General features: G+C 36.7%; 2 protein-coding genes across 4 annotated transcripts; one reads left to right on the forward strand and one right to left on the reverse strand.

Moving 5' to 3' along the window:
- The first annotated feature begins 34,091 nt into the window (after nucleotides 1–34,091).
- On the forward strand, nucleotides 34,092–36,822 carry LOC120082539 (pentatricopeptide repeat-containing protein At5g08510-like). The gene is made up of 2 exons (XM_039037751.2): nucleotides 34,092–35,437; nucleotides 35,956–36,822. Exons 1-2 carry the CDS (start codon nucleotides 34,396–34,398, stop codon nucleotides 36,603–36,605), a joined length of 1,692 nt encoding a protein of 563 aa, XP_038893679.1. The 5' UTR covers nucleotides 34,092–34,395; the 3' UTR covers nucleotides 36,606–36,822.
- A 321-nt stretch (nucleotides 36,823–37,143) lies between these two features.
- On the reverse strand, nucleotides 37,144–49,117 carry LOC120082547 (developmentally-regulated G protein 2). 3 transcript variants are annotated; one of them, XM_039037764.2, is made up of 13 exons: nucleotides 48,964–49,117; nucleotides 48,713–48,772; nucleotides 48,529–48,614; nucleotides 48,329–48,396; nucleotides 47,602–47,678; nucleotides 46,720–46,900; nucleotides 46,468–46,524; nucleotides 39,901–39,975; nucleotides 39,637–39,756; nucleotides 38,478–38,648; nucleotides 37,997–38,110; nucleotides 37,732–37,902; nucleotides 37,144–37,558 (listed from the first exon to the last, which is right to left on the reverse strand). In XM_039037764.2, exons 3-13 carry the CDS (start codon nucleotides 48,596–48,598, stop codon nucleotides 37,463–37,465), a joined length of 1,200 nt encoding a protein of 399 aa, XP_038893692.1. In that variant the 5' UTR covers nucleotides 48,599–48,614; nucleotides 48,713–48,772; nucleotides 48,964–49,117; the 3' UTR covers nucleotides 37,144–37,462. The 3 variants fall into 3 exon arrangements, with proteins under 3 accessions (XP_038893692.1, XP_090167441.1, XP_038893701.1); XM_090311315.1 differs by having other exon boundaries at nucleotides 48,713–48,874; nucleotides 48,964–49,044; XM_039037773.2 differs by lacking the exon at nucleotides 48,713–48,772 and having other exon boundaries at nucleotides 48,964–49,100.
- Between the last annotated feature and the right edge of the window lie 22,972 nt (nucleotides 49,118–72,089).

Genomic DNA, 72,089 nt, shown 5'->3' on the forward strand with positions numbered 1-72,089 from the left:
CATGGATCTTAAGTTTATTGGATTTATTTCTAAAACGTAATGAGCAATTTATATATTCAATAACTACTTTATTGAATCAAACTTCAATAACATCTTTATGATTAATAGATTAAGTTTATTGTTTACAAACCATGAGTTTTAGGACATAAAACCCTACAAATAATGCATAACTTATGGTGGGGTTTTACTATATGGCATACAATATGACATATATAAATAATAATAAACCATATAGTAAATGCATAATTTAAACAATAATTATTGGATTGGGATTGGACTCTTATATAATTAATTAAATTAATATAACACTTATATTAATTTAATTAATTAAAAAAATTAACTATTACAAATAATAGCTTAACCGGTTCAAAACAAGCAAACCGAACCTTGAACAGCACGAACTGGACTACCCAGCACCCGAACCACCCACAAATCGCCCGAACCAAGAAAATCGGATACAAACCAGCTGAGCCACGAACTGAACCACGTGCGAACTGTTCGTTTTTTTCATCTCAAAGCATGTAACACTGTGACCTAGCGTTGCAACGTTATGGAAACAACTTTTTGTTCACCTCTTCGTAGCGTTGCAAATGTTGTTGTATAGTCGTCTGCTATACAGACACAAATTGCTTTAGTTTTGCTCTGATTTGGGCCAGTTTTCACCAGAACTTCGTCGAAAAAATCACGAACGACATAGAACAATGAAAATACATACTCTACTGCAATTAAATGTCCAAAAGAATGGGCCCTTACAAACCAATTCATAAAGAAAAGCAATAAAACTATACAGTCCATTCCTGAAACATAAAAAATTGCAAATATATTCCACAAATCATTCATCATATGAAAAATTACAGAATGCACTGTTGGGTTGTATGTCCTAAAACTCGCAGTTTGTCATGTTATACATATTCTATTATCAATAAAGATATTATTGACGTTTATCAATAAAACTGTTATTGACGTTTATGCAATAAAACTGTTATTGAATATGTGAATTGCACTTGTAAAGTCTAAATCTAACAAACAAAAGACCCATGGCTATTATATGAATACATGAACTTTATGTGGAGACATAAGAATGGATCAAGTTCAGTAAATAACCAAAATAGTCTATAGTATATGAACAAGGTTGGGTACCTTATTCTGGTAACACTATTGGATGTGGCTGTTACAATTTATTGTAAAGTGCTATAAACGAAGTGATTCTGATTCATTCATGTATTGACATGAGGAGCAGGAGCATCCTATGCAATGAGTTTGCATAAGATCGGACCAAGAATTAAGTCACTCTTACTTTATAATGTTATTTACTGTTTAAGACTGACTATTTCAAAGCGATGATCTAGGTAACTTGACCTTAATCCTGAGCTAACTATGAACTCTTGTTTATTCGGGATTATCTTTAGATTTTCATAGGTGAGAGTTGGCTCAACAGCACCGGCTCAATAAGCCTCCCATTTCAAAGGTAAGACCGGGTAGATAGCTAGGGACATAAGGTGCAAGACGAAATTAGCTCCTATCCACTTTTAGGGATAGTAGAGAGGTTGTTATCTTAAGTGCTAACTTTGGATCTTGAACAATGGGCCCCACCCTCTCATTGGCTCGAGAGGAACTCAGTTTAGTGATTGGATCACAAACTAGTTTTTCATTAGAGAATCAATGGGACTTAAGAAGCAAGATGTAATCTTGGGGGTAAAACAGCTTTTGACCCAGTCGTTATTACGTACAACCTGTGAAAAGTTGACTTACTTATCATGGTTATATCAAATGGACACATAATATATCTACAATGAGGGTAGTGAACCTACAGGCTATAGTAGACAGTCCTGTTAGTTAACAAATGTTGATTAACTAGGTTAAAGAGTTTGACCGGTTAGTCTTAGATTGTTGGAGCCCATGATCTGTAGGTCCATCGAGTCTCCTTGCTAGCTCACTATGGACAAAATTGAAGAACTAGGTGAAGTAAGAATTTGAAATGTTCAAATCTGGGCTTTAGGAAAAATTGTATTTTATATGAGATATAATTTACAATTAGTTAATTTATTATTTTTGAGTGTATTCTTGAAAATTAGTATGAAAGTGTTTTTTAAACTTGATTAATATGATTAATCAAAGTTAGATGTCAAAAAAATTTAATATGTGGATAGATGTGTGGGACAGAGGGCTCGTGGTACCTGCACCTTGATTCTCACTTGAAGAACTTTCTAATCGAATATCGTAAATGGTTGATGAACCTCAGTTGGACTAATCACTTCCTATTGTGGACCCACGTATAGTGGCAATGCTATAGGGAAGCTCGTAACCGAGACAAGACGGCATCAACTGCAAGCTATATGTTGATCATGATTACTGCATGACAAAAGATGGAATAGCTTACTCAATCATAAGGTGAGATAGGCACATTAATAATTTAGTTACTTTAAAGCTATCGTGGCCTTAATTTTTTTTTTAAATATTTTCTAAATTATGAAAAAAAAATTTCCATAAAAATTGATTTATTTATATTTTAAATTAGTTAATGAAAAATCCAATTGTTGGATTTTTCCACTAATTAAGTAGACTTTGAAGTGGCACTTCCAAAGCTTGACACCTAAAGATTACATGCTAGTGAAGTCTGAGGTAGAAGACATGCAAGATAGGATTTTGCATGGATTTTTTCTATAAATATTTTTTTTTTTTGTAAGAACTAATGCGTATTTGACCTTTAACCTAAATTCTTCCACAAAATCTCATTTACTCTCCATCTTTCTAAAGTGAATTTCCCTTTAGTTCACTAACAAAATGGTCCCACAACCATGTTTTTCAACTGAAGAATAGTGAGGATTTATCGTTGGTGGTGTCGATCGAGCTCAGAGAGGAAGATTCCGGTGGATTCTACGAAGGTTGTAATTTCTAAACATTTATGCATGCTTATTTTTATTTTTATGTAATTAGAACGTTATCAATCCTTATTTCCATTGTGTATGTTGTTCTTTGTGTTCCAACATGCACACCTATCAAAACTATAAATTAAATTCTGGAAAAATAAAATTGGGACCATGAACCTAGCTCTGACACCAATTGAGGAACCCCGAGGTCTATAGCAAAAGCGAGATCGTCCCAATTTTAGATTTTTCTCAGAATTAGAAATTTACAATATAGAAAAATTATGCACTTAACAGCCAAAGTTACAGCATGTTAATTAACAAAGAAAAAGTTTGGATCATGCTTACCCTTGAAGAAATAAAAACCTTCTTCATGAAATCCTCATTTCCAAATTGATTTACCATAAACCAATAGGTCGTCAATGAGGACACCATCACAAACGTTTCCTCTTTATTCTTTGTAGGGGAAGAGAATCCTCAGGAGTGTGTGGGCTCTAAGATCTTTTTGGGAGAGAGGGAGAATTTGAGAGGGAATTTTCTTAGGGAAGCAAAAGCACACATTGGGGAGAGCTCTCTTTCAATCTTCTATGAAGAAGATGATAAAAAAAAAAAAAACTGAATCAACCCACAATGCACATTTGATGAGAGAAAACTAAGGGGAGGGAGGGGAGTTTATTTAAATTAAAATAAATTTAATTTAAATAATATACATATATATGTGTGTGTGTGTGTGTGTGTTATATCAAATATAACACATAACCTATAGTTTTAATATTGTATCAAATACAATATAACCTATAGTTTGTATTCCTCTCAATAATGCATAGCATTTAATATAAATCACATTTATACTAAAATTATTATATGAATCCAATTCACGTATATTTGAATCATATTTAAATATTTAATTCCTCTAAAAATAAAATTTATATTATAATGTATCAAATACATTATAGTAATTATATCATATATAATTAATTTAAACAATTCAAATTAATCCAAAATTGATTCTCAATAATCCCTGTTGAGTTACAGAGGGAACCTTATAGACCTGTAGATTGAAGCTCCAATGGTACTTGAATAATTAATTAAATTCTTTTAATTAAATGATTAATGTCGGTCACTCTACTAAAGATTGATAGTTGCACTCTTCACACTATAGATATATTTCTATGTCTATTGGATATAACCAGTCAACCATACGATGACCCTTCACAAATTGCTCATAAGTACAGCTGGGCCAAAATTAATTTTGCCCCATAGTTACATCTAACTTCTTAAGTACCACTAATCCCTCTAATGAACAATAAGTCATAGTCTAACTATGACCAAACCCTTCTTGAGCCAAGAGAGGGTGTGGAGCCACATTGTTCAAGTCTAGAATCAATCCTTAAGGGAGCAATTTATCTACTTACCCCGACATTGAGGAATGAGTGAATTTCATCTTGTGTAGCTGTGTTCCCAGCTCCCCAATCAGACGTACCTCCAAAATGGTAGGCTTATTAAATCGATGATCTGGCCAATTTCACCCATACAAATCAAAGGACCGTCTTCATAAGCTTCTGATAACTTGTAAAAATACAAGTTATTTATGCACCTTATCTAGATATTGCGGCCAAAAGTTAGTAATTATGCGCCAATTGTATGAAAATTAGCCTAGTATGACAATAATTATAAATGTTTGCGATTACACCCACTAACGCCAAAAAGATGGAAGACCAACCAAACTTTACTCTATTTTGCAGGAGACCAAGTCACCGCTTGCGCTCAAGGCTCATGAGAAACTAATCAACGCATCTATGTCACAATTGTGTCCGTCGATCAACCATGAAGAGACGATTACCGAAGTGATGGCGCAAGGCGACAGTCGGTCTAAAGCTATGCTTCGACCGCATGCGGCAATAAAAACAAACACCGCATGCAAATCTATGATCGAAAGATGCAACTGAGCAACGCGAGAGCGAAGGATTGCGACACGTGTACAACTAACGGTTGTGTAGAATTGATGGCTTGATTGTACAACAGAAGGAATAATATCCCTCCATCTGTGGAATTACCATAACCATCAAGTGGCGACCACAAGGCCGGAGTCAAGGATTTACTCCTATAAATACCCCATTGATTTCAGAAAAAAGTATGCTACTCGATACGGGGCTAAGTACTGTAAGATTTTAGAGAGAAAAGGTTGAGCTGAGTGCTGAAGAGAAGAAATCCGGGAAGAGAACGAGATAAGGCCGAAAGGTGAATCTCAAATCCGACCTACCATACATTCGATCGAAGCTCTGTGCAGAGATCCCTGCTACCGGTGGAGCAAGCCTGAGAGGGAAGCTCTTCCTGCCATCGAAACCAACCGATCCGACAAGCAGATCTCCATCAAATCTGTGCCAAGACGTTGGCACTTGTTTGTATCTTTTCTATCTATCTTTCATTGTATTCCATATTTTCTTTACCTCTTCATTCACAAATCATGTATCAAACGCTTAATAGAAATATTAAATGTTTTGATAGATTCCATCTACCATTTTTTGTCTATTTCCATTCACCCGTTAGTCACTTTCTTCATGATGTTTTCTTAATCTCCTGATGAGCAATATGAATCACTAAGAAATTAATCTGTATTAAAGTTATAAAATACGTTTAGCTAAAGCATGCAAGACGGCATCTTCACCTATGAGAGCAAAAGTGAAGATGTCATTCTGATCTATCGAGAAAGGGTCAGAAGAGTGCGTTAACTAAAGCAAGTAGTACTTCCAGACATGGAAGCAACCTTGCGTTCATTACGTCAGACTCTGTTTCACCACAGACATGTGGGGAACATGGTCGATCACTGAGAGGTGTACGCCAAGAGAAGAGCAGAACAGTAGTTTTACCTTCAATCCAATTAAGAACTTACGCTGTTTATAATACTTATCTTTCTCTTTCTATTCTATTCATAAGACTTGTCACCATATCCCACATCTTTGCACAACCTTCACAGCCAGCCTTAATCCTAGCATCTTATACATGAAGTCTATATCTTGTAACATCTAGCTTAGGTTAATTGTATTTTTATGTTTCATCGCATCTTTACTGCTTTCCTTTATTTTAACGCAATTTACATACCTGTACAATCCCCTTTATAAAGAATTGAAAACCTGGTCGCATATACCATGAACATACCGCAATAACCGAAAACCAGTTCCCCGTGTTCGACCTCGGATCATACCGAGAAACTTGCGGTGGAATTACATTTGGCTCCATCATAAGAAAACTTGTGACAACGCAGAGCATACTACATGAATATTCCTCATTGACGCATAAATAGAAGTAGTATCGCATCATTTTGAGCATTTATTATCATACATACCTCCTGAGTCAACAGCTTCACAACTCACTCAGGATTTAAGTCATGTCACCTATGACCATCCTGGTGAAATGTAAGTCCCTATTATTAACGATGTTATATAATGAGACTATTCATTTTGTGGTCCGGTCTTATACAAACTCCTTTATATAGAATACTCCCACTCACATGTCTGTACATGAATGATCAGGATCAGATCATTTATAGCACTTTACAACAATTGTAACATCTACAAAGCAGGTCGTATTCGTAGTGTCACTAGGATAAGGTACCCAACATTATCCATCTACGACAGACCATTTAAGTTATCACTTAAACATAATCTACCCGTATGTCTCTACATACATATTTAAGTTACAGAAGATAACCTTAGATGTTAGTTTATTGGTTTGTTGGTTAATACTACTAAATGTCGAATAAAATATCTCATATTTTATTAAATAAATAAACTTGTTTATACATTACAATTCAAAACTACAGGACCCATGAGATTTAGGGCATCAACCCCAACAAGATAAACGATGAATGTTGAAGATTACTCTTCATCAGTCAAAAAGATGACGCTGATGATTGACAATTTCTCAACGTCATGCTAAACAATCGTATACCTGGCCGCGTTTACTAAACGATGGAAGTTTCACTCGGCAGTTCAAGACCCAATTCGACTGTGAACCGATTTTCTCGATGGAAAATGTAATAGATAGAGTTTTTCCTATCGATTTTGAGGTGGTTCATTCCGGTTCATTAATTCTTTTTGAATGTACATAGGATGTATGTTTTATTTATATGTCATATGGTATGCCATATAGATGAAATCCCAACTTAGGTTATGCATTGTCATACGTTATATCTTTATTATAAATGTTATAATTTAGAGAAGCATGATTTAAATTACGTAAGAGCATGCTCATGCATCATATAATATAAGAGTTATATTTATGCATGCATAAAGCATTGACATGCATCATCTTTATATTATAAGTGTTATAGTATAAGGGTGTATGGAGCATTTGTGCTTGGTTCGTTACTTGTTTATAAAAGTTATGTATAGTAATGACCGGACATTGCATGAAGCATGACACATAGGTTAAATTTATAAGCATTATAAATACCTCGTTGTGTGGCAATGTATGGTTTTAGTTGTTTCTTTTATAATGGTTATAAGGAAATTAGAACTAAAATCTATAAGAAAGATGTGCATGCCAACTTAGGTTTAAATCATGGTTTTAAAAATGTTTTAAAATTTGGTGGAGATAGACCTGCATTCATTGCCGGAAAGCTTCCTCCACTTTATTAGCAATATGATTCTTAACAAAGTGGAATATACCCTTACAACTCTCCTCAACGAGTTGTAGACATACAAATTTTTACTGAAAAGTAAAGAGAGGAAAGGAGGTGAGGCAAATGTTGCTTCATCTTTAAAGACGTTCCATCAAAGTTCGACCTCAGGGACGAAGTCTGCACCTTCTACTTCTTACACTAGAAAGTGGAAGAAGAAGAAAGGTGGTAAGGGGAAAGGGAAGGCACCTGCTGACCCGCCACTTGTCGCCTAGCGGAATAGGGTCCGGCACCAAATGACAAAGGAAAGTGTTTCCACTACAACCAAGACGGACACTGGAAGAGGAATTGTTCTTGCTATCTGAAGGAAAAAAAGGCAGTCAAGGCTAAGGCCAAGGTGAACAAAGGTAAATATGATTTACTGGTGTTAGAAACTTGTTTAGTGGAGAATGATGATTCTACCTGGATTATTGATTCGGGCGCCACTAATCATGTTTGTTCTTCTTTTCAGGGGATTAGATCCTAACGACAGCTGAAAGCTGGTGAAATGACAATGCGAGTAGGCACCATGCACGTCGTCTCAGTTGTGGCAATGGGAGGAGTCCAGTTAACCTTACATAATAGATTTCTTCTTTTAAAAGATGTGTCTGTAGTTCCTGAGTTGAAAAGGAACTTAATTTTTGTAAAGTGCCTGTTACAATGTAAATATACTCTTCAGTTTAATGTAGATAAAGTTTTTATTCATAAAGATGGAGTAGAAATTTGTACAGCAAAACTTGAAAATAATTTATATGTGCTAACACTGTTAGCCTTAAGTTCTCTCCATAACATAGAGATGTTTAAAACTGTTGTAACTCAATCTAAACGTCAACATGTTTCTCCAAAAGAAAATGCCCAACTTTGGCACCTTTGATTAGGACACATCAATCTCAATAGGATTAGAGGTTGATAAAGAATGGCCTTCTAAGCGGGTTAGAAGAAAATTCTTTACCGGTGTGCGAATCTTGCCTTGAGGGTAAGATGACTAAAAGACCTTTTACTGGAAAAGGTTATCGAGCTAAAGAGCCTATAGAGTTAGTACATTTTGGCCTCTGTGGTCCTATGAATGTGCGAGATTTTGGCCTCTGTGGTCCTATGAATGTGCGAGCCAGGGAGGCTATGAGTATTTTACCAGTTTTACTAATGATTACTCTAGGTATGGGTATGTCTATCTGATGCAACGGAAGTCTGAATCCTCTGAAAAGTTCAGAGAGTTCAAGGCTGAAGTTGAAAATGCATTGGATAGATGGATTACGACACTTCGATCAGATCGAGGTGGAGAGTTTTTGGAATCGAGATTCCAGGACTATTTGATAGAACATGGAATCGTTTCCCAATTCTCAGCACCAAGTACGCCTCAGCAGAATGGTGTAGCGGAGAGGAAAAACAGAACCTTGTTGGATATGGTTCGTTTGATGATGAGTTACACTTCCTTACGGGACTCATTTTGGGGTTTTGCAGTGGAGACTGCAGTATATATACTCAATTATGTTCCTTCCAAGAGTGTTATGACACCTTTGGAGTTGTGGAACGGGCATAAAGCTAGTTTACATCACTTCCGCATATGGGGTTGCCCAGCACATATGCTTGAGGCTAATCCAAAGAAAGTGGAACCACGGTCGAGGTTGTGCCTCTTTGTAGGCTACCTCAAAGGTACACGAGGGGGTTACTTTTATGATCCGTCAGAAAAGGTGTTTGTTTCCACGAATGCTACTTTCCTGAAGGAGGATCATATTAGGGAGCACAGTCCACGTAGTAAAGTTGTGTTACGTGAGCTTTCCAACGAAACTACTGAAACTTCAACAAGAGTTGTTGAAGAGTCTACTTCATCAGCAAGAGTTGTTGATGATAATTCATCTAGTAGGTCAGTTCTACCTCAAGAGTTAAGGGAACCTCGATGCAGTGGGAGGGTTGCGAACCCACCTGTTCGCTATCTAGGTTTCACGAAAATCCTACCTATGGTAATCGATGGCGACGTTGAGGATCCGTTGTCTTACCAGAAGGCAATGGAAGATGTTGATCGAGATGAATGGGTTGCCATGGATCTCGAAATGGAGTCGATGTACTTCAACTCAGTGTGGGATCTTGTAGATCAGTCTGATGGGGTAAGACATATAGGTTGTAAGTGGATCTACAAGAGTAAACAGGGTATTGATGTGAAGGTGCAAACCTTCAAGGCTCGACTTATGGCAAAGGGTTATACCCAGATGGAGGGAGTCGACTATGAGGATACTTTCTCGCCTGTTGCCATGTTGAAGTCGATCCACATCCTTCTGTCCATTGCTGCTTATTATGATTATGAGATTTGGAAAATGGACGTCAAGATGGCCTTTCTGAATGGCAATCTTGAGGAGACCATTTACATAGTGCAGTGTAAGACCCTAACACTAAATCTAGGGTGAAAGGTTACTAAGAGAAGGAAAAATTCTAAGTATAAAATGTTAAAAAAATATTACTAAAAGAAGTATATATTGAAGCAAGAAAAAAATGGTGAATGCGTTAGTACTAAGTTATGTGGAAATGGAGAGGATTAAAAGATGTCCAGGAAAAACAAGTGTTTGGACTATGGTGAGCGCATGTGGAGGGCCTAAGTGCACTGAACGCAAGGGATGCATGGATGGCTGGCCTAGGATGCGTGGATGGCTAGCCTAGGGTGTGTGGGAGGCTGACTCTATGTTGCGCTAATCGTTGGACGCAAGGGTAGGCGAGGACGTGGGAAAGGCATGCGCTGGAGGGTGGCATGCGTCGATGCACAGCGCCCTGCCTAGTGCCCATGCGTCGAGCGCCTCTGCCAAGCGCCTAGCCATGCGTCGAGCGCCCTGCCAAGCGCCCATGTGCCCAGCGATCATGTCACATGCCCATGCGTCGGTGACATGCGCCTATGATGCGGCAATGGTAAGTCGATGCGGCCAAGCGCTTATGCATCAAGGCGTGTGGCAAAGGGGCTTACGGCAAAGGAAGTATGTGTCATTGGTCGAAGGCAAGCGTTTAAGATGCACGACAAAGCTAAAGTATATGACAAAGGCTATGCATCGATGGCATTGAACATGCGATGGTTATAGCCACCCTATGCGATAGTTAATAGATGTATGGGCGCATGGACAAAAGGAAGGTTGACCGATGGAGGCTATGGATGCACTGTAACTCAAAGGTTGAGTTGACAAGAACCTCAAGAGAGGATGGCACCATCCAAGAGATGCGTCCATAGGCATAGTAAGTTATATGGATAAACATCCTTAGGCACTAAGTAAATGAGGTGGCGAAAGGAGGTTTCATGCAAAAGTGACTCTTATCACTCTAAGTAGGAGGTGGAAAAAGGAGGCTTCATGCAAAAGTAACTCTTATCACTCTAAGTAGGAGGTGGAAGAAGGAGGTTATATGCAAAGTAAGTAATTTTGCTGGAAAATTAAGGTTAATACAACTCATGACATTACTGGAAGGGGTTTAGTGTTGGCAGCCTTAAAAAGAGATTTATAGGTTGAGTTGTCACAAGGGGTGAGCTTGGGGTAGCTATAAATAGAGGGTTCGAGTGAGAACAATTCATCCATGCCATTGCCAAAATCTCAGTGTTAAGAGTCTATTTAGAGTATTAAGTTTGGGTACTGAGGCTACCAAAATAATTAGAATTCGAAGGAGTTAAAATTGCATTGATGGACTTGGAGGCTCGCACGGATGCATAAGACTCGCCCAGCCAACGCATCCATCGCAACGCAGCGCGCGCCTCGCACCAGCCAACACGTCGACTGTGACGCTGCGCCCATCCGTGCAGCACAGTGCGCGCTAGCCCAACGTTATAGCCAACCGTGCGACGTAGCACGCGCACCTCTTGCACAAGGCCAGATACCTCAGCTGACTGCCAGCATCCTTGTGCGCACCACGGTTAAAATAACCTTTAAAAGGTTGATTTTGAGGTTTTGACTAAGTTTTGAGTAGGGTAAGCTGGTACTTTTAACATATAAAGGTATTTTGACTATTTTAGCATTATTTAATGATATAACAATATTAATTGGGAATTTTCATTGAAATGGAGGAAATGTCAGGGAGATACTCTGAAAGTAAAATCCAATAGAAAATCTTGCAAGCGGTGAGTGGTTATTAAAATTTATGCATTGTTGTATGAATAAATGCATAGGTATGTACAAGATGCATGATTGTAATGTTATTTTGCTTGCTATGATATTGTCTGTATAATTACTATGGAAACTAAGATTATGCCCGAAATACATAGTTAGCATGCTTAAAAAGGGTACTTGGCAGAAAAATATAGTCGGCTTCTGTTGGCAGGAAATATAGTCAAGATACCTAAGCATGGCTAGCGGGAAATAGTTGTCGATGTGCACATTGGCGGGAAAACGGGATATAGGAAAGTTTCCATGAAAAGTTGTTATTATTGTTATTATATTCATAATATGAACATGTCAAATATAGCATGTGGTTGGAGGAAAATGATTGATTAGGATTACACGTAAATATGCATAAGTTATAATGAAATTGTTGATTATGTGATTGATTTCCCAAAAATATGTTTTTGTAATTAAAGCTATTGTTATTTTAAAAGGCACCACTCACTGGGTTTATTAGCTCACACCTTTCCAAATGTTTTCTTCTATTCCTCCCCCCTTCCGCCCCCAGGTTACGAAGTGGAGCGTTCAGGGAAGAGTCTTCAACCACTAAACACCAGAACTTGGTAATCTTTAAAAGCATGGCTCAGATTGTGTAATAGAAGAGTATAGGAAAATTTTGACTACATGTATGAGATTTGTACGGTTATTCTAAACATAATAGGGTTTTAATAGATTAATAAAAATATTGTCTTAGAATTATATTAGTATGCCTTCATGCTCTCGTCTAAGTCTTGGGTTAAGGCTAGGGAGGGGGTGTGACATGCTCGAGGGATTCATTGCCCAAGGTCAAGAGAAAAAGGTTTGCAAACTGAATCAGTCCATTTATGGGCTGAAACAAACGTCTCAATCTTGAAAATTCGATTTGATACTGCAATCAAATCGTACGACTTTGACCAAAACGTTGATGAGCCTTGTGTCTATAAGAAGATCATCAACGATTCGGTAGTTTTCTTAGAGTTGTATGTAGATGATATCCTACTTATTAGGAATGATGTAGGTCTACTGACTACAGTTAAGAACTGGCTAGCGACATAATTCCAAATGAAATATTTGGGAGAGGCTCAGTTTGTTCTGGGTATATAGATCTTTCGGGATCGTAAGAACAAAGTGCTAATGTTGTATCAGGCATCGTACATTGACAAGATGTTGCTCAAGTACTCGATGCAGGACTCCGAAAGGGGCCTACAGTCGTTCAGGCATGGAGTCACTTTTTCTAAAGACATGTGTCCTTAGACGCCTCAAGAGGTTGAGGAGATGAGATGGGTCTCATATGCCTCTACCATTGGCAGTTTGATGTATGTGATGCTTTGTACTAGGCTAAACATCTACTACACTATGGGAATAGTCAGTAGGTATCAGTCTAACCCAAGCCAGGGTCATTGGACTGCAATTAAGAACATCCTCAAGTATCTTCAGAGAACGAGGGACTACGTGCTCGTGTATGGAACTAAGGATTTGATCCTTACTTGATACACGGATTCTAACTTTCAGGCTGATAAGGACTTTCGAAAGTCCACTTCAGGGTCAGTTTTTACTCTTAACGAAGGAGCTGTAGTGTGGCGAATCAATAAGTAAGGGTGCATCGCCGACTCCACGATGGAGGTCGAGTACGTAGCGGCTTGTGAAGCTGGTAAAGAGGTCATTTGGCTCAGGAAGTTCTTGACAGAGTTGGAAGTTGTTCCAGACATGTCTAGGCCCATCACCCTCTATTGTGACAATAGTGGTGTTGTGGCGAACTCCAAGGTGCCCAGGAGTCACAGGCGCGACAAACACATAGAGCGGAAGTATCATTTGATCCGCGAGATAGTGCATCGAGGGTACGTGATCATCACAAAGATCTCTTTGAAGCACAATGTTGCTAACCCATTTACAAAGGCTCTCATGGCTACAGTGTTTGAGGGTCACCTTTAGAGCATGGATCTACGGGACCACCCGCGACTGGACTAGGGCAAATGGGAGATATTTATGCACTGGGCCTTAATGCCCTAGTTTATTATTTTGTACTAGTTTTTATACACCACACTCGCTTTAGGACAAGTGGGAGATTATTGGGGATGATATCCTAAACTCTCGTGTCCTGTAGTTTGTAAACATAGTTTTGAACAAATGCTTGTGATGCATAATATATGATATTTTCTTCATTACTTGTCCTTGAATATTGGATATTTTATTTGCTTTACAACAAACCAATAAACTAAAATCCCTGGTTGTCATTATGTAACTTAAGCATGTATCTGGAGACATACAAGTGGATCATGTCTTAAGTGATAACCAAAATGGTCTATAGTATATGGATATAGGAGGGAAACCTTATCCTGCTAATGCTACGAATGCGGACCGCTTTGTAGAATAGTTACAAGTGTTGTGATTTGCTACAGATGGTCTGATCCTGATCATTCATGTGGGGACATGCGAGCGGGGGTGTCCTATACAAAGAGTTTGTATAATACCAGACTACGAAGTGTTAACGTCTCATTATATAACGTCGTTCATGACAGAGACTTCATTTCACTAGGATGACCATAGGTAACATGACCTCAATCCTGAGTGAGTTGGGAACTCCTGCTTTTGAGGGCGGTTCTTTGATTTGCATGGGTGTGAGTGGCTTGCTCGCCAACTCAAACCTACCACTTTGGGGATTCATCTGATTTGGGAGCTGGGAACTCAACTACATAAGATGAAATTCACTCCTTCCCCAAAGTAGAGGTAAGTAGATAGATTGCTCCCTTAAGAACTGATCCCGGGACTTGAACAATGTGGCACCACAAACGGTAAATTGGCCCAACTGTACTTACAAACATCTATGAAGGGTTATTGTACTGTTGATTGGTTATATCCAATGGACACAGAAATATATCTGTGGTAAGAAGATTTCAACTGTCGGTCTCTAGTGGAATGTCTGGCAGTTAATGGATGGTGGATCTTGTGGCTAAAGAGTTTAGTCAGCTATTCACGTACCGTTGGAGCTTCAAGCCATAGGTTCATAAGGTCCCCTTGGTAGCTCAATAGATTCAAGTTGAGAATCAATTTTTGGGTCAGTTTTGAAATGTTCAAATTGACAAGAGGGAGTTCAATTATATATGATATGATTGAACTAGTTAATTATATATGATATGATTGACTTTATGTATGAGATACATTAATTAGAGGAAAATGGATATAAATATGATTTATATCTAGTGGAGGAGAAAACATTATGGTTTATATGTGATATTAAACTATAGTTTAATGAATATAATATGATTATATTTATTATTTTAATTGGACAATTATAGGATAATTGTGCCTGCCGTTTTCTGTATAACCGTGTGTTAGTGGGAGATTCCATTCAATTTTGGTAACTGAAGAATAAAATGAAAATCGTTTTCATTTTGCAAAAGATCACATAATTTGCTCACGAAGTGTATACTGCCTATCGCATAGCAAATTGAGAGACATACGATAGCTCATCGTTGCTACACAATCGTATACACGTACGCATCTTTCTAAACGATCACCTAAGTTGTATAAATGATTGTCTAGCGTCGAGCGTTTACTAAACGATCGTCTATATGATCGCAGCCTTTTTACTACACGATCATGTACTTCTTCTAAACAATTAGGCATTGTCTATACGATGGACCCTGCCCTTCTCCCACTTGCTTGATCATTGTATATGATCTTCATATCCTCCTCCCCTCTACTAAATTCCAACAGAGCCCACTCTTTGGATTCTCACACTGAGAATACCAAGGGTTCTAAGTGGTGGTGTCATCCCCATTGTTCTTCTGTTCGTGTGGAGGCCGTTCGTGAGAAGATGATCGGAGTCTTGGTGAATGATTGCTTGGATGTTCCAACAAGAGCGAGAGGAGCCACCCCTTGAAGAGAGCGAGATTTTGGTGAAGAAAAGTTCTTCAACTAGTACGCATTCTTGTTCTCTTGTTGTTTATTTGTGAAAGCATGTCGGTAATTTGTAGTATAATACATATCTGTTCTGTTTGAATGTAAATGTGGTAATTCTGTCACGATGTATTTGGAATGATCCGCTTCCACTCAGAGGTACTCTTGTATAAGAGTTCCTTTAGGCTAAGGCTTGGGGTACAGGGTTTGGTTTGGTTCTTGAAACCTGGATGCTATTTATGTGGATTTTATTCTTGGATCTGTTTTAAGGAAATTTATATGATCATGTCATATCACTGTTTATAATGTCTTATTGATTGATACTAAGGTTTTGAATTTAATTGAATATTTCAATATTCTAGTATTGATTTATATCTAAAATGATTTGTATAAGGTTTTCAAAAGAAAAATGTATGTTCATATTAAAATCGTCACTCACTATGCTTCCCAACTCATATTTTCCAAATGTTTTGTTTCCCCCTCCCCCTCCCCCCAGGTAGCGAAAGAGAAGAGTTTCGAGTGCCACATAAGGACGAATTCTGTCACACCAAAGGATTAGGTTTCTTTTTATAAGTTTTAGTTCTGGGAGTGCAAGTAACGTGAAGTTAAGTTTGGAGTTTCTAAAAAATTTGTATGGACCATTTTGGTTGTACAAACTTTGAAATGTGTTGTAATAAAATAAATTATTAAATTGTCTACTTGGTTTTAAAAGTGGTTAGGCAGGACATGTCAAGACGAGCAATAAGTATCACAAAATGGTGGTATTGGTTGTCTTTACGCCTCATTCTAGGAGAAAGAGGTAAGCCTAAGAGAGGGTGTGATAGGCAGGTTAGGTGGTTGAGGCAAAGAAAGGAAAGTACTAATCAGGTTGAGGGATGCATTCATCAATATAGTCAAAAAAGTAATTAGTATTAGCCTACTCGTTGTTTATATGTATATATACATGTCTGTGAGATTGTGGATATAGATTGAAAATTTAGCATTTTTTTATTTTTTATTATTTTTGTTTACTCTTGAGTAGTTAGATTATTTTATATCTGGTTAGATCTTATTTAATAGGTGTCCTTAACTATAGGAATTGAGGTAGTTGAAAAAAAAAAACAAAAAAACAAAAAAGCAAAATTTGAGGGAGAAGTAGTTTTGTCACATGAATACTAACAAATCCTCCTAAAACGTAGATTTAGAGATTTTTGCAAATAAACTTTATTTTAAGTATTTTTTAAATGTAACTATCTAAAACTAGCTATTTTTGTGCACGACCCGATGTGAAAAACGGTCTAACAATTAGTGGATGGATGAAACTTGCAAAAGAGATTGCCTTGTTTGACAACATCAATACATCTCCTGAAGTAGGATTTCTATCATTTTGGGCTCAAACATATTCATCAATTAGTGAAATAACTAGGTAATTAGCCTACTATATAACTAATATTTCATAATATGTCCTAAAATTTAATATTAATTCATAATTAGATTATACCCACATTTTGGGACATTTTTAACCTTTTGATATTCAATCTTTAAATTTCATAATATTTTAAAATAAAAATATATATCATTTAATTTACTATTAATTATATAAGAACTTTATTTGTTCAAATATCATTAATTACATTATCTCTCATTAATAAATTATGGGAATATTTAACTCTTTCTTTTTTAACATCATTTTTTAATTTTGACTTTATTTTTGTTATTTATTAATTTCAATTAATAATCATTTAATGCAAGATATTTCAAAGGAATATTTCCTTCACTATGAGATTTCGTTTATTTTTTTCTAAATTTGTAGCTGTAAATCAATCACCTCTACATTTATATTTGAAGTATATGTCAAATAGACTGTGAATATACTTGAAAATGTAAATATACATAACATATATCATTGTTTACTTTTTGGTGTGTTTATAAATATACATCGTTTATATTGTTTGGTATATATAACGATCTATTTTACAAATTGTCTTGTTCATGCACTTACCAAGTAGTCTTCGTTGACTCTTACTTTCATTTATAAAGGTAACAACTTTTGCATATTTGGAGAAACTTTCCTTACTTGTATGGGGTTCGAAAAGAAAACTGTTTTAGAAAGTTCATAACTGCAAGAAACTTCCAACTTCCCTTACTTTGGTATTAATATTATTTTTTTAAAAAAAAATGAATAGTAAGGAGGGTTGAAAAAGTATGGACTAGATTTTTGTGTAAAATGATAGGTTATCTAGGTCAAAAATTGAAAAGTTTAGACAACTGTATACTTAGACCTATTTATTTAGGTTATACGTGGAGAAAGCCCTTGATTATTTGAAAACTTCTCGAGGGGAGGCACCATTTCAACAACGAGGTTTAAATTTTGATAAAATTCTAACTTTCATCCAAGGGATTTAATAAAGAGATTTCTTTTCACCCAAAGAGGTTGCTCATAATCTGGCTATCCATGCGAAGAAGAATCGATTTTTTGAATTCTATATCAAATACCACCCACCACAGATGCATGAAGCAATTGTTGATAAGATGATTTAATTTCTAATTTTTAGTAAGATATTTATTTAAGACTCATATGGTTTAAATGGTTTATCATCTTACATTAAGTAAATAGAAACCTTGTAATATTTATAAAATATATGAATTTGTCATATTTTTATAATATGGTATCTAAGCTCATGAAGTTCAAACAAATACTGATGTAACTCAATTCTTGGAGAAAATCTTAAAGTAGAGTATTATTGATTGTATGAGAATTGTAAACAATGATCCCTTTGAATAGACCCAAAGAGAATTTCACACCTAACTAACTAACTAATTCTAATCCTAAAACCCCTCTAAATAGACCCAAAGGGGAAGAGTGTTTTCACACCTAAACTAAAAAGAAAACAAATTAAAATTGAAAATTAATACAAATGGAAATTACAGAATATTCTCAAAATGTCCCTACATCAATTCGACCCCCTGAGAATTAAACTCGTCCTTGAGTTTATGATGAAAGTTGAAACTCATCAGGTGTGTAGTAGGAAAAAATATCAGCAACGTTGAATGTGTTGCTAATGTTCATAAATGTAGGTAGATCTATCCGGAAGGCATTTTCTCCAAATTTTTCTAACATTGTGAATGGGCCGAACTTTCTGTTGGTTAGTTTGGAAGAACTTCCAGCTGGTAGTCTTGATTTTTTTTATATACACCATGACTAGATCTCCAGGTTGAAAAGTTTGTTTCCTTTGGTGAGCATCAACTTTGTCCTTTTATTTAGTATTGGAAGTTGTTAGGTTCTTCACAACTTCTTCATGTATCTTTTGAATTCTGTCCACCATGTAATCTTCTGTCCACCATGTAATCTGCCTCAAGGTTGCTGTCAACAGAAGAAGGTAAATTAGTGAGGCCAAAAGTTAGTCTAGGAGGATGACTATAAACAATTTCAAAGGAACACTTCTTTGTTGATCTATTTTACATGTTGTATGCAAATTCTGCTTGTGAGAGTGCAAGATCCCATTTTTTGGATTGTTCTCCATAGATGCATCAAAGTAGATTCCCCAATGTTCTGTTTGTCACCTCAGTTTGGCCATCTATTTGTGGATGGCTTGTTAAGTTGAACTTTAAGTGAGTTCCAAATTTCTTCCAAAGGCTTTTCCAAAAAAAAAAAAAAAAATCATGAATTTAACATCTTTGTCAGAAACTATTGATTTGGGAATTCCATGAAAGCGTACGATTTCTTTGAAAAAAAATTGAGCAATATTTAAAGCATCTAAGTTTTTCTTGCAAGGGATAAAATGAGTCATCTTACTAAATCTATCAACAATAACGAAAATAGAATCAAACTCCCTTTGTGTGCAAGAGAGACCGAGGATAAAGTCCATAGAGAGATCCTCCCAAATGTTTTGGGGAATTGGGAAAGGGGTATAAAGTCTAATATTTTGAGATTGGCCTTTTGCTGTTTGGCACATAAAGCATCGTTTTACAAAATTATTTACATCTTTTCTAAGTTGTGGCCAAAATAATTTTTTAGACAACATTATATAAGTCTTATCTCGACGGAAATGACCAACTAAACCACTAGAATGAGCTTCATGTATGATGGCTTCTCTTAGGGACCCTTGAGGTATACATAACCAAATATCTTTAAAGAGATAATTGTTAAACAAATGACAATCATTAGGGGCAGAATGCGTATTATACTGCTACCAAATTGTATGAAAGTCAAGGTCTAATTGTTGGATTTTATATCCTAAAACTCGTGGTATGTAAACAATGGAGCTTATTCTGATAATTCAATAAAGGTGTTATTGAATAGATCTATTGCTTGAATAGAAATCCAATAAAACTAAAAGTCCTTTGACTATTGGACGAGTACATGAACTTTATGTGGAGACATAAAGGTGGATCGGGTTTGAGTAAATAGTCAAAATGATCTATAGTATATGGATAAGGTTGGGTACCTTATTCTGGTAACACTATTGGATACAACCTGCTCTATAGTTGTTACAAGGAGTTGTACAGTGCTACAAACGAAGTGATCCTAATTCGTTCATGTTAGACATGAGGAGTGGGGATGTCCTTGTGCAAAAGAGTTTGTACAAGATCGGACCACGAAATGAGTCACTCTTACTTTATAACGTTGATTACTGTTTAAGACTGACTATTTCAAAGCAGTGACCTAGGTAACTTGACCTTAATCCTAAGCTAACTATGAACTCCTGTTTATCTGGGATTGCCCTTAGGTTTGCATAGGTGAGGGTTGGCTCAACAGCACCGGCCCAATATGACTACTATTTCAGGGGTAAGACTGGATAGATATCTAGGGACATAGGGTGCAAGAGGGAATTCACTCCTACCCGCTTTAGGGATAGTAGAGAGGTTGTTCCCTTAAGTGCTGATTCTGGGGCTTGAACAAGGGATCCCACCCTCTCATTTGGCATGAGAGGGACTCGGTTTTGTGATTGGATCACAAAAAAATTGTTCATTAGGGGATCAATTGGGACTTAAGGAACAAGAGGTAATTTTAGGGGTAAAACAGAGATTTGACCCAGCCGTTATTGTGAATAACCTGTGAAAGGTTAACTTACTAATCATGGTGATATCGAGTGGACATAATATATCTACAATGAGGAGAGTTCAACTATGAGCTTTAGTGGAGTGACCCATTAGTTAACGAATGTGTGGTTAGATCAGTCTAATGAGTTTAGTCGATTAATCTTGTATCATTGGAGCCTATGATCTATAGGTCCATGAGGTCCCCCTACTAGCTCGGAAATGGATTAACTCTAGAGTAGTATGATAAGTTAATTTGAAACGTTCAAATTAGAATCAAACGGAATTGGAAAAAATATATTTAAATATGATTTAAATATATGAAGATGAATTTGTGTAAAAAATTAATTTAATATTAGATATTAAATTAATTAGAATTATTTAAATTGTTTAAATAATTATTTATTAATTTTATTAGAAAATTAATTTTTGAAATTAATTTGTAAAAATTAATAAATTTTGATTTTAGAAATAAAATATAATTTTAAGTTCAAAACGGATTTTTGGAAATTAGAAAATTACACAAAACTTGAAAAAATGGGTTTTTCATCTTCAACTAGCTTACTAAGAACCCACCACCTTCTCCTTTGCTTTACTCCAAGCATGAGTTGCATTCCATGCAACACATCTCTTTACATGATAGTCTGCAATATATTGAAGAGATTAGAGTGAAGAAAGGCATGAGAACCGACTGAATTTTTGCTGAAAAATTCGGATGAAGAAGGTGTTCTTCAATGGGTTCTGTCCAGTGAGAAAATTCCCTTTGATTCTAGCTTATTTTGAGTCCCACAACTCAATCTAGAGCACCAAGAGGATAGTAGGGAAGATCTTGTAGTGGTCTATACAAGAATTCGGAGGATTTTGCAACTGAAAATGGAGATTTCGTTGGTTCGGCCAAGGTATGTTCATGAAACCCATTATATTCTGTTTTTAGCATGTTTCTTTTCAACCAAATTAATGAATTAGAATGCTTATGGATCTTGATTTCTTTCGCTGCATGATGGTGTCCATCAAACAATTGGTATCAGAGCATCTTATAAGCATTCAGTTCAGATTAATTCCGATTTGGTGGGTATTTTGTATGAAGATATGAAACTGCTATAATGATATGGTTTTCTGAGTTTTGGCCTTTAATTTCTCTTTGATTTCCCATTTAAATTTGTAATTGGCTCTTGTTTGATGAGCTTTAATGTCTTCCCAAGAGTCTGTAATTTTTTTGGAGTCATTAGAGTTGAAATTAAGCTGTAATTCGAAGAAACAAGCGAATGGGTCGAGTTGCAGATTCCAGACGATCCGCCTTTGTTCATATCATCGTTAAGCTTCAGTAGCTAAACGATCTTTTAGCTTCATACGTTAGAAGATATGAAGGAAAGGCTAAACGATCGTCTAGCTTCGGGCGTTAATCATTTAGGTGTTGTGCGCTAGACGATGGTCTACCTCTGGAGCTAAGTGATGTGTTGTTTTGCTATGCGATGGCACTACACGATCGTATAGCTTCGGGTGGGATCTAAGCGATGAGGCAAAGAGCTATGCGATGGCACTGAGCGATCGCTTACACGATCATTTACCTTTGATCGGGAGCTAAGTGATGAGGCGAAGAGCTACGCGATGGCGCTGAGCGATCGTTTACACGATCACTTACCTTTGATCGGGAGCTAAGTGATGCGGCGAAGAGCTATGCGATGGCACTGAGTGATGGTTTACACGATCACTTACCTTTGATTGGGAGCTAAGTGATGCAGTGAAGAGCTATGCGATGGCACTGAGCAATCGCTTAGACGATCGTTTACCTTTGAACTAGAGCTAAGCCATGCGACAAAGAGCTATACGATGGCACTGAGCGATCACTTACACAATCGTTTACCTATGAGCGGAAGCTGAGCGATGCGTCGATTGCTATGCAATAGCACTAGGCGATCGCTTACCTCAGGTGTGTGCTAAACGATCAAAACGCGGTGCTAAACGATGGAGCTATACGATAGTGTTTGACACTAAGCGATCGTGTAGCATCCACCGGCGCTAGACGATGACACTATGTGATAGAAGGCAAAAACTATACGATCGTGTAGCTTTGTTAAACGATAGGCGTTGGTTGCTAAACGATCAAGCCCAACACATGATGATGGTCGTCAATGCTAAACGATCTAAATTGACGAGATTTTGGGCGAGAGCAAGATCAGCTGGTTCGACCGGTTCTCTTGAGGTTTGGTCCGGTTCATCTTCAAATGGTTTGTGGTTGGTCCGGTTTCAGACTCTGCTAGTCCAGTTCAAATGGTTCGAGTTCGATTCAAGCAGTTTTGGAGTGGTTCGAGTGGTGTTGAAGCTGTTTTTGTAATAGTTAGGTTTTTGTTTGCTTGTTTTTGCCAAAACTAAAACCATATCATTACGTGTTTAATTATTTATGCATTGGATGTATGTTACAATTAAATAAATCTTGTATGTGCATATAGTATGCAATTTAGATTTAAAATCCCACCATAGGAAGCATGCAACATGCATTGAAAGAATTTGTTATAATATATAGTATGCATGTTAGGGTTTCTTGTATTTAATATAAGTGTTATATTAGATATTGAATGTCTGTATGTTGTGGATGTTTAGCATGTCTAAAGTTTTATAAGCTGTTACAAAATTGGGTTAGACATTTAAAATCCATAACGAAGAATAGTTGCATGCTCACGTAGGTTAACTACTTGTTTTAGTTAGTTAAAATAGGTCGTTAAACTTGTAAAACTAGGGTTACAAACTCAACCGGTATATAATCTTGTCGAAGGTTGGGGGTATTTAAGTTGACAGTCTACGGAACACCTCCTACCTGGGGATTATGGTCGAATAATTGAGCGTTGGTAACTAGTTTTATGAGTATCCGTGAGCGATGTGAGGTAATAAAAGGATTTATCACCTAGACATCGTAGGTTTATACATGGATAAACCACATAGACTTAGGGTTATTTTTATTTAGTCAGAAAAGAACCTAAGTATGTAGTTACCCAAATATTAGAACACTTCAGTGGTAGTGAATAATTTCTATATGATAGAGTTATTAGAAAACTTCAGCGGGAGATTAATAACATACGCAGTATGTTATTTTAGCTCTCGCGTCCCTAAGAGTTCACAGTCTGGATTTAAGTGATACTTCGTGTCACCCTAAGAGTGACCTCCCTTTGGAGAGTATTTTTTAGCTTAAATTTAGATTCGGGTAAATAAGGGGAAGTTGTTCGATCAGAGATCAAGTGTATGATTTCAACTGCCACGTCTCCACATAGTTCACACCGTGAGATTCATATGACGCTTCGTGTCACCCTAGGAGTGACCTCCCTTTGGAGAGCGGATATATGCATTAATACCAAGGTGAACAGAGGAAGTAGTTCATAGTAAGTGGGTGAAGGAAATGTGTCAACATATCCTGCGGTCTCCTCCATTAGTCTGAACTGTGAGATTCCTATGTTGCGTTGCTGGTTAGCTTTAGGCGGCCCTTTACTAGTCGTTTAACGACGGCTATCCCCACAGAGGGTTGTAATATAGGATTCGGTAACAACCCAGGCTTCAGTAACATGAATAGGGTTTTATAGTTCCGTCTTGGGTATTGTTTTCTATTTTCATAGCGATACTCATCCATTCTATAAGATCTGAAAATGGCGGGTCTACACTTACATAATTATTAATTGTTAATAATGTCTGACCAAAAGTGATACCTAAATGACTATCAGAATATGAGTTATTCTGGAGGTAATATTTAGTCAAGAATGTCTTGATGTAGTATCGTTGCAAAAGAATAATCTTGGGTAAATTATTAAAATTGGTAAAACTTGATTGGATATTTAAATTTCAGAATGACAAGTTCTTTAATACAAGTGTTGGTGTCAGATAAATTTATTGGGGATAATTAATTGAATTAGAAATCAAATTTGAACACGATACTTGTGATAAACAATTTGAGGTTTTTCTTAACTGAGGTCTATCTTCTCATTCCTAGCTCTAAAACACAAACGGAAATGTTCGAGATGTATATGATTGATGGGTCAAGGCTAATAATATAGCCTGTGTTTATATCCTCGTCAGCTTATCTGATGTGTTGACAAAAGAAGCATGAAGATATGAGTACTGCCAAAGAGATTATGGAGGGATGCCATTAAGTATGTTTACAACAGTTACATCAAAGTGGGGACCAATGTTTGTGAACATATCCTGGACATGATGGTCCACTTTCATATGACAGAAGTAAACGGTATCGTCATGTACGAGAGAAGTCAAGTTGGTTTTATTCTAGAATCTCTTCTGAAGAGTTTTCTGCAATTTTGAGTGCATTAAAGAATAAAATTTGACTACTCTACTCAATGAGCTACAGGCTTACTAGATAATGTTGAGAACAAAGGGTCTGATGCCAGAAGTAAATGTTACTACTACCGAGAAGTAAGGAATGTACTCCAAGCCTAAAGTTGCTTCCTCTTCAAAGAGTAATAGTATTCTTGTGAAGAAAGGCAAAGGGAAAAGGAAGAAGAAGCCTACTGGATTGAAAGGCAAGAATAGCGCTGCAAAAGGAAATGTTTCCACTGCAACGATGAAAGGCACTAGAAGAGACACTGCCTTCAATATCTTGTCGAGAAGAGAGCAGAGAAAAGGTAACCAGGCTAACTTGACCCTGGGACCATTTGCTTAGCTCATCCAGTGGGAGAAGTTGCTACTTGGTTTTAATTGTTAAAACTTATATAGAACAAATTGTATATATTTTTGTGTTAAATGAAATGTTCATTTTCAAAAATTATGTTTATTCTAGCAACCTCTGTTGAGAATCAAATTGTTAAATGTCATTTGTAGATATTCAAATATCTAAATGGCTAGATCAAAGTATAGAAAGTTTAAAGATTTCTAGATCTGACTGTTAACAAAGAGTTGTTGAGACAGGTCAAATGCATCTTGCTCAAAGAGTTGAGAGTACCTCAATGTAGTGGGAGGAAAGTGTGCTTCTTGGCCATTATTGAGATTAAGATGCAATCCCCTTATAATTTTATCTAAAGTCTATTATATACTAAAATGTTTACAATAATTCTCTCGGCTAAAGTGTTTGAGAATTACCTAGTAAGACTAGGAATACTAAATAACCTAGGGCAAGTGGGAGAAATATCGGGTATAGAGATACCGAATGATAAAAGATGGGTATGGGATGCCCTAGTTTATTGTATTTCTCTATAAAACTCAGAAACTCAGTCTTATATATTCGATGTATAAATTACCACTAGAGTTTTAGTCCAAGTGGGAGTTTGTTGGGTTTTATGTCCTAAAACTCGTGGTATGTAAACAATGAAGCTTATTCTGATAATTCAATAAAGGTATTATTGAATAGATCTATTGCTTGAATAGAAATCCAATAAAACTAAAAGTCCCTTGACTATTGAATGAGTACTTGAACTTTATGTGGAGACATAAAGGTGGATCAGGTTCGAGTAAATAGTCAAAATGATCTATAGTACATGGATAAGGTTGGGTACCTTATTTTGGTAACACTATTGGATACGGTCTGCTCTGTAGTTGTACAAGAAGTTTTAAAATGCTACAAACGAAGTGATCCTAATTCGTTCATGTTAGACATGAGGAGTGGGGGTGTCCTTGTGCAAAAGAGTTTGTACAAGATATGACCATGAAATGAGTCACTCTTACTTTATAACGTTGTTTACTGTTTAAGACTGACTATTTCAAAGCGATGACCTAGGTAACTTGACCTTAATCTTGAGCTAACTATGAACTCCTGTTTATCTGGGATTGCCCTTAGATTTGCATAGGTGAGGGTTGGCTCAACAGCGCCAGCCTAATATGACTGTCATTTCAGGGGTAAGACTGGATAGATATCTAGGGACATAGGGTGCAAGAAGAAATTCACTTCTACCCGCTTTAGAGATAGTAGAGAAGTTGTTCCCTTAAGTGTTGATTCTGGGGCTTGAACAAGAGATCCCACCCTCTCATTTGGCATGAAAGAGACTTGGTTTTGTGATTGGATCACAAAACAATTGTTCATTAGGGGATCAGTGGGGACTTAAGGAACAAGAGGTAATTTTGGGGGTAAAACAGAGATTTGACCCAGCCGTTATTGCGAACAACCTATAAAGGGTTAACTTACTAATCATGGTTATATCGAGTGGACATAATATATCTATAGTGAGGGGAGTTCAATTATGGGCTTTAGTGGAGTGACCCATTAGTTAACGAATGGGGGTTAGATCAGTCTAATGAGTTTAGTCGATTAATCTCGGATCATTAGAGCCCATGATTTGTAGATCCATGAGGTCTCCCTACTAGCTCGGAAATGGATTAGCACTAGAGTAGTGTGATAAGTTAATTTGAAACGTTCAAATTAGAATCAAACGAAATTGAAGAAAATGTATTTAAATATGATTTAAATATATGAAGATGAATTTGTGTAAAAATTTAATTTAATTAGACAAGTTGTTAATGGAGTTTCTAATGTGCTAAAATGTTTTATGAATTTTCTGTAAAATGAAGCTAACCCTAGAAATGATTGTACCTCCTTGACTATGGATGGTATTGGCCAATTCTTTATAGCTTCAACCTTGAGAGGATTGGCTTGAATTCCTTTTGAGCTAATAAGAAAATCAAGGAAAGAAATTTTGTTATTTAAGAAAACACATTTCTTCAGATTAATGACTAATTGATGAGTGTCAAGAGTATAGAAGACATCCTGTAAATGTGATAAATATTCCTTTGTACTCTTGCTGTAAATTAAGATATCGTCAAAGTAAATAACAATAAACTTATTTAAGAATGGTAGGAATATTTGATTCATGAGTCTCATGAATGTGCTAGGTGTGTTTGATAATCCAAATGGCATAACCAATCATTCAAAGAGACCTTCGTTTGTTTTGAATGCAGTTTTCCATTCATCTCCTAGCCTAACTCGAATTTGGTGATAGCCACTATGGAGATCTATTTTGGAAAATACTTGAGCACATGCTAATTAGTCTAGGAGATCACCGATTCTAGGGATGGAAAATCTGTATTTTATAGTGATTTTATTTATGGCTCGACTATCAATACAAAGGCACCAACTACCATCATTTTTTGGGGCTAATAAAGCAGGAACAGCATAGGGGCTTAGGCTAGGTTGGATGTGCTGTTTTTTTAGGAGGTCTTCGATAATTTCATGAAGTGCTTTGTACTTGAATGGGCTTATTTTGTAATGGGAAAGATATGGAAGTGAGGCACCGGGTATCAAATCAATGTTATGTTAAATGTCCCTTAAAGGAGGTAAGCCCTCTAGAATTTTGGTGAGGTTGGGAAAATTGGTAAGGAGATTTTCAATCCTGCTGTCTACAGGATGTGGTAAAAAGGGGGTAGTGGAGAGATCTTTAATCATTAAGGCTAAAGTAAAGGATTTTTAATCATTAAGGCTAAAGTAAAGGTAGGTGCTATTTTTAGAGCTCTTTTTATAGACAAAATGGAAAATAGGTTGTCTTTTATCTCTTCCTAAAGTGGAAGAGGAAGTTGTTGTATGATCTTGGAGAGGTAATAGAATAACCTTCTTACCTAACCAATTGAACTCATGTAATTTCATGGCATTTGTGGATGGCATTTATGTCGTATTGCCATGTTCAGCCAAGAAGTAGATGACAAGCATCCATTTCTATAACATCATATATGATTTGATCTTTGTAGTGGGCACCAATGGACAAAGCCGCATATTTCATTAATCACTGTTTCACCACCTCTTTTAATACATCCGACCTTATATGGATGTGGATGTGGATCAACTTTAAGTTTCAAAGCCTAAATTAGCTTTTCCGAAACCATGTTCTCATTGCTGCCACTGTTGACGATAACTATGCACATTTTACCTCTTATGGTGCACTTTGTTTGAAATAATGAATGTCCCTGGGGGTTTCTCGGAGTTGTTGGGGATAGAAGTATTTTTTGGATAACACAAGATAGTTCATCTCCAATATCCGGGTTTATTCGAGCTATATCATCCTCTTCTTCTAGCTCATCTTCTTCCTCTGAATGTGCTACTTGGATTGTTAGAGTTCTTCTTTTTGGGAAGTCATTTGATAGATGTCTCATTGTCTGCACCTAAAACATTTACCAAGGTTAGGTCTGTTATAAGGGTTGGAATTCTTATTTGAAAGATTAAAAATACTTCCCTTTGCATTCGTGTCTTGTTGTGGAAGGTTGTCCTTTGCTGTGCTTGAAGAAGAGTTTGCTATAACGGGACGTGTTTGAAGCCAAGGTTGTCCTTTGCTGTGCTTGAGAGACTTGTCATTGGATGGAGATGTGTCTTTTCTCGAATATCTTGTCGAAGTCCATCAAGAAGCCGAGCTATTTGTTGATTTTCAATCTCGGCCAGGTTGTTTCTTGCACTAAGCCTTTGGAACTCTTCCGTATACTCTTCAATGCTTCTTGACCCCTGTTTGTAATGTTGGAATTGGCTGTACAACAATCTTTCATAGTTAAGTGGAAGAAATCTTTTCTTCATGAGTTTAAGCATTTTTTGCCAACTTTGGATTGGAGGTTTTCCATACATTTTCCTATTTGTTTGGAGTTGATCCCACCATGCGGACGCTCCACTTTTTAGTTTAAATGACACAAGTTTTACCTTTCGATCCTCGAGGGTGCCCATATGGTCAAAAAAAAAACTTTCTACCTCCTGCACCCAATCGAGAAAAACTTCAATATTCATTCGTCCATTGTAAGTAGGGAGGTCAATCTTCATTTTGTATTCAGAATCTTGTCTCCATGGAGGTCTTCTTTTCATTTCCCATTACTGGGGCCAATATTGTTCCAAGTCTTGATCATTTTCTTAGAAATCTTGAAAGTCTTGATTGTTGTAGTTAAATCTCTATCTGTAAGGTTGGCCAACTGGCATGTTTTCTTAATTTTGTGTGTCTTCTCCTGAGGAATCAGAATTAAACCCTAAAAGATTTTGTGGCATTATTATGGTTTATTGATGAGGCCTAGGTTGTGGTCTCCTTTGGTCAATCCCTCTTAGTTGCATGAGTCTTAGAGGGATTCTTAGATGTTCTTGAATTCTAAGAGGGCCAAAATTTTGAGGAACACGGTTCTGTCCACAAAAAGTTCTTCCTCTTTGATGGTTACCTCTGAATTCTTGGTGCAATAGAGGTCCCATAGCCTTAGTTTGGTGTAAAACTCCTCTTTTTCTTGTTGTTCTTGACTACTTACTTCTTTTTCTTGAATATTGGCTTTAGTCTTGTTTGATTTGTTGTTTTCCTTTACAATGGAGTTTAAGGTCTGCTACATCTCAGCCATGGAAGTCTGTATCACATTGAAGTTGTTGATCAAGGTTTCTATGGCATCTTCAACTTGGTTTATACGGTGGTCCATGGATTGGGGGTTGGATGCTTCCGCGTTAGTGGGGAGGGAAGAATCAATGAGTTTGCTGGAATTTTTTCCAGTCATCAGGCCCAACTTCGTGGCTGCTTTGATACTAGTTTTGATGTAACTCAATTATTGGAGAAAATCTTGAAGTAGAGTATTATTGATTGTATGAGAATTATAGAAAATGATACCTTTAAATAGACCCAAAGGGAAAGGGTTGTTTCACACCTAACTAACTAACTAATTATAATCCTAGAAACCCATTAAATAGACCCAAAGGAGAAGGGTGTTTTCACACCTAAACTACAAAGAAAACAAATTAAAATTACAAATTAATACAAATGAAAATTACAGATATTCCCAAAATGTCCCTACATCAAATACTAACATAAAATAAAATAAATTTGTCGTTTAATAAGGGACCTTTAATATTAATCTTGTTGTTTTCAAAACTTATTAAAGAAATATTGTTGTTTTGAAACTTATTAGAGAAATATTGTTGTTTTGGAAATTCGAGGGTAGAAGTCGAGGGTTGAGGATTCGACTAATGTAGAGATCGAACATTGAGAACTCGACAAACAAAGAAAAACTTGGAAACAAGGGTTGTCGAGGGTTGAAGTTTCGACATACATAAGTCGAAACTTCAACCCTCGACAAGAAAGATAAGTGGGTGAAGCAGATTGTAAGAGAGAGCGAGATTGTAAGAGAGAGCGAGATTGAGAGCGAGATTGTGAGATTGAAAGCAAGATTGTAGGAGAAAGCGAGATTGCAAGCGAGATTGTAGGATGGGACAATCTCCAACGTCTATGGAATGTATGCGTCTCGCTCTCTCCTACAATCTCGCTCTCTCTCACAATCTCTCTCTCTCCTACAATCTCACTCTCTCTTACAATCTCGCTCTCTCTTATAATCTCGCTCTCAATCTCACTCTCTCTTACAATTCAAAATTCTGTTATTGTTGTTATTTTTTCATTAATGATTACTAGCTTTTTTTTCTCATTGGTCATGTGTATATATATATATTTCTATGGAAAGTAAATAAATTTATTGTATATTCAATTTTTTTTATTATAAAGTTGTACATTATTCTTTTAATTAAGTTGTACATTATTCTTCTAATTAACTTGTACATTATTCTTCTAATTGAGAAACAAATATTTTTTTAATTGAGAAATAAATATTTTTTTTTTTCAGATCAGGGCTTTAAACCCAGGACCTGTTGATCCCGATGTTTTGTACGACCAGTCCATTCATCGATCATCTGTTGCATGGTGAGATCGTACTACTGGAGAAATATCTTACAGGCGTCGAGAGGCAGTTCTCCAGCGCACTATCCCGCTCCACCCTCGAATACTACTGCTACTGCGCATATCTGGATTCTATGGGGTTGCCATATTAGGATTTATTCATTTGGACTGACATCTGATCACAGCCTTGGTCGAGAGATGGATGCCTGAGACGCATACATTTCATATGTCTGTTGGAGAGTGCACTATCACTCTACAAGATATAGAAGTGTTGTTGGGGTTACATGTTGACGGTGAGTTGGTCACCGGAGTGATGTACGATGACTGGTTAGAAGTTTGTCAATTGTACCTCGGTGTGACCCCACCTGCCGACAAGATTAAAGGATCGAGGTTAAGTTTAATATGGTTAGGAACACAATTTCGTGAGCTCACAGATGGTGGAAGTCTGTTTTTCAGATAAATCAAGTCATTTTGTTCACTTGATGTTCCTGCCACTATTAGCTAACCTCCATGATGCGGGCGGTATTCATGGGGTAGAGCATGCTTGGCATGGTTGTATAGACAACTATGCAAAGCAACAAGACCTGAGGTTTGAGAGATAGATGGGCCTCTCATACTTTTGCAACTATGGGCTTGTGAGCGATTTCCAACAATGGCTCCACAGCTACAACATGTTAATGACACTCAGTTGGTTGGACGAGCCTATGCTTCTCGGTATGTTGTTTTAATTCAATTTAATTTTTATATCACTGATCTACTTAATTTAAATTATAAATTATCAATTTAAAAATTTAGGTGGAGAGACAAATTTTGTGACTAGGACAGCCACACATGTAGTCAGCCAATATAGATACATGTTTGATCTGCTTCAACCTGAACAGGTACGTTACACTAAACCTAATTGATTATTTTATACATATTTTTATTGTATTTGTCTTTAATATTCTCTAATATAATATTTTGTGTTTCAGGTTATTTGGGAGCCGTACAAAATTATTATGCAAATTTTTGTACGAATGGTCAAAACATATGGCAGACGATAAGTTCTCTCATATGTTTTCACATTGGTGAGTGGCATCTTCCTGACAGGGTGATGAGACAATTCGATTTTCAGCAAAATGTCCCATCGCCTTGTAATACTGAACCCGTACTGCATGATATTGACTTAAGGACTGGAGATTGGTTCAAAAAAGTTGCACATTTGGTAGTACGATGGCACTATCGTGCAAGGTTTATTGCAGTGGGGGTTTCTCTTGAACAGTTTGACACAGATGTCACTCCAGAATATATTCATTGGTATAATAATATCATAAGGCGCTACGTCACTCGTCTGAGAGCAGCTGTGGGTCATCTGGTAAATGAATATTATCTAATTATTTTTAATTTAAATTCGTTTTAAATATTGTCTAATTGTTTTATAATTCACAGAGATCGAACAACCATAGACTCCGTGAGGTAGCGAATGATCCGAACCAGGTTCTTGCTATATGTAGTGACAACCAAAGCTATATGGAGGAAATTCATTATCACCAGCTCCTAGACGTAGAGGACCTGTTCGGGAAGAGGATGAGTTTGATAAGGTTGCCCATAATGTGGAAGAGTTGCCCCTATGATGCAGACGTAGAGTCAAACTGATTAGTCTGATGATGATGATGCCAGCATTTGGTTCAGGACATTATGACTCAAAAGCTAGTCCTTCGTCTTCATACGTGCATGGACATGGTCAGGGTCGTGGAGAGCATAATGAATATTTATATTATGAAGCGCCTGCAGAGGTACCAGAGCAACATCAAGAAGAATCCGAGCAACCTCAAGTTCGAAGTCGACGACGACAACCAGCTCGAAATCGACGATGTCCGCCTTATGGGACACATTGATTTTTGTAATTATTTTTATATAAATGAGATATTTAATTTACATTTTTTTTTATTTTTATGAGATATTATTTTTTTAATTTATTCTTTTTATATATTATGAATAGTAATTATTTTGATACAGAAGCTTTTAAATATCACCGACATAAATAATAACATCAGATAGTCTAAATCTAAAAAGTTAGGTAAAAAAAACTTCAATATTCAAATTTACATATTTTAGATAATAATTTGGGGACATAATAAATCAAATCAACACTCAAAACCTTCACATGCAAGTCTATAAATAAGATTGTATTATTGATATAAAGAACAGAAATTTTAATCACAGTAGTGAGGTCCATAGTTTAAAAGATTTTACAATAATGATCTTGAATTCCTTTTGTACATTTGGTACCAAGATTTTGATGGAGTTTTTTTTCTTTTTTAAAAAAAAATATAAATAATAATAAAATATTTTTAGAAATTGTTTTTATAAAATGGAAAATTAAAAACAAAAAAGAAAGAAAGAAAGAAAGAAAGAAAGAAAGAAAAGGTGGAATGTGTAATAGTTAAAAAAAAAAGAAAAAAGAAAAAAGAAAAAGAAAAGAAATTTGTATGGATATCTCGCTCTCGCTCTCACTCTCAGTCAAAATCGCGCTCTCGCTCTCTCTCTTACTCTTCCCTCTTTCGTTCTCTCCCAATACAAAATTATTTTTAACACATCAAATAATTATGATTGTATGAGGAAGGTCTCCAGAAGGTCTCCGGAATGAGGAAGATCTTTCGTTCTCTCCACATCAAATAATTATGAGAAGGTCTCCGGAATGATAATTAAACAAACTCAATAATAATGTTAGGGCAAGGTCGAGGGTTCAAAGTTCAACGTGCAAATGTAAATGGAAAAGGGAAGGTCGAGGTCGAATTTTCAACCCTCGACTTATTTAAAAAAAAACAACAATAATATTTTTACAAATAGTTTGAAAACAATGACAATATCTTTTTAATTTTCCCTTTAATAATTGTCGCCTTGGGGAATAGTTATTTGTGAGCTTCATGACATGAGTGTTTAAAGGGAAAGATTGAAACGATACGTTTAGAAAACGAAAAAATCCAACGAACCAGATGGTACCACGCTTGCAAACCTATGGAAAAACAAATTCAAGCTGGCAGTTGTGCTTTGTATTTTTTCTTTTTTTTTTTTTTATAAAGTATAAATATTTTTTTTATATTTAAAAAGACTGCAATTTTGTAATTCTATTATTTGAATTATATTAATTATTTATCATTCTTTTAAAAACCGTAGAATGGGTTATCCTTGGTATAAAAAGGGCTGCTTGCCCCTTGGATAATACAGCGAAGAAAAAGATTCCTAGAAATTATCTGAATTGTCATTGCTTTTCTATGAGCGCCAACCTTCTTCGCCCACTCCCAAACCTCAGCTGGTGTCGCATAAATTCATCCATCATTCATCAATGCATCAACTTTAGCCAAAATGTCATCGAACTCAAACAAATTCACTGCCTTCTGATCAAATCTCCAGCCGAACCCCATCGTGTCCGCCCTCTCTTGGCCAAGTTACTCAACCGGCTGCTTCGGCTTCCACCCGACAATCACTTCTATGCCCGCCACCTGTTCGACGAAATACCCAACTGTACAAATCAGTTCACTTGGACCTCTCTCATTTGCTATTATGTTCAGCATTACCATTTTGGCCAATCCATATCCTTGTATGCTAGAATGCAGCAGGCAGGCGTTCTGGAATCTGCATTCACCTTCTCATCGGTGCTCTCAGCCTCCGCTCGTATGCCCGCGATATGTGAAGGAAGACAAGTTCACGCAAGGATCATGCAGTTGGGTTTCTTGAGTAACAAGATTGTGCTAACTTCGCTGATGGATATGTATGCTAAATGTGGATTCATGCTGGATGCTAGGAATGTGTTTGTTGCAATAGATGATAAAGATATTGTTGCTTGGACTTCTTTGATTCGTGGATATTCTAAGCTGGGAATGATGGATGATGCACAGGAGTTGTTTGATAAAATGGAGCAGCGGAATTCATTTTCTTGGGCAACTATGGTGGCTGGGTATGCCAACTGCGGCAACATGAAAGCTGCAAAGCAGTTGTATGATGCAATGCCAGAGCAAAATCCTGTTTCACGGCTTGCTATGATAGCGGGTTATGGGAGGTGCGGCGATGTAGCAGAGTCCAAAAGGATCTTCGGTGAAATATTGGTACCAGATTCATCGTGTTGTGCGGCAATGGTGGCTTGTTATTCTCAAAATGGGTATGCAAAAGAGGCCATTGAACTGCATAAGAAAATGAAAGAAGAAAATTTGGAAACCAATGAGGTAGCGTTCGTAGGAGCGATATCGGCTTGTGTTCAACTTAGGGATGTCGAGATGGGAAGCAAATTAATTGACCAGGTTGAAGAAGGTTGCTGTGGTAAGTTCGGTACACTTATATTCAGCGTTAAAGGTTTCTATCCTAGCACATTAAACCTCTAAAGACCATCGCTTAAGTTTAACTCATATGATAGAATGTAGAATCAAGTAAGGGGATTGATTTAAAATCTATAAATCAATAGAAGGCTAACAAGGATCTTGCTTGATGCAAAACTAAAAGTTTTCTTGGAGAAATCTTGGAGCAGAATTTTATTGAATTGAAATTGTGATTGAAACAATGACATTGTTCCCTATAAATAGACCTAAAGGAATCGGGCGATTTCACACCTAACTACCTAACTAACTAACTAACTAAACCTATCCTCCTTTAAATAGATTTAGAAGAGAATGGTGGTTTTACACCTAATCTAAAAATACTAAATTGAAATTTTAAAACAAATAATAAAATATAATCATTTTAGTAATTCTGAAATTTCCGAAATATCCTACATCATTGTTCTAATCTAAAATCCAAACGCTAACATTTTGTTGGTTTTTTCGTACATGTTAAAATTGCAGATCGGACTCTCTTCGTCTCCAACGCATTGATCCACATGCATTCGAAGTTCGGTAATATAGAAAAGGCACGAGAAGAATTTAACAGAATGAAGGATAGAGATGTTGTAACTTATAGTACGTTGATCACAGCCCTGGCTGACCATGGAAAAGCCATAGAAGCATTGGATCTCTTCTCCAAGATGGAAGAAGAAGGCATAAAGCCAAATCAAGTTTGTTTCACTGGTGTACTAAATGCATGTGGCCATGCAGGGATGATTGAACAAGGATGCAAGTATTTTGAACTAATGAGTAAGGATTTTGGAATTGAGCCGCTAAAGGAGCATTATGCCTGCATGGTTGATCTCCTTGGAAGAGCTGGTGAGGTTGAAATGGCATACAGTCTTATTAAGGGTAAGGTGAGGGAAATTGATGCTAAAACATGGGGGTCATTGCTAGGAGCTTGCAAGATCCATGGTAATTTGGAGCTGGGTGAGATTGCTGCTAGACATCTATTTGAAATGGAACCTGAGAATACAGGAAATTATGTACTTTTGGCGAATACATATGCTCAGATGAAGGAATGGAATGAAGCAGAAAAGGTTAGGAACATGATGGTTGAAAAAGGGATCAGAAAATTTCCAGGGTATAGCTGGATTTCAAGATCTTCGTGAAACGGAAACTTAAATTCTTGACAAGGTTGTACAACATATAGAATAAGGTCGTAAATTCTTCTCCTGACCTAATTCATTGTTCTTAGGGTTTGTGTATATGAATATTTGGCAAGTCAGAATTAGTAGAAAAATTATGTAATTAGAAAGCTCATATAAGGCAACATGTTCTTAAATTTATAACGGTAACACCTTGATTCTAATTCATGACAAGAACAAATGATTCTACTGACAATTAGCTATGATGTAAGAAGAATAGAGTTGATTGAGTAATTGGATAATAGTAAGTTAATTCCCTTTTTACTCCCATTTGTATTAAAACTTTATAAATAAGAGTCTTCCCCATCATGTATGGACAATGAATGAATAATACTTTTCCTTTGAGAATTCTCCAACATTCATCCAAGCCTACTCTTTGGAACTCCCCCATAAAAGCTGTGTTAATTTCTTATATCAATATATTATAAACGCAATGCTATAAGAGCACAAACTGGTAAGAATTAGACAGTAATATGAATGGGTGATTCGAATTCCAACCATATCATCAAGCCAAAATATAAAACTTTTGGCATATCTTTCATAATTTTTAAAAACATGGAATCGAATTGTAGTTCTAGTACATCTTAACATCTAAAATACAAAGGATTTCTTATCAATAACTTCCAATTATACATTGTGGTCTAAGAAAGATTTGCCGATGTTGAGCAGGGCCCGGTGAAAGCAACATAATAAATCACATCATAATCTTCGTGGATTGATTGGGATATAAAACTAACCGGATATGTCACACATCTTCAATGAATAGTAGCTCTGCTTCAAACAAGCACTCCAGATTAACTTGGTATCATCTAATGCTGTAATTATGTCTTTAAAGGAGCCTTCTTTTCTCTGTCAGATATCCGAGCTGGACCAGTTGTATGCGACTTGAAACGACCTCTCCCTCCCTCTTCCTTTTCCTGAAAAATTCAAATTGCAGGTGTCATATACACAACCAAAATACAATAAAATATTTAATAAAGTCAAAATGAAAAGTGAGGAGTTGTTATAGGTCACAAAATGTTCGAATAATTACACTATGGACTATGGAGCGGTCCCAGTTAAATTAGCAAAGACGAACAACATTCTGTACCTTTTTCTTAACAATCTGAACCACATCCTCGTCATTTAGAACATGACCAAGGCCACAATGCTGTGGATAGTGGCGCGCACTTGTACCCCATACAAGCACGTATTTCACATCTTTAACCAAACTCCTGTGGATATGATTGCAAAAGTCCTCAACTGTACAGCCACCTCTATCCTAAAATTACATTCATGGAGAAATGACAACAAAAGGATTAAAACAAATACATTAATAAATGATTTTAGAAGGGAAACGGGAGGGTAATGCATACAGCAGAAAGAACAACTGGATCTGAGAAGTCAGGTTGCTGGCCTTGAGGCTTGGTATAAACTCTAACAAGGCCCATCTCCTCCCACATCCTAGATAGTAGTCTGTCCAAGTTCAACTGTGCAAATAACAGAAAAGAGAAACTCATTATGGTAAAATCCATATAGACTGGCAAGCCACGTTTAAACAACATATTTACTGCTTAGACTACCTTGAGTTCACACCAGATATGTGATGTGAATGCAACTTAACTACAGGTTTCGGCACTTGGGTAATATTTTATTACATAAACAAATAGAAGATTAGAGAAAACCAAAAAGAGATTGTGCATGTCAACACGCTACAGTTAAACTCAGAAGCTAAATTACTGATGGAGATTTTCAAGCGCAAGGATGCAAGACATGTTAATATGTTGGTCCAACATGGATGGGCAGACATTAAAGTCTCCACTCAAACTCAGTGGAAACTAAAATGATAGAACATACCTTGAGATTACAACTAATGACAACTGAATTGGGCTGGCGGGCTAACTTGTCTACGTCATCAATACCAACAACATCAATCTTGTTGTAGACATACACACACTTCATGTACTTACGGTTCCCCTCAATTACATCAATAAGATCATCAACCGTGGCATCCTCTCGAAAGAGTACCTAAAAAATCAACATAGTGGTCATGCAGATTGTCAAATAGAAAGAATGGCGTGAAACTAATCTAATACCTTCTATCTATGCAGAAAAAAAGAATCATGCAGAAGAAAGGGAAAAATCGTTCACATATACTACTTAAGACTTCGTGACCCAAAAGGTCAACCTCCAAATACCTAGACGTTGGAACCATCTGTCAGAGGCGATCCAACTGTGCAGGAGTTTTGGGCTCCAGATGGAAATCGAGGGCAAAAGTACAAAGTGGAACAAAGCGTCAGTTTTCAAATTTGGGGGATAAACTATAGTTAGTACAATCAACTTAGTTTATTGCTATACAAGTAATTAGAGATATCGCAATGGAGAGTGCAAAAATGGATGAATCCACCTAGTAACATGGATACTACCAGACAACTTCCCTAAGTGGAAGTTCAAATTTTTTTTAAAAAAAAAGAGGATGCAAATATGAACTTAGCTTAAAAGTGAAGCCATATTTTACTTCTATGAGGTTGTAGGTCTGAATCCATCCACCGCACATGAATATATTATTCTAAGGAAAATAAAAAAAAATAAAAGATAAAAAAAAAAGGCCAGTCTGCAATATGATTGGGTGACATAAGTCGGATCTGTCCTATTTCAGATCGGCATTGATGCCAACCACGAGCCTCTTTTAAGGTCAGACTTAAGCCAAAACAGTTCAGTAGAACTTGTTTTTCTTTTTCAACAACTCTCCCTCATCATAGTAAGTGGAAAGCTTTTTATATGCACTCTACATCTTCCGTCCGTGGACTATCACATCTTCAACCAGTTCTTCCAGTTCAGTAACATGGATTTCCCTTGCTTCCCAATAAATAAGAAATTGAAGGGGGGGAAAATGAGAATATCGAAGGAGGTAATCACAGATAATTCAGTCATCAAAGGAAGGTTCCAATGCAAGGAACATAGATCAGAAATTAAGGATGAAAACCAGTCACCTACATTCAGTTGAAAGCTATACCTCTGCATTGTGAATTTTGTATTCGTGTAGAATTTGATAGCACAACTTCTCGTCAACATGTGTTAAAGGAAGAGTACTATTGAATGAAATACCTCCTGTTTTTTTCTTCTTGAAATATATCTGCATATAAGAATTAAAGCAGAGATAATTGAAGTGCTAACTGATTAACCTGAACAAGAATGAACGAGAAGAATTTTCTATTTCAGCCAAATTGAAGTAAATATGGGAACACCGGTAAAGAAACTAGCAAAGCCAAAAACTTACTTGAGGTGGTCTCTTGTTCAAACGCAGACCCACTGCTTCCAGTTCTCTTGTTAGAATCTGGCGATGGCCCTCACTCTAGAGATTACATAGAAATAGCATATCATGAGAATGTGTTAGGATCCTCCCTAACAAGAGAAAACTCAATAACAAGGAATGGACTCAAGAACAATCAAGCATGAAAATATATTGAAATATTAAAAGAAATAGTAACAAGATAATACTCAGCACATTCTAGAGGGCTGAGAAATCCTCTCTCAAATTCCCAATTAGGAAATCCCACTAAATTCTTCACACCTTACTCTCACCTCTCTTCCCCTATTTATAACTAAAATTCATAACAAACTTACTATCTAATTACTCATATGTCCCTTCTAATCTCCCTGATAATATTCCTAATATATTTCTAACTAGGGATCTTACAATACTCCACCCTTCAAAGACACCTTGTCCTCAAGGTGTGCTTACAAATCACAAAATTGGATAACGTTCCTTCTCACACTTTTAACACACTCTCACTACCAGCTTCCTTGGAAAAAATTGTCTTCTCTTTAGCCTTGGAAATAAATTGAATTGAGTAATCTCACTTGCATTCAGCCCATCAGACTACCCAAGACCCTATAGAGACTTCCATAATCTTCCTTCTCACAAGGCACGTGACCATTATTAACAACTTGTATATCCACGGCCCAATTCACACCATTTTCTTTAAAATTGCCCATGAGCTTCCGTCCAGCCCCTTTCCTGCCATTCTAACAAATGGGCATCAATTTCATTATCAAACTCAAGCCCACTGAGTTCCTTTCTTCTGTCTTCAAGAATCTTTGCGTGGCCAACTTTCCATATTTCCAGCACCTCCCCTCTGGCCCATAACCCATATTCCCTTAAGAACTCAACTTCCTCATTTATACTAGGTCGCCCATTTGAAGTTAATTGCGCCTTTTTAAGCAAATTCAGCCCGCTAACTAATTCAGACTTAATATTGTAATTTTTTCCAGTCCATGGCCCCACCTCGTGGGTGTGTGTTTTGTTGCTCCAATTTCTCACAAAAAAGGCTGCCCCTTCCTTCCACCACCTTCTCCATTGACGGTAACCCCTTTTTTTTACCATCTTTAGCGTCTTCAGCTTCCTTGCCCATATCTGCAACCTGACGCCTTACTGTCCGATCATTTGGTCGCCCTCCTCCGCCACTCAGTAACTCGATTACTGCTTCTTCAATAGTTTGACGGGGTTTATTCGCTACAATGAGATGATAGACCGCCATGCTTACCTCAAGAAAAGCCCGTCCTAAGTGCACAAATGACTTTCCAATGCCACTTATGGTAGCCAATAAATAGGTTATCTGCCAAATCTTCCTTCGCCGTCCAACTTGCCTTTCTGCAAAATTTCCCCCTTTTCCCATTTTCGCCCTTCCTCTACTTTTCTGATGAAATTTCCATCGTTGGCCATTGATTTTAGGGTTCAATTTTAGTCCCATAACCCTAGAATTATGGTCATGATTCCATTCCCCTCCTATTGCCCAAAAGGTTGACACGTAGATTGCACTAGGGTTAGACTTTTCATTTCCCTCCCATTTTCGCCCTGGCCAATTTCGTTCACTTTCCATCCGAATATAACCATGGGCTAAGTAAGCCCATAACCTTCGGGTTGACATTCCCTTTCCATTTAAACGTCTCTCCTATAAGATTTTGACACGTCAGTGGTCCCCATCTTTCCCACGATCGCTCACCTTCCTCCTCCTCCATCTTCGTCGCGACTTCTTCTACCATGAACAATCCGATTACACTCATCGCCAACCACCTTCACCTTCGTCATTGGATCTAGCTATTGTCCTCTTTGTTTTTGGATCCACCATCATCTTAGCTACCGGTCAGCCTTCAAATCCGCCCACGTCATCTTCTTCCAATCTTTGTACGTAGCTCTGCCTCTCTTTGTGATTTCTTCATCAACTCCGGCCACCCATGCCATCGCCTCTGATCTTCATCTTCATTATCCTTATCTCTTCACTCTCGCACCTTGCGGCTTCTAAACCAACCTTTCTTCCAATCTTTTAGCCACCCCAGCCGCTGAACTACCAACGACTTCTTTTCCTTCATCCGACCGCCAAGTCGTTTTTCCAACCATTTGATAGCCGAAAAGTTATCCCTCCAACGTTTTTTCGTGTGTTTGCCAACTCCTCTTTTTGACAGTGTTGTTCTTCCTCCTTTAGGTGTTACTTCTGTCTCCTTCAATCAATGCATCCATTTCCAACAAGTTCTTATCTCCGGCCATCTTATCTTTCGTCACCGGCCATGGGTACGTGTGATCAGGTTTTGCATCTTCTTTCCAACTTCTTCATGAACGATCCTCCGATTCAACCTTCGTAAACTTGCCTCAATCTTATCTAGCATTATATTCTGATTCTTCTCTTTTCGTTACCCATGTTGGAGTTTCGCTCGATTCTTCGTCCTTTCCTACGATTGAACCACTGTCGGTCTTGATTTCCACTTCCAACTCGAAAATCTCATCTCGATTTTGCTCTACTCTTGGATCTCTAGAATTTTCTTGCAATTTCTCTTCATGGTTTTCTTCTTCCGCCATTCTACACTTGTTTATCTGCAATCCACTTTTGTGCTTGCTCCATGTCCATGGAGTTTCTCCTCGTTCCTCCATCTCACATTTGCAATCAGCATTCCATTGTAGCACTCACTCCCATGACCAACGAGCTTCTTCTTCCATTGCTAAAAAAAACATTACTCCCATGATTGAACGGCTCTAATACCAATTTGTTAGGATCCATCCTAACAAGAACAAACTCAATAACAAAGAATGGACTTAAGAACAATCAAACATGAAAATATATTGAAATATTAAAAGAAATAGTAACAAGATAATACTCAGCACATTCTAGAGGGTTGAGAAATTCTAGCACATTCTAGAGGGTTGAGAAATTCTATCTTAAATTCCCAATTAAGAAATCCTACTAAATTCTTCACACCTTTCTCTCACCCCTCTCCCCTATTTATAACTAAAATTCATAACAACTTACTATCTATTTATTCATATGCCCCTACTAATCTCCCTGCTAATATTCCTAATATATTTCTAACTAGGGGTCTTATATAATGTTGACTTAAATTACACCCATAAGAAGGTACTAACTAAACTAAGGAAATTACAATAAATTGATAGAACCCGGATATATTGAAATATAAAAAAGATATCAAAAATGCAAGATAAACCAAGTGTTTGAGGTACTTGGACCCTCCCAATCTTGAGATAACCCTCAAGCCCTAATTCATATGCCAAATATTGCTTGCCTCCTCCATTCCCTTTCTCCCTCTATTTATAACCAACAATTATAACTAACTCCCTATCTAATTCCTATTATGCTCTTAATACCCTAATAATCCCCTAATACTGATTCTATCATTACCGGCCCCTAAAACACACCTTGTCCTCAAGGTGTGGGTACACAATTTTTTTTTTTTTTTTAAGGAGTCATAAAAAAAAAACAACCACCCGAAGCTAATGTTAATATCAGCCCCAAAACTGCCTTTGAGAACGAATGGGCTGCCATTACTCCTTAAAGCCAGCCCATCAGCCCAACAAACAGCATGCCAAAATAACCCACGTGATGGCCAACTACCCAGATTCTTCTTCCTAACAACCCACGTGACTAGGGCTTCATTTCAGTTTCTTTTTAAAAAAAAAAAAATATTCTCTGCTTTTTCGTGAATCCCTCTCTCCTAACAACTCTTTTCGTGAACCCTTTTCACCATGGCCGCCCTTCACGAAGCTTGTGCCGCCGCTGGAATCAGTAAACGTTCACCTTGCTATTTTTTTTTTTTTCTTACGAAAATTGCAATGTCGCCATCTCCAAGTCCAGTTCCCCGGCCATTCACACGTTTGTCGTTGACCTCCATCAATGATTTCTTCACGATACTCCGTCGGTGCCTACTCTCGATTTTTGTCTCTAAGAATCAAAGGCGACCTCTCTTCGGACCTCTATGACACCACATCAATCCCTCTGCGGCCTCTTCTCGACCCTTGCATCGACCTTTCTTCCAAATTTTCATCTTGGCCCACACTTGCACATATGGACGACTGTCTCCGCTGGCTATTACTCTTCTTTGATTTTTATTTTCGTGTGAATCGTCCACCCACGCCACCGCTTCGCGGTTCTTGCGACGACGCCTCCAACTTTTCATCTCTACCCTTCGAAGCCACAATCGCCAACGATTTCCCTTGAAACGTCTTTGGCCACCGATTGCTCCTTGCCGGCAGATCTCTTGCAAACTCCTTGCCTCTTCTACTTTAAAACCACTCTCTGAACTTCAGTAAGTTTTCGAATGTCGTCGAACTGTCGATTGGCCCTTCGTCTTCATATTCTTCGGTAGTTTCCCCATCTTTTTATTCTTTTTTATACTGCTTTTACAGAAGCCATGTGTTCTGGTTTGTTGTACATATCTTCTCCTTTGCTTCTGCTCGGCCTTGTTTTCCCTCTTTTCCTTAATTTTTTTCTTCACATGATGATTCAGAGGCCTCGTTCTTTCTTCTCCCTCATTTGTTGGAGTGTTTTTCTCGTCCTCGATGATTGATTGTGCAATTTTTTGCACAGGATCAGTTTCCATCACATTTTTCTTTGATTCCACTGAGGCTGATTCCATAATTCCTCTCTCTTCATCGGTTGTCATTCGCTCTGATGAAGCACCTTGATCACCGCCCATCCAAGTCTCCAGGCGATATAAAACCAGATTCAACTGATTCAATATAAATTCAAGCTTCTTGCTAAGCTTTCTAAAGTGCAGATTCATCTTCTCCTCTATTTGAGCTTGCTTTTCTTCCACAGCGATCATTCTGCTCTCCATTTTTCCCACCATGCCCAAAAAACTGCTCTGATACCAAATTGATAGAACCCGGATATATTGAAATATAAAATAGATATCGAAAATGCAAGATAAACCAAGTGTTCGAGGTACTTGGACCCTCCCAATCTTGAGATAACCCTCAAGCCCTAATTCATATGCCAAATATTGTTTGCCTCCTCCATTCCCCTTTCCCTCTATTTATAACCAACAATTATAACTAACTCCCTATCTAATTCCTATTATGCCCTTAATACCCTAATAATCCCCTAATACTGATTCTATCATAAATATATTATAGGAAGTGCTTGTCAACTGCTTATAAACAGTAGAATTTCCAATAATATTAAATAATCCTTCAAAGAAGTAGCATATGTTGGTTGTCATTTTCAAATGGTTAATTAATAACATTAAGATACCCAATCACCATAGTACCAGTAAAAACTTTAAAAACAAAATCTTTCTAGCATATCTGGGAAATAATTGCTTGTGAAGAGACCCATGTGACCGTCAGGTAATTGAGAAGGGGCATTATTCTCTTAACAAAAACCATGCAAGAATATGTATAAAAGACTAGAAAATATGAATTGGTATTAGGCTAGGCTTTCGGACAAAAGTAATTATAGCAGGCAGCAGCTAACACATCCAATAAATTATAAGCACCAATGCACCATACAGTTATAGTAATTGAACAACTACATTAGATATTTTCTTGTTATTGTCCCAGATTTCCTGTGAATTTTTTTTAGATAAGAAACCAAACTTTCATTGAGAAAGCAAAAGAATGTACAAGGGCATTAAAAAAAATATCCCACGAAAGGAATCCACTACAACCTACAACTAAAAGAAAGGTAGCCAATCCAAAAGAATAAGACCTAACTGATACTTAAAATATGATTCACAGAAGCCCATAAAGAGGCATTAATCTCACAACCTCCTAGACCTCTTCCAGCGACCTCTAAACCCCCTAAAGATCCTACTAATATCCGTCACACTCCCCACAAAATTGAGAAACATGCCTACGATAACACTCATTCCTTATCACAAAAGGGGGAGTTCATCAGAATCTCCTCAATCAAACAATGACAATTCCCATTACACACCCACACCACCGCAAACACAATGAAGCACCAACTCCAAAGAGAGGGAGCAATTTGATAGCCCCATAAGAGATGGTCAAGATACTCCTCATAACATCTGCAAAGAACACACTATTGCGACCAAAACACAAAGGTAGAGTGTTGTTGGATAAGATCTTGAGTTTTCACTCTCCCATGCAAGATTTGCTAGGCAAAGAACCTCACTTTCTTAGGAATTCTAGTCTTCCAAAGGAAGGAAAAACTAAGGCTACCTAAATAGGAGAAAGGAAACAAACCAAATGGAAAAAAGAACAACAGGTGAACTCCTCAGACGGGAGAGGATTCCAAATCCTAACATCCATTCTCCCTAAACAAACCCTCTGATAAAAGATAATTGAAAGAAGGCCCACAACCTCCAGAGTATCATAATCAGAAAATGGGCGTAAAAAACCCAAAGTGGGCGAAGAAAACAAATCCTGGGAAGATAACATCAAGGCTACTGAATGCAACCTCATGTCAGACAAATTCAATTATACAGCCTTAATTTTGGTGTCGAACATTAAAGAGTGAAATAATTCAACATATACAAGAAAATTTGGTTAAAATCAAAAGCACATTCAAAGAATATGGCTGTTAAAACTTACTTTTGAGGCATCAAGAACCATCAAGACTAAGTCTGAAGACTTGGAAACGGCAATAACCTGTGTAAAATAAAGTTCATGTAGCATCCATGATATATTGAATATTTAAAAGGGAAGTGGACTGAGTGGCTAAAACAAAAGGACTATAACCAATTACTCTTCAAATAAAATAAACAAAACATGAGATTATACCACCTCAAATGGTTAATCATGTACTATAAGCCTACAACAAAAAAAAATTAGAAACTAATTTACCTGTCTACCACGCCCCTTTCCTTCAGACGCACCTTCAATAATTCCAGGAAGGTCAAGCAGCTGAATTTTGGTATCATTGTAGTGTATAATCCCAGGGATGCAAGTCAGCGTTGTAAACTCATAGGAGGCGGCTTCTGATTGAGTGCCCGTCAACATTGTTAAAAGTGTGGACTTTCCCACACTACAAAAGGAAAAAGGAGACTTGTCAGATTGATTCCTTTAATACAAACAATGCTATTCCATATATGAATAGACCAGGATTGCTTAATAAGTAACACGTACTTTAAGGCATAATGGAACCTGCAACTCAATTATAATAAAATTTGACAACCACATTAATTTTAATTAATTAATTAATTATTATTATTATTATTAATAACAACAACTAGTTTCATATGAATTTCCTTCGAGGAGGAGGACATCCAATAAAATTGGAATAATGCAACGACAATTAGTATATCCCCTCGCAAGGATGACATGCACAAAACTCTTGTTTATTATCAAAAGAAAAGAGAAGAACTATGCATGCATAATAAGAAAATATACATTATCCTTACAAGTTTATGGCAACATGAGCTTGTATCATTCATATTCATCACTGTCTATATGCATAAAGATAAAGCATTAAAACTTATGGTCATCAAGTTTATGGTGCCATTGTCAGGAATTGGTAGCGGTTAGTGTTGAAAATGAAATAAAAAAGAATAGTGTTGGTTTGGAGACGAACATCCACAAGATCTGAGCATATAGGTTCAAAAAGCTCTTATGGTCAAGTTTTGTTCAGAGCACCAAGCCTGGTGTCTCCTTCCATATCAAATTCAAGTATCTCTTTTCTACAGTTTTAAGAGAAATAACTATCGTAAAAGTGAGAACAGGAAAAACCTTGGAAATCCAATGAGTGCAACACGCCCATGGCCATATTTTGTAACTTCAAAACCCTCTCCACCTCCACTTGAACCCTGAATGCATCAGGTTAAAAATGGTAAATATGAAAGCCAATTTTTCACAAATCCCACCATACAAGGGGGCTAAGAAGAAATATCCAGGAGCATCTTAGCAAATTTAGCACGGACTAAAATAAGTAATATGAGAATTTTAAACACCCTGATTAATAATATCAAATTTATTTTGCTTGGATATCAAAACACTACAAAAATGTCTGCTTTGATAACATGAAATTTCATTCAAAAAATGTGTGTAATATGAACTAGATTTAGAACAAGTTTGGGATTGGAGTTGACCGTACAAGAAAAACACATAACGTTTGATAATAATGGTTTGGATTTATAATTTCTTTGGGAAGAAGAAGAGAAAGAAGAAGAAGATGATGGATTGCTTGAGTAATAATAAAAGAGGCTATATTGAATTAAATTTTGAATTAATCAGAAAACGACTCGTAGTAGGATGAAATTACTTTTAAGAGTTCCAAAAGCAACACCAAGTGCCTATTCGCCGAAGCACTAGAACGCATAGAAAACTATCAATTCCGAAACAGATAAGTGACAACACCACGAGGGAAGCAGATGCATTCTTCCGGGTCTCACTTAAACAAAGCTTACAAACTAAAAGAAAGAATCAGCAGACATGGAGGAACACAAGATATCCATACTTTTGGAGGCTCTAACAACTGCGTCCTCAACTTTGCTATCTTTGCCTTGAGCTGACCAAGATGATATTCTGCGGTTTGAGAAAGTAATACAAAAAACCGTTTTGAACATTTAGACCAGAAAAAGTAAATACAAATTGTGGTATATGCACAACTCACGTAAAAGGAAGAGACTGATGACAACAGATTAATGAACCAAATACCTGTGGCCTTATTTTTCTGAGTACGAGCCATCTCGGCCTCGATTTCTTTAATTCTTTCAATTATTCCCATTTTGCTACGTCTTCAACTGCAAAACCACAATCGAAGCACCAACACAAGAAGAAGTAAGATATATGTTGTGTTCAACCGAATTTACCTTCAAGAAAACAACAGAAAACAATGTACGTTGATCGACACCAATGAATGCCTCAGTGGAGTATTGACTTCGGACCAGTCTCCGTTTTGCTGATCGATAAATTTCCAAAATAACAAAAGAAAATGAAAGAAAGAAGATCATAATTACGAATTCAAGTTCACGTCCAATTATAAGCATCAACGAACAGCAAGCTACAGTTATTAATGGATAATTCAGAAGGCTACAAATCAACCGGAAGAAGAAAGAAAATGATGGAGCAAATTAGTTGAATATGACTCACTGTGATCGACTAGGCGAGGATCCGTGGAGCTTGAAGGACGGAGAAGGGGGGAAGGAGGAAGAAAAGCGCCAGGCCAAGAACAAGAGAGCATGGCCAGACAGAGTAGGTCTTTAAAAATCAGATTTAACAGTACTGGGCTTTTCAAGAGGCCCAGTTTCATTCAAAATGTCTACTTTTATTTAAAATAATTTTAGGGTAAATGGGTCATTGCAATGGTGGAAATTATAGGAATGATAATTAAGTTGGACCTTTAATATTAATATTATTGTTTTCAAAATTTATTAGAGAAATATGGTTGTTTGAAACTTATTAGAGAAATATGGTTGTTTTGGGAGTTCGAGGCTAGAGGTCGAACGTTGAGAACTCGACTAATGTGGAGGTCGAACGTTGAGAACTCGACAAACAAAGAAAAACTTGGAAACAATACATAGGCCGAAACTTCAATCCTCGACAAGGGAAATCTCGCGAATCTCGCTTAGGTTGTCGAAGATTGAAGTTTTGACACACATCCACCCTCGAGATTGCTGGTTTATTACTTTTCTTTTTCCCTCATAGAGGAAATAAAGTAATGAGATGGTATACTACATGTATCTGGGTATACTATATGTATCTTTGTACTCGAGCTACTTCTAACAACCTATGCATTTTTTATCATTTCGAATTAGACGGAGGCTTGTAGGATTAACGTGAGGGAGTGGGGATGGCTATATTTCTGGGAGCCAACTCCAGACGAATATGAAGCGCATGGATACAAGTTATGCCTTGGAATGAAAGACAATTCCAAATTAGCTTTGTCTACGAACAAAATTTTGTATATTAGGTTGTCGAAAGTTACACACATGTCGAAACTTCAAATCGATTAAGGAGATAAGTGGGCTGAAGCAGATTAAGGAGAGAGCGAGATTCAAAGCGAGATTTTAGGAGAGAGCGAGATTCAAAGCGAGAATGTTGGAGAGAGCAAGATTTAGTTTATATTGACTAATCTGACTAACATTGAACTTCGTAAAATGAAATGATTGAATAATTGAAAAATGAGATTATTCAGGAATACACATTGAATGCTAAGATTACGAATTGAGTTTCTCGTAGTAGATCCATAATCAAAAAAGTGTTTGTGATTGTTCCAGAAGAAATGAAAGCTAGTAATCATTAATTGTAAAATAACAGCAATAACAGAGAAAGCAAGATATTGAGAGAGAGCGAGATCTTAGGAGAGAGCGAGAGTAAAAGAGCAAGATCTTAGGAGAGAGCGATACTGAGAGAGCGAGATCTTAGGAGAGAACGATACTGAGAGAGCGAGATCTTAGGAGAGAGTGAGAGTGAGAAAGCAAGATCTTAGGAGAGAGCGAGATCTTAGGAGAAAGCGAGACTAAAAAAGCGAGATCTTAGGAGAGAGCGAGAGTCTTCACTTTATTTGAACTTTCCATAGAAATATATATAAAAAAAGAGAAAAAATAGCTAATAATCATACTATAATTGAATAATCATTAGACTATAATTGAATATATTAGATTATTATACTATAATTGAATAATCATTAGACAATAAATTGAATATATTAGATTATTATACTATAATTGAATAATCATTAGATAACAAATTGAATATATTAGATTATTATATTATAAATTAAATATATTAGATTATTATAATGTAAAACTTTATTGATTACAAAAAAAAAAATGAATATACAATAGATTATTATAAAAAAAATTGAATATACAATAAATTATAATAAAAAAAATTGAATATACAATAAAATGAATATATAATAAAAAAAAATATTTATTATTCAATCTCTAACTATCTGGAGCCCGTCTTAGTAACGAAGGACACTTCCTTCGATTATGCCCTAACTGGTTACAAAATCCACATCGTTATCGAGTGGCTGGTTCTGTCCAATCCATCTCGTTGTGATAACGTGAACTTTTCGGTCTACCAAGTCTTCTCAACAACGATGGATCAGGATGTAAGACAGGCATATTAAGGTGCGTGGTCCAATAATCTTCATGCGATACAGGTTGAAATTGAGGAGAGTAACATTCAGCATACGTTGATAATTTATAGTAGTCCTTAATAAAATCTTCGTAGTTCATGTTAAAATGTGAGCAAACGGCCATAAAATGCGAGCATGGAATATCGAATGCTTGCCACTTGTTACATGAACAGTACCGCTCGGTATGGTGGCTTGTTCGAGATCACTAAGTATGAAACACCTAAGAGAAATTGTAACACACGAAAAGGTATGTTTAATTTCAGATCGACATGCTGGTATAATTGCAGCAGTGAACAACCCAGCAAATGGTTGGACGGGACCAAAATGTCATCATTTCTGCTTACGACATATCTTCAGCAACTTCAATAAAAAGTATAAATTTAATTCATTGAAAAATTATGTTTATCGTGCCGGGTGTCAATTTCAAATTCAAAAGTTCAACAAAGCAATTGAAGATATCAAAGGAATAAATCGGAGTTGTCTAAGTTTTTTTGACAACATTAGTTTAGAGCAATGGACTCAAGCACATGATGGAGGATTCAGATATGGGTGGATGACAACAAATCCATTGGAGTGCATAAATGGAGTCCTCAAAGGAGCTCGAATGTTGCTTATAAATACTCTTGCTCGGATAACATTTTTCAAATGCGTGAACTATTTCGAGAAAAGAAGAGCAGAAATAAGGGATGCATTGAAGCGTCAAGATAAATACACCTGGTAAATATTATTTTTTATATATATAATTTATTAATACTTTATTTCAAACATATTTTATAATACTAAGTAGAGTAAAAATCTAGGTACGCACACGACAAAATAAATAAATGGGCTGCACGATTTAGTAAACATGAAGTACAATCATACGATCGGTATGAAGGTGTGTTTCATGTGAAGATCGACCATCATAGTCTCAATGCCAAAGGAAACAGGTCCGAGCGGTACTATTCATGTAACAAGTCGGACAGCCACACATGTAGTCAACCAGTATAGATACATGTTTGATCTGCTTCAACCTGAACAGGTACATTACACTAAACCTAATTGATTATTTTATTTACATTTTTATTGTATTTGTCTTTAATATTCTCTAATATAATATTTTGTATTTTAGGTTATTTGGGAGCCGTACAAAATTATTATGCATACTTTGCCTAATTTTTGTACGAATGGTCAAAACATATAGCGGACGATGAGTCCTCTCATATGTTTTCACATTGGTGGGTGGCATCTTCCTGACAGGATGATAAGACAATTCGGTTCTCAGCAGGATGTCTCATCGCCTTGTAATATTGAACTCGTACTGCATGATATTGACCTAAGGACTGGAGATTGGTCCAAAAAAGTTGCACATTTGTTAGTGTGATGGCACTATCATACAAGGTTTATTGCAGTGGGGTTTCTCTTAAACAGTTTGACACAGATATTACTCAAGAATATATTCATTGGTATAATAGTATCACAAGGCACTACGTCACTCGTCTGGGAGCAACTGTGGGTCATCTGGTAAATGAATGAATATTATCTAATTATTTTTAATTTAAATTTATTTTAAATATGGTCTAATTGTTTTATAATTCACAGAGATTGAACAACAGTAGACTCCGTGAGGTTGCGAATGATCCGAACCAGGTTCTAGCTATATGTAGTGACAACCAAAGCTATATGGAGGAAATTCATTATATGTACAATATACCTATTGTTCCTCCACCAGCTCCTAGACGTAGAGGACCTGTTCGAGAAGAGGATGAGTTTGATGAGGTTGCACATAATGTGGAAGAGTTGCCCCCTATGACGCAGACGTAGAGTCAAACTGATTATGTTAGTCCGATGATGATGATGTCAGCATTTGGTTCAGGACATTATGACTCAGAGGCTGATCCTTCGTCTTCATACGTGCATGGACATGGTCGGGGTCATGGAGAGCATAATGAATATTTATATTATGAAGTACCTGCAGAGGTACCAGAGCAATATCAAGAAGAACCCGAGCAACCTCAAGTTCGAAGTCGACGACGACAACCAGCTCGAAATCGACGACGTCCGCCTTGTGAGACACATTGATTTTTGTAATTATTTTTATATAAATGAGATATTTAATTTACATTTTTTTTTATTTTTATGAGTTATTATTTTTTTAATTTATTCTTTTTAGAGTTTAAATAAAATAATAAAATATTTTTAGATTTTTTTTTATAAAATGGAAAATTAAAAAAAAAAGAAAAAGAAAAGAAAGGATTAGAAAGAAGAAGGTGGAATGTGTGATAATTAAAAAGGGAAAAAAGGGAAATTTGTACGGTATTCTCGCTCTCTGTCAAAATCTCGCTATTTCGCTCTCGCTCTCGCAAACTCTCTCTCTCAAAATCTCGCTCTCTCTCATAATCTTGCTCTCGAATTTGATTGGGAAGTTCAGTGGCAAAAAGAAGGAGATTCATTAGTTCGTTATTTAGTTAGACTTGCTGAGATGAAAAAATCCGTAAAAATTATTTAACAAGCTTTGGAAGGAATTCCAGGGGGACCTTATGAAAATTTAGAAATACGATCTTTTGATAGAGGAAGGTCTCCGGAATGATAATTAAACATACTCAATAATAATGTTAGGAAGGGCAAGGTCGAGGGTTTAAAGTTCGACGTACAAATGAAAGGAAGGTTAAGTCGAATTTTCAACCCTCGACTTATTTAAAAAAAATAAAAAAAACAACAATATTTTTACAAATAGTTTGAAAACAACAATATTTTCCTAAATAGTTTCTAAAAGAACAATATCTTTTTAATTTTCCCTAATTAAGTGTGTAGCAACATTATTTAAAAATTATAAATATAATAAAATCTATTAGTGATAGATTCCATCACTAATAGAATTCTATCAATAACATAGTCCATCATTAATAGACTTCAAGAGTTGATATAAACTTTTTTATATCTACAATTTTTTTTACATTGTATTTATCTGCTAATATTTTGGACCTAATTGTTATATTTGTAATTGTCCTTTCTACTTTAATTTATTTCAGGACAATGGACAACGTGAAGAATTGCTAAATCTAAATAGTTAAACTTACTATTTTTTGGAGCAAAATGAGTTAAATGCATATTTCAACTTATGTGACGAATGTATCCTTGGTATAGTTTCATGCTTTTAAACTTTCACCCTCATATTTTAAAATTATTGATAACATGTGCTATCTCGCTTGACTTAATTCAAGTTTGTTTCCTATATTTTACATGTTTATTTGATATTTCGTAGGTCTCGAGCGATAAGGAGGTAGATTCAAGTGTTAGGTTGAAAACCAAGCTTAGATAGAGCAATCGAAGCCTGAAACTAGGTCAAAGGAGGTGAAATGATCATGGATGTTCCTCTGTCGTAGCTTTGAGGTGTTATGTGGCGCTATCCGTGGCACTGAAGGCAATAGCTCCAATGTTAGGAATCGTTGCGACAATGTTGGCCATCGAACCATAGTGTCGTCCTGCAACGCCATAGCAGAAATGGAACTCATTAAAGAAGGAAAGAAGTTGGTGTCGTAGTGCAATGCATTGCACCCTAATGCTCTCGATAGTTTATGATAGACTCAAAAGTAAGGGCATCATAAACCACTCTTCACCAATCAAATAATATTTATAAATCACCAAACTAACTACTGATACTACTATGTAGCACAAGTGGTAAGTCCTGGGTCGAATCATAGGGAGCCTAAGATAGAATCTCTCTAAGTTAAATAAGTCTTTAGAAAGCAGTATGAAGGGAAGGAGGGGGGTTGGTTCGATTTGGTTGACAGAAATACTAAATGCATGAAATTAAAGTGCGAGAAATTAAAGGATAATGGTGCAATTAATCAAGATGTCCTAATTTAGAGGGATTGAGTCACCTAATGCAATTCAGATCATCGAATTATCAACATATGTCTATAACTTTCTGCCTATGCCTAGCCCAATTGATTGGAAATCCAACCAGTGGCCTTAATTACCTAAACATGCATAGATGAATCCATACTATACATATTTACGTAACTGCATTATGCTCTAGGGCTTACGCTAAAATGAGTATTGATTTCCACCACTTTATTAAATATTCAATATGGTTTTTCCTAAGGTCAATAGTTCAATGATCTTCATTGTAGACAACAAATCATAAGCCTATCAAACATTTTGGTTCTCAAAGATTAACCCACAATTTAATGTCACATATTGCAAGTTAATCTAAAGCATTCAAATTGTACAATAAAGTATTGATTGTCAATCAACAACAAAATCATGTCATTCACAAACATTATACTCAATGAAACCCATAAACAATAAATATATAGCATAATATCAAGGTTCTTCCAAAACTACAAGGGGTTTCTCCAAACCTCTAAACTAAGAAAACTTAAAACATTACCTTTCCATAGATATGTGAAGCTAAAATTCAGAATCTACTTGATTAGTTACGAGGTGAACACCCAAAGAAGAAAGTGGAAGAGAGAAGAAAGAGGAAAAGGGGTTGGAAGCCCAAGTGGATGCTAAATTTGACCTAAAATCAAAGAATTTCTTTTATGGGCATTGCATAGCACCCACTCTAGGCCTTTACAGTAGTGTAGACCTCATGCATTGTGCTTGCGCAACACTTTGGCCTTTTGTAAATATCCGGAACGTTGAGACGCTCCAAGTCAGCATTGTGGCGCTCTCACCTATTCATGCGTTCTGCCTTCAAGCGCAACGCATAATGTCATTGCGCTAGCCTCTAGGGACAATTTCGTAATTTTGTCTTCTTTGAAACTCCTATGCTCTTTTTAACTTCTAATTGCTCTAAATTAACCCTGAATGGTTCATAATGGTCAATTCTACTTCCTTGGCACTCAATACCTGTAAAAAAAAAAACTAAATAAATACATTAAACACAATAACAACCTTGAATTAAGCGAAGCGAGATAGCACATTTTCGTTGCTATCAATCTATAAAATGGATCTTGATTGTTGGGAATGTCCTAAAACTCGTAGTTCGTAAATATTGTTAACATATTCTATTTATCAATAAAAGTATTATTATGTATTTTATTCAATAAATTATATTGATATTGCATTCTGTTATAAAAATCCAATAAATAAATCCATGGCTATAATATGAATACTTTAACTTTATGTGGCGACATAAAAGAGGATCAAGTTTTAGCATATAGCCAAAATGGTCTATAAGTATATGGATGAGATTGGATACCTCATCCTGGTGACACTATTGGATGCGGCCCATTTTGTATACCAATACAAATGATGTGATCCCAAAATCATTTATGTGGAGACATGTGACTGGGGGCATCCTATGCAATGAGTTTGTATAAGACTGAACCTCGAATTAGTCATTTTTCTTTATAGTGATCGTTTACTGTTAAAACTGATTATTTCAAATTCAATGACCTAGGATAACTTGATCTTAATCCTAAGCTAACTATGTACTCCTGCTTATTCGAGATTATCCTTTGATCTGCATAGGTGATAGTAGTCCAACTACACTGCTCAATAAGCCTCCCATTTTTGGGATAAGACCGGATAAATAGTTGGGGACATAATTCTGCAAGATGGAATTCGCTCCTACCCAATTTAGGGTTAGCAAATTAACGTTGATTCTTGGTCTTGAACAATGGGGCCCCATCCTCTCATGGTTGAGAGGGTCATGGTTTATAAGTTGGACTATAAACCAATTATTCAATAGAAGATCAGTGGGAGCTTAAAGAGCAAGATATATTTACAGGAGTAAAACGGTAATTTTGACGTAGCTGTAAATACGAATGGCCTGTAAAGAATCGACGTACTGATTGTGGTTAAATGGATATAAATATATCTACAGTAAGGAGAGTATAACTATCGAGCTATAGTGGTATGTCTCGGTAGTTAACAAAAATTGATTATTTTGGTCTAAAGAGTTTAACCAATTTAATCTCAAATCGTTGGAGTTCATGATTTGTAGATCCATAAGATCCCTCTACTAGCTCGTAAAATATATCTTGGAATAGTGAATTGAGTGAATTTGAAATGTTGAGATTCGATATTAGGGTTTTGAATTTGAAGTATTCAAATTTAATTAGGGTTTTCATTAATTGTATTTGATACAATTAAAATCTTTAATTTTGTTGAAATTAAACGAAATTGGAGAGTTCAAAAATATTTAAATAATGATTTAAATATTTGATGAGGTGAAATATAATATTTGATATTTGATATTAAATTTAATTAATTAAATTAGTTTAATCAATTATCTAATTTTATTTAGTTTTGAAATTTGTTTAAAATTGGCAATTTGATTAATTGCGATTTTCTAAAATTCAAAATTATAAAATTTAAATTAAAAATTGAATTTTTGAAAATTGGTTTTAATTAAGTTTTAAATTAATCAAATTAATATTAATTAAAAAATTTTAAAAATAGAAAGTGGGAAAATCCAAAAAAATTGTTTTAAAAATAGAAAATCCCACTCTTCATGCCAGTTTAATTTCAATGGAAAATTAAGTGGCATCAACTGTTTTAATCATATATACATGGTCTTAATTTATATATTGAACTATTGACTTCAAATTTCCAGCCATGCAAGCTGAATTCTTACTGAAACTCTACTAAAAAATTCATCTCTCCAAACCCTTTTCCCTCCCAATCAAATTCACTTCAATTCAGAGATTTCACCTCTCAATATGAGATAGAGAATAGTAGAGAAGGTCTCTGTGATGGTCCTTAGCTGATTTGAAGTTTCAATCCGTGGAGAGAAGCTGGTATTACTGAGATTCATCAAAGATTATAGTTCTTGAAACCCTTCTCTTTGAAATTTTGTTTCAATGCACGTTTTAAACTCAAATTAAGTGTAATTAGAGTACTTATTGATTATGTTTTTTCTACTGCATGTTAGTTTACTCTATCGTATTTTAAATCAGGTCAAGACATCAAGCAATATCTTAGTCTTTATTTCGACTTTTCCATTATTCCCTCTCTATTTCCTCTATATTTTCCCCCTTTTATTTTGTATTTTGGCCTTTCACACTTATATTCATTGAAGGTGGAAGCTTGTATGGGCTAAGAGGTCTGTTCTAGCCTAATTTAGAAGTTTTCCTATTTTAACACTTGTGGAACTTGTTATAAAGTCAAGTATTTCTTTATTATCTATGGACGTTCAATTTACTTTATGTTCATGATTGTGTTTCTTTGGGAATGTCTGACAAAATAGTCAAAGTTATATGATCTATTCCTACAGTTAAGTCTTAATATATAATGGTTGAGATCCTTAATCGTGTGACAACAAAGTTAAGTTGTCCATTCAATAAGTATTGTTTATTGAACTTGGTTGAATATCATAATATTTGGCTTATGAGACAATACCTGCTTGTCATGCATCTTAGCTTTATCCTGTTGGTAAAATTTTCTTATTTTTCAAATGAAAAAAAAAAAGAAGTAAAGAAAAGTGAAAAATCCCAAAATAGTTGGGATAACAAGAAGATGCCTCCTTATTTACCCCTAACTTTCTTTATGTGTTGGACCCCAAGGAGTACCAAAGTTTAGAAGGGGTGAGAAGGTAAGCAAATGGGATTTGATGGTCTTTCCACATGTGTGCGTGCGTGTCGTCCGTCTGATCAGGCAAGGCGTGGTGGCGTGGCATGTAGGGGTGTACATGGGTTGGGTTGGGTTGGGTCGAGGGTGTTTTTTGAACGAACCCGAAAATTCGGGGTGGTTGGATTGACAACCCAATTGACCCAAGTAAAGCTTTCAACCTAACCTAACCCAACCCTGAAAATTCGGATTAGGTTGGGTTGGGTTGTCGGGTTATAACTTATTTTTTATTTTTAATGAAAAATATGTAAATTTATTAAACAACATATGACTAATAACTAAAATCTCATTAAATTTCAATGCTAAATACCAAATATCTATCATATTTATTGCAAACTTTAAACAAAAACAAATTTCATAACAATTTTAAAAGAAAAATATTAAAAATTCACAAATTAATCAATATAAAGTAATCAAACTTTAAACAAAGAGGAATATGAATATATATATATGTAATTGAGTTAGGTTGAGTCAACCCATTTTTTTTTAGCCAACCCACAACCTAACCCAACCCAACCTAAGAATAAAACTAACCTAACCCAACCCTTACATTTTTGGTCGGATAGTCCGAGTTGTTCAAGTTGTCAGGTTATTTGAACACCCCTAGTGGCATGTGGGATAATAATTTTTTACCATTAAAAAAAACTTTCCTTTAATCAAGTTTTTGCTCGTTTAATAATCATCCATTTTTTTCCATTAACAGATGCACGTTACTTCGTTTTGCACATTCACTGTTGGCCTTTAAGGCCTTTTAATAAATTGTGTTTCGAGTCTTCGAAAATAAATAATTTTGAAAATAGTCGCAGTTCTTGTGAAACCTTGAATGTTTATTTTTGTAATTAAAGCTTGGTTAATTAAAAATTTAACCTAAGGGACTAAATATTAAAGTGAAGGTTTGGGGAAATAAATTTGACTAAGTATTTAGACATATGAATATCTAGTGTTGATATATGTTACTTAGCAAGGTGCACGCATGAAGGCCTCATGCGTTAGTGATAGGCATTGAAGATTGAGGCAAAGCAAAGTGTGAGCGCCAGGGCACTAGCCAAGGGTTGGTGTGAGTAGGTTGATCACCCGTTGGAATATCGTTGGGCGTGGATAAGGTATGCGATAGCTAAGGGGCTTGTGAGTTTAGGATGCATGCGAGCAAGGTATGTTGGGCGTTGGCGCAAGGTAGACGCTAAACCTAGTGCACACATGCAAATGATGCATGGAAGCTTGGACGCATGGTATAGGCATTGCGCGATCAAGCAGCGAGGAAGGGTCACCTAGTAATGGGTGTAAACGAGGCGCTGACGAGTAAGACAATTTAACGCAAGGTGTGAGCGCTCAGCCACACGCGTGAAGTCATGCGAGCGAGGGCGTAAGGCACTGAGGTGGGGTGTTGGAGTGTTAAACGCAGGGCTGAGTGCTGAAGTGATGAACACAAAGTGCTAGGCGAGTGTTGAAGCTATGCGATGGCTAGGTTGATTTAAGATTGGGGAACCCTCCTGAGCACTTACATGCTCCATAAGAATGGCTTAGGCGTAAGGTTTTCATTTAAATATATGGTATGCAACAACCTAGGTGAAGGAGTTGAGCACATCATGCACCAAATAGAAGCTATCGTGCATCGAGTAATGGCTATCGTGTTGTGAGCAGCGACTAACATGTATCAAGTAATGACCAGACACGAGTGAGGAAGTACTTGGTTATTTTATGATCTTGAGAAATTCAAAGACTTTGGGCTGTTAAGTTATGATTTAAGGGATGAACGGTGGGTGATGCACCAGCTTAAGAGTTGGACAGATTGAAACTAGGAGCTGTCAGCTGGAAATTTAAGGTTGAAATGGGAAGAATTGAGGTGGGTGCACGAGAGGGCATGCAATGAAAAGTTGAAGCGTTCGCTAAAGGAAAGAAAGACACTTACAGACCAAGGTGGAAAGGGGTTGGCATGGGCAAGGAAAGTTTAGGGCATATTGACATCCAGTTAAGCTGGAGGTGTCAAACTGAGGAGGACTTAGGACGCCTATAAATGGGATGGGTTAAGACGATCAACTCTCAGAATCCACTCGTGCCTTTTGAGTGAAGTTAGTGGGAAAGTCCTCAGAAGGGAGGATAGAGAAAGGTCCTTGGCTGCCATCTCAACTGAGGCATTGAAGAAAGAAGAGCTTGTGTTGGAAATCTAGTGGCCCAGCTGATCATATAGACTGATCGTGTAGGCCTATCATTTAGCTCTATCGCGCATCCTTGCCAGCACAAGTGCTCGTGCATGTGCCTCGCCAGACACATTCAAACGAATGCATAGACGCGTTCTGGCGTGCATTGCGTGCATCTTGTCACCCAGCGCTCCCTGTGCAAGTTCTGCCACTCAATTGCATGCATTCCATCCCACCTACGCACCAGATGCACCCACCCTACTGCCTAGCGCCCACCAACTTGCCAAAATAACCTCCAACCAGTTATTTTGGAAAAGTTAGGCCTATTTTTAGGGGTAAGTTGGTCTTTCTAACTTGGTGAATAAGATTGGGATTATAGGGAAAAAAGTTGTGAACTAATTTAGAATTTCTTTAAAAGAAAATAAATTCAAGAGGAACAGGACAAGAAGCTGGTTAAAGAATTTTCTAAAAAATCGATAAGGAGAAACGGTGAGTGGTTTATATTTTTAATGGCTGGATGTATTATATATTTATACCTGTCTGGTAAATATTGGCATAATTTGAAAATATATATTTCTTAGATTATAATTACTGTTCTTTTGTTAGATGATTATTTACTCTGTGGGTCTTGGCTTGGATGTTTTGTTCTAATTGGTTTGTCTGGAAACTGGAAATTGTACTCGGATGTAATTAGCATATCTTGTGGGCGTTGGACTGAAACTATCAATATATCTGGCTAGGGTTATCCACGTACACTAGTATTTCTAGCAGAAATTGTTGACATGTGCACATTCGACGGGTTATTTGGGGTATTGGAAATTGTTTCCTCAAACCAGGCTATGGGAGGATTTATTATGTATTGTTGGATTTCGTGACCATGTCAACTTGGTTTCATAAATTGTCTGTATGTATATGTGATTGGATGATGGTTCATGTTGTGCTATTGCTTTCCCAAAACTATTCTAAAAAGTGGATATTATTTAGTTAGAACTTACCACTCACTGAGCATTCTCGCATGATTTTCAAATGTTTTTCTAAATCCCCCTAAGTATCAGAAAAAGGGCATTATGGATTAGGATCAGTCATCGGAATGATTGCAGAAATCATTCTGTCTTGATAACGGTATCAGGAGGATTCAGACGCATGGTGGTATTAAAGTGTATAAATGGATAAACGTTAATGTATTGAACAAACATTCTCAATTGAGTTAGCACGGTTATGTTTTTATATTTTAAAATGAAACATATAAAAATAAAATCATAGGCAATAGAAGTTCCTATATCTGTAGTCCTCACCTCTCCTTCCGAGTTTGAGGGATCGACTCGAGAAGAAGTGTGACAGTTCTTCTGTATTTTCTTTCTCAACTGCATGTTTTTTCCTATGTATTTCAAGCACAATCTAGAAGGGTGTGAGCATTTTTTATCGATTTTTAGTGCAGTTTTGATCGAGACAGGTTCAATTTCGGCTATTTTATCTTGAGGATGGCATGGCATTCTTCCCAAATTTCTTGCACAAAGGGTAGAGCCGTGAAATGTCTAAAGGAGAGTGTGATCTACGACTCAGCCTTTCACAAATTTTTGTTTTACATATTATGTTTGTTGCTGCTAATTTTTGAGTTTCTGTTCTTGTCACTTTTTGTCGGGTAGCAATTCTAACAATCTTAAAATGTTACGATTTGTCGTTGTTCGTGATGGTCGTATCAACACAGAATGACATCTGCCCACTAATTTCAACCGCCCTTTCCTATTCGAAGGGGCACACTTCAAATGTTGGAAGCAAAATATGTTGTTCTTCCTCACTATGAATAAAGTTGATGATGCATGCATCACAGAGAAGCCAATTGTCCAATAAAGAGATCCAACCGAAGAACAGATCAAAGATGCTAATGTTTGAGAAGAAAATAATTTCCTCTACAAAAAAATTATAATAAATGGTTTGATTAATGATCTATATAACTATTACAACATAATGACCAAGAAAAAGAAGTTTGGGGGTTCAAAAAGTATGTTATCAGCCGTTATTTGAAGTTCCAATTGATGGACGAGAAATCTGTGGAGGCTTAATCCCATGAATGGAAGAAGATTGCTCATGAAATCATTAGTAAAGATATGCCTCTAACTGAGCAATTTCAAGTTGTTGATATTATTGATAAGTTATCCCCTATGTGGAAGGATTTTAAAAATACACTAGGGCATAAAATCAAGGAATTTTCCTTGGAAAGTATGATATACACCTGAGGTTTGAGGAGGAAGCCTGATAGCAGAGCCAAAGGACGGAGGTAAACATCGTACTAAGAAATCCACCTCTGTTGTTTTGAAACCTAGACTAAAGCCAAAGGGAAACAAGATGAAAGTTCAGAATCATGGATCCAACAACTGAAAGAGTCAAAAGAATCAAAACTCCCCTCAGGAGAAATGGTACAATTTCTTTGCTTTAACTATAACAAGCCTGGCCATATGGCCAGGAACTGTAGAAACAGACGTCGTCCTATTACATAGATGAACCTGACTGAAGAAGAATTAGTTGCCATGATCACAAAAGTAAATTTGATCGAGGGTTCTGAGGGGTGGTGTCTAGACACTGGCACTACACATCATGTTTGTCATGATCTTGGTTTATTTAAATCATATTCTGAAACTAAGGATAGAAATATATTGTTGGAGATCACCACTCAACAATAGTTGCTGGAATCGGTGAGGTAGAGCTGAAGTTTACCTCTGGAAAGAATGTCATTTTGAAGGAAGTTTTGCACACTTCGAAAATAAGGAAGAATAGGTCTCGAGCTATCTTCTCAACAAGGTTGGCTTTACTCAGACCATAGGGGCTGACTTATATACTCTCACTAAAAATAATGTCTTCGTAGGGAAGAGATATGCAACTGATGGGATGTTCAAATTAAACCTTGATATGAATAAAGCTCAATCTTCTGCTTATATGTTGTGTTCTTTTAATGTTTGGCATTAGGCTTTGTCATGTTTGGCATACTAGGATATGATTTATAATTGAATTGGAAAGTAATATTTGAATAACATTCAAATTAATTAATTCAAGTGATTTAGATTCACAAAGAATTAATTAATACAGAGGTTTTACTCATATACGTGGGATGTATATGATAATTAAATATATATACTAAATTGGGTTTAATATGTAAATATTTATTTAATTATTATGCAAATTAAAATTACATAAGTGTTATTTAATTGAGCTAATTAATTAAATAAGTGTTATTTAATTAAATGGGTTAATTAAATAAATAAATATTATTTAATTAATTATAGAAAGAAAAATATTAGGAAAATCATCTCTATATAAAGACCTTCTTATGACCCTTTGGGGATACGCTAAAACACATAACACAATACACAATACCATAGTATTATTGTACATAATTTTTCTCTAAGTCATAAAGAAAATCCAATTTTTCTCTAAGTCATAAAGAAAATCCTTTCTATTCTCCAAAACTCTTTTCCCCTATCCCTCTCCCAATAGTTGGATACCACTTATCCTTCTATTAGAATCTCAGAAAATAATGAGGTTACTCTCTTGGTATTGTTCGAGATTGTTCAAGAAATTGTTCGTGATCAAGATCGTTGGAGATCCATTCATCAGAACTAGGAGAAGATTGTTCGTGGCACTTAGGAATCTACAAAGGTAGAATCGTTCTAATCTTTTCCCTAATGCATACTAATTTACATGTTTATATTCTATTTTAATTCAATGATTATGTTTATGTAAAAATCGGATTGCGGGATGCAAGACATTCTAACAAAACCCTTCCGCTGTGGGATTCAATCCCCCTTTCAATTGGTATCAGAGTCAATTCTTTGCATCTTCATTCTTTGTATTTTTCTAAACAAAATCGTTTAGAGGTGAGTTTCATATTCTGCATTATGGAATATTTGAATGTTGGTTTACAAAATTGAATGTTTTTTATTTTGGCACTATATTACTTTTTAATTTGATTAAATTGTAAAGGCCTGTTGTATTTTTTGGGCAATTCATTTCTTGCTTCGAGTTTGTAAGTCTGCTTCAATCGATAAAGCAATGGTTGCTTAAGAGATCAGGAAGAAACTGAGATGTTCGGGGCAAGTTCGAAGCTGAAAAACGTGCAGAACATGAGTGTTTTGCCGATTGGCATTGCAAGCTGCTATCGCAATGTTACAACGCTGAAAGGCAGAGGCGGTGCGTTGCGGTTGCCACGTTGCAACGCTCCGAGTATAGACAGAGCATAGGCGGCACACACAAGGCATCTTCAGCTGCAAATTTAACCTAATTTCCTATTGTAATTTTAATTAATTTTTAATTAAATAAATTAATATAATAGTTCATTAGGGTGCAAAAATTAGTGTTTAATTTAACTATGCATTGGATGGGTGTTTTAAATTATTTTTTGAATTCATATTACATATTGTATGTCATATAGATTAAAAAATACCCACCTTAGGATAAACATGTGCATGTTGTTAGAGTATAATAACAAGCAGTGAATGTATTAAGGATTCATAAGCATTCAAATTCACTAATTTTGGCAGAAACTAAAGCATGCTCATCTAAATAAGAGAGTTTTAGATCATACCTTTGTAGAACTCTTCAAGATCTTGATCAAACAACAGTAGTCTTCTCCAAAGATCACCGTGAACCACCTCAATATCTTCTCCACTATCCTCTTGGAGCAACGTAAAACCGAAGGAGAAGCTCACAACACTCAGTTTTGAAGAACTCTTCTTCAGCTGAAATTTTCTCTCAAAATTTATGTAGAAGGTATGCCTCCAAATCACACCATTCTTCTTTATTTATTGCAGATGAACATGTAAAGAATAAATGTGCATGGCTTACAGCTCATGCTTGGAGTTCAATGAAGAAGAGGAAGTGGCTATTTGTGTGAGCATAAATAAAATGATAATGGAAAACCATGAAAAACCATTTTGTGCATGTTTTCCAATTTTCCAAATTTTCTTTAAAATCAAAACCAATTTCAAAAATTCAATTTTGATCTCAAAACTGAAAATTTAATTTTCTAAAATTAATTTAAAAAATATTAATTATTTAATATCAAATATTTAATTATTTTTGCAACAACCATCTTCATATATTTAAATCATATTTAAATATATATTCTCCTAATCCATTTAATTTTAATTTGAACGTTTCAAATTAATTTCTCAAGCTACTCTAAAGCTTAACTATTTACGAGCTATTAGGGGACCTTGCGGACCTACAAATCATGGGCTCCAACGATTCGAGATTAATCGGCTAAACTCATTAAACCGATCTAACCCTCATTCGTTAATTAATGGGACATTCCACTATAGTCCATAGTTGAACTCCCCTCACTGTAGATATATTATGTCCACTTTATAACCATAATCAGTAAGTCGATCTGTAACGACCCAAATTTCTAGTATGTTTCTAGGATGTTACTCTATGCATGTATGGGCTTGACAATACATTTCTCGAAGAATAATTAAACAAAAGAGATAAAGTTTTTATTTCATTAAATAAAGTTACAATAAATAAAGAAGAGAAATCCTGAAAATACCGTTCAGGATACCCCTAACCCAACTTTAAAATAAATAACAATGAAATAAATCAATAAGTGAAATCAAGGAATATTTCATAAGATTTTAAAATGCCTGTCTCCTAAACCAGACACTAGTACATGAAACCTAAGTGCGGAAGTAGTAATTCGTCCAAATGGCCAGGTCACAGATCTCTTTTGTCATTTTCCGATCTATCTCTACCTTTACCTGAAACACATGAAAGGAAAAAAAAAAAGATGAGTATAAAAGTATACTCAGTAAACAACCTACTACTAGCCCACTCAGTGATCTGTTAGCCTTCCCATTGAGACACAAGTGCACAAGGGCATCGTAGGCATCGGCATAGGCATAGGCATAAGAGGCGAACCCGAAGGTAGTGACCCCGGAGGGTACAATCATAAATATAAGTGGTGGTCCCAAGGGGACACCGTACATAAGCATACGGTGTGGGCCCGAAGGCTCACAACATACGATGTGCATAGCCCAATAGAAATGTTAACAGTCACTGCAATCTCATAAAGTCACAAGCATACAATTGAGGTCTTAAATCATGCTAAGGTCACATAACAGTTCACAATTTATCCATATGTCAAACACTGTTACAACACATAACATCAACATTCCACGAAATAAGCATAAGTTACCAAAATTTTCAACTGACTAACAAGCATACAAAGATATCTCATACTAACGTAGGGACTATTATGTAATACATGCTTGGGTTCGAGGGTGAATCAATAGTAAATCACTTACCTCGAATTTATGTCGAACAATTAGCAAACAAATTCCAACTATCAATCAAATCCCTCTTCAACTTGAGTCAAATGCTTGAATCGCCCTAGAATAAACCAATTTAATGTCAATCCTTATAAACACAACCTAATTCACCCAAAATGCACAACCAAAAATCTCCAAACCACTTACCCAAAATGTCGACTTAACCAGAAGTACGCCTGAGCTTCAAGTACAGAATCCAATCCAGTCATAAGTCAAACTGAAGGGTTTCAAAACTCAATTCTAAAATCCAATTAACAATAATATTCACTAAATCAATTGGGAAAACAATAATTAACCAGAACAACCATTATAGCTTACCAAAAGGCACCAAAGTGATCTTTGATACTGCTGGACAATACCGAAAAATGTCTTGAAACCACGAATTGAGCAAAAATGCATCATGAGTATTACTTAAATCAGACCAAATTCAATAGGCATTCAAAACCCATTAACTAAAAACCAAAAGAACTTAAATCTCACAAAAAATTCCAAGTTTCTGGCAAAATGGAAAAGGTCGGCGACTAGCAGACGACAAGAATGGGAATGGAAAATTGAAAAACTCAGCTAGCGGAAAGCGTCGGCGCACGATGCGGCTGGCTAAAAGTGGAGGTCAAGCGGTGAGCGACAACTGGGCTAAGGAATGAGCGACGCAGATGGCTAACGAACGACAAACTTACGTACGGCTGGTTGAACAAAATAATTAGGGGGGGGGGGGGAGGTGTCTTGCATGTGGGGCTGAGAGGAAGAAGAAAGGAAAATTTTTAAAATTTATTTTTTTCTTTTCTCTGCACACAAACCGAGACCACTTAAATCCTTCATTTATAACCAATTGTACCCCCACTAAACCCTATCTCCTCCCTTTTCCTTAAAGAAATATACATATAACTTATATATATATATATATATTTAACCCCTCTAATTCCCTCATTTAATTAAATAACCACCCCCAACAAGGTAAAATCCAAAAGAATTAACTCAAGTCCAAAACCCCAAACCACTTATCACGTACTTTCAAACCTAAAAATAAAAAGGAACAAAACGAATTTTACCTTACAATTTTTGGGACGTCACACTCTTCCCTCCTTAACAAACTTTCGTCCTCGAAAGTTCTAATCCTGGAAGAGCTCTGGATATCGCGCTCTCATCTCATCTTCTCGTTCCCAAGTTTCTTCCTCAAACTAATGGTTCTACCACAGAACCTTCACTAGTGGCACCTCCCTGTTGCGCAAAACTTTCAACTCCCTGGCCACAACCTGCGCAGGCTTCTCTTCGTAACTTAAGTTTCCATTCAGCTGCAAGGGCTCAAAGTCCACCACATGAGACGGGTCCATTAAATACTTCCTCAGCATGGAGACATGAAAAACATTATGGACCACGGAAAGGGACGATGACAAAGCCAAATGGTAAGCCATAGGGCTGTCTTGCTCCAAGATCTCGAATGGCCCTACAAAATGCAGACTTAGCTTACCCTTCTTTCCAAAATATCAGGACACCCTTCAATGGCGCCACTTTTAGGAACACTTTTTCACTTGCCTTGAACTCAAGATCTTTACGCCTAACATCAACGTAACTTTTTTATCTGCTTTGCGTTGCTAGCATTCGAGCCCAAATCTTCTGCATGGCTTCATTTGTCAACTTCCCTAACTCAGTTCCCATAAGTTTTCTCTCCTCAACTTCACCCCAACAAACAGGAGACCTACAACCTCTACCGTAAAGAGCTTCAAATGGTGACATGCTAATGGTAGCCTGATAGCTATTATTATAAGCAAACTCTGCCAAATGCAAGTGGGAGTCCCAACTCCCTGAGAATTCCAACACACAAGCGCACAACATGTCCTCCAACGTCTGTTTCAAGCATTCTGTTTGCCCATTCGTCTGGGGGTGGAAGGCTGTATGAAGTTTAATCGTGTCCCTAAGGCTGCCTGAAGGCTCTTCCAAAAACTGGAGGTGAAACCAGGGTCCCTGTCGGACATAATTGACACTGGCACACTATGCAATCTTACTATCTCCTTTATGTATAGCTGAGCCCACTTACTCACCGCGTACGTGAGATTCCCTGGAAAAAAATGTGCCACTTTGGTGAGCCTGTCTATCACCACCCAAATCGTTAAGAAGCCTTTCACTGACCTGGGCAAACCCGTAATGAAATCCATGGACATGCTCTCCTACTTCCATTCTGGCACATCCAATGGCTGTCAACAAGTGAAGGCCCCAAAGCAAAAGATAGCAAGCTCGCTACAACCATTGAAACCCCATCCTTCGACACCACGTGCCCAAGAAAGGACCTTGCATAGCCAGAACTCACACTTAGAAAACTTTGCATACAGTTTGTTTTCCCTCAATGTTCCTAGGACTTTATGAAGATGTTCCTCGTGTTCTGCCTCTGTCTTGGAATAGACCAAGAAGTCATCAATGAAAACAATTACAAATGTGTCCAGGAAATCCCTGAACACCACGTTCATCAAACCATGAATAACGCTGGAGCATTGGTCAGACCAAAAGAATGAACTCCGTATTTGGATCAAAACGCAGTCTTCGAGATATCACTATCCCTTATCCTCAGTTGGTAGTAACCTGATCGTAGGTTAATCTTGGAAAATACGGTAGCACCCTGTAGCTGGTCAAACAGGTCATCAATCCTAGGAAGCGGGTACTTGTTCTTGATGGTCACCTTATTCAACTCTCTGTAGTCTATGCATAAGCGTAATGATCCATCCTTTTTCTTCATAAACAACACTAGTGCTCCCAACGAAGAAACACTGGGTCGTATGAACCCTTTATCAAGTAGTTCCTGCAGCTGGACCTTCAGTTCTTTCAATTCGACCGAAGCCATTTTGTATGAAGTTTTGGATATGGGAATAGTGCCCGGCCCCAGCTCGATCGCAAAATCAATCTCCCTTGGTGGAGGCAACCTTGGAAGTTCTTCTGGAAACACATCAGGTTAATATCTCACAACTGGCTCAGAGGTTAGAGCAATCTCGGTTTCTCTTGTGTTAACTACGCTAGCCAAGATACTCCAGACACCTTGGTTAATCAACCTCTTGGCCATTACAGCTAAAATCACCTTGGGCAAAACTACCGTTTCGACCCCTTGAACTTGAAACTGGTTTCCCTAGGGGGGTTAGAAATCACCTCCTCACGAGAACAGTCTATGCTAGCATGGTTGATAGCCAACCAATCCATGCCCAGAATCACGTCAAAGTCACGCATTCTAACACTATTAGAGTCACATCAACGGTGCGATTCACTATTTCTAACTGACACGCTTATATCTTTTCACTTGCTATCATAATTTCTCCCGACAGTGTAGATATTGATAAAACATAACCCAAGAGTTCTAAAACTAGCATAACATGTTTTACGAACAACAATGAAATGAAAGAGTGAGACGAGCTAGAGTCAAATAATGCCAAGGTATAGTGCCCCAAGATTGGGAGTGTACCTATCACTACTCGTCCCAAATGCTTAGTTTCCCAACGACTGGTGGCATAGATCTGACCCTGCTACTGCTATCGGATTGAACTACCCTGATGTGAACTTGGAGGCTGACCCCCTGCACTTCCAGAACCAGTACTAGGTCATTGGTTCGCCATATGCCTTACTTGCTTACATCTAAAACAAATCCTCGTGCCAATCAGACAACGTCCCCAATGATGCTTCTTGTACAACTTGCACACCGGTCTTTCCCTTCAAGCTCCTTTTGAAGCAGTAGCTTATTGTAGGGCGTGCCCTAGCGACCTGTCTGTACTTTGAACCTTCTGCGGAGGTCCCAGAACATTCTGCTCAGCTTTCCTCTTCTGGCCTAGGGCAGTGATAACAGGCAGAAATACACGTTATCATAGTGCTAAGTTCTTAAACAATGTTGGATTGCATTGATGAAATATGTTAAATTGCGTCCATTAAGCATAAATTCTATAATATTGCGATCGCATGCGTCCAACGCATTAAAGTAGTTGATCTTTACATTTTTGTGCAGAATATGCGTTAACACAATGTAGAGATTGCGATCATAGGAATACATTGGTCGAGCGCAACTTCACCGCAAGACTTTAAGTTGGTCATGCTCTCAAACATTCGCCCAAGAAGAATCACTGCAACTTGGCCAGTGCAACATGGTGGGCGCATCTGGGTGATAGGATAATTAAAAGCGATGGGACAGAAAGTTGATGAAGTCGGATCCAAATTAAGTTGACAGCTGATAATGGTCACAAAGTACATCAGTTTTATTGTTAACAATCATCCGGCGCATCAATCAGGAATTAAAGAAGTCTCATCTGTACAACCGGGAGAGAGAAGCCGCCTTTCACCTTTGATGCCCTATAAATACCAAGTGCAATCTTCAGAAAAGGGGCGATCAGTTAATGAATTCATCAGTGCTCTGTTCATAGTTTTCTTTTCCATTTTACGGCGGAGTAAGAGAAGAGTGGTGATGCCAGAGATCGCTTAGGGCAGCTCGAGAGAGAACCTTAGGGCGTAAGAGTAGAGAGCAAGCCGACTCTCGCGAGAGCGAGAATATCTTTAGAGCACGAGTAGAAACGGTGTAAACGCCTGGCAGCAAGAAATTTCTACCAGACGCTTTACTATACTTGCATTGTTATTTTGTACTTCATCTCATATCTATTCAATGGAAGTTCTATTTCTACATCTGCTTAATCTTTTAATACGCACGAGTAGCTAAACTAGTTGAATGGGTTGAGAAGAACTAAGCTAACATGACCTAGGAAGTTCATCGCTTGCGATTGTCTTATTGTATGCTGTGCAAAATACCCTTTAGAGTTACTCGAGAAAGAATCTAAAGAAAGAACCTAATGACTCGAGAGAGCTAGGTTAGAATTTGAACTCGAGAGAGCAAGATTAGGTTTGCATAAACAAGAGATAGGGACTTAGAGATAGGCTCTATTTGTCAACTTACATCGCATGCATCGTAGGAATGAGAGTGATATTATATAGTCGCATATTGTGTGAATGTCATGTTGTCATCGCATAAATAGAGATAGAAGTTTATGTGTAAACCCTGTAGACTTATCACATATTTATCGCATGCGTTCTAGCTTTAGAAATCGTAGCATTCACGCCGAGAGGTGGTTTACTATTGTATGCATGTTGCAT

Source organism: Benincasa hispida, chromosome 1, assembly GCF_027475165.1.
Source record: "Benincasa hispida cultivar pf3 chromosome 1, pf3_genome.v1.1, whole genome shotgun sequence".
NCBI lineage: Eukaryota > Viridiplantae > Streptophyta > Magnoliopsida > Cucurbitales > Cucurbitaceae > Benincasa > Benincasa hispida.

Excerpts from the sequence above, each read along its gene's own strand:
- LOC120082539 (XM_039037751.2), top strand. The coding sequence starts at position 34,396 with ATGAGCGCCAACCTTCTTCGCCCACTCCCAAACCTCAGCTGGTGTCGC. Across the intron at positions 35,438-35,955 it reads GGTTGAAGAAGGTTGCTGTG|ATCGGACTCTCTTCGTCTCC; the intron begins GTAAGTTCGGTA and ends TTAAAATTGCAG.
- LOC120082547 (XM_039037764.2), bottom strand. The coding sequence starts at position 48,598 with ATGGGAATAATTGAAAGAATTAAAGAAATCGAGGCCGAGATGGCTCGT. Across the intron at positions 47,679-48,328 it reads AGTTGTTAGAGCCTCCAAAA|GGTTCAAGTGGAGGTGGAGA; the intron begins GTATGGATATCT and ends TGATGCATTCAG. Across the intron at positions 37,903-37,996 it reads ATCCAGTTGTTCTTTCTGCT|GATAGAGGTGGCTGTACAGT; the intron begins GTATGCATTACC and ends ATGTAATTTTAG.